This window comes from Pezoporus flaviventris, unplaced genomic scaffold (genome assembly GCF_033815535.1).
Source record: "Pezoporus flaviventris isolate CSIRO_AGI_PZ_B2104156 unplaced genomic scaffold, CSIRO_AGI_Pfla_v1 ptg000109l, whole genome shotgun sequence".
NCBI classification, from domain to species: domain Eukaryota; kingdom Metazoa; phylum Chordata; class Aves; order Psittaciformes; family Psittacidae; genus Pezoporus; species Pezoporus flaviventris.
The window spans coordinates 258,429-330,074 of record NW_026892657.1 but is presented as its reverse complement, the minus strand read 5'-3'; the positions used below and the strand labels follow the sequence as shown (position 1 = coordinate 330,074).

Sequence of the window (71,646 nt, the reverse complement as noted above, 5' to 3'; positions counted from 1 at the left end):
AATTTTTGGAAACCAGTTAGCACGGGAATTAGAGTCATGGAAACCACCCACTCAGACGGGGACTCTGTTACAATATGTGGATGACTTATTAATTGCTACTGAAACAAAGGAAGAATGTATCCAGTGGACGGTGGGATTATTGAATTTTCTGGGACTGAATGGTTATTGGGTAACCAGACAAAAGGCCCAACTAATCCAAACCCGAGTTTCCTACCTAGGATAACAGAGAAAACTTGGAACTGCTAGAAAAGAAGCCATTTGTCAAGCTCCACGACTGTCAACCATCAAGGAGCTCCAGACATTCCTGGGAATGACTGGATGATGCAGACTTTGGATGCATGATGATGGTGTTCTGGTAAGACCCCTATATGAACTGTTAAAAGGAACCCCTCTCTCTTTGGAATGGACTGATTCAGCAGAGGAGGGCTTTAGAAATTTAAAAGCAGAGCTAATGAGAGCTGCAGCTCTGACTTCTGGATGCGACTAAATCCTTTTGGCTATATTCCTATGATGAACAGGGAATAGCTTTGCTGGTCCTTACTCAGAAACTAGGACCCTGTAAGAGAACAGCGGTGTATTTTTCAAAACAGCTGAATGAAGCAAGCAAAGGATGGCCCGGATGCCTAAGAGCTGTGGCAGCAGTTATCATGAATGTTGAAGAGGCCCGCATATTTACCTTGGGACAAAAATTACTGTACTAGTGTCCTGTGTTGTATCAGCATTCCTGGAACAGAAAGAAGCCCACTAGTTGTTTTTTTTCAATCCAGCAACTATTAGACTGATTCTAAATATGCATTTGGTGTGGTCCATGCACATGGTGCCATCTGGAAAGAACGAGGACCTTTGAACACACAGGAGAAATGACTACTGAAAGCTGTTCAGCTACCTGAGGAAGTGGCTATTATGTATTGTCAAGGATATCAACAAGGTGAAATTTGGCTGATTTTAACAATCTAAACTCATTCCCTTAATCCCTGACGGCAAACTAACAATTGAGAAATCTAAACCTAGAAAATCAAAGGAGGATAGAAAATGTATTGAAGATCTCAGAGGAGGAGAGGAAAACAAAGAAGATTGGGTTCAAATACCTGATGGGCGAATTATAATCCCCTATAACCAACTCTGGACGTTAGTTCAGGAGGAACATAATAAAACTCATCGAGATAGCAAGTCTTTGTATAAATACTTAGATGAACAAATTGAAGGAAGGAATCTATATATCATAGTTCAATTAGACAAATTTTTACCAATATTTGGTGTTAAGGAAATACTTTTTTAGGGTGGCCAGAAGCATTCCCTTGAAGGTTTTGGAGTACCAGAGGCACTTTCTTCCGACCAAGGCTCGCCCTTTAGTGCAAAATAGTTACAAGGGCAACTACTAAACCTCGGTCGAAAGAAGAGGCTATCCTATGTAAAAATTTTATATGGAAGACCATATCAGTCCCAGTTTAAAGGAGAAAGTCTTCTGGAAGTGGGAGAAGGTTATCTCCTAAAATTTCTGGTCAATCTGGGAAAACAATTAGAAGAAATAAGAGAATACTAAGGACAAGAGTGAGAGGCATGGATTACCCGACTCACCCTTTTAGATCCAGAGACTGGGTTTATGTTAAGAATTTTTCAGGAGATCCTCTACAGGAGAAGTGGAGTGGACTGTTATCAGACAATATTGGCCACCTTTACAGCAGTGAAGATGAAGGAACAACCTGCTTGCAAGAATAAAGAAAGCACCAGAACCAGAGAAGACATGGCGGATTGAACCTTCAGGACCCTCGCATATGAAATTATATCAGTCATAATTTGGATTTATGTGATAACTGACATACCATCTTGGGTCTAATACTTATACCTGAAATGAATGCAGAATGTTACTAAAGTTGTTAATTGTAGAGACTGTTGGGTGTGTGCACAGTTGCCTGAATCAGAAGAAGATCGGGGCCTTCCTGAAACAGATAAATATGTATTACACCAGGAACCAGAATAGGAGACTATGTTTATTTAAATACCACAGGTGTAAGTCACTATTCAAATTGTATAGATGGTATCGTGGTTCAGTGATAGCTTGATTCCTGAAGGGAAAGGATGGTATTGGTCAAGCGAGGGTTTAACCCTATTGCTGAACAGAATACTGCATTTTGTGAGATGTTTTGTGAGGCAATCATAAATATCTAAGCAACCATAGAGGAAATATGGAAAAAGTTAACTTCATGGTTACCGGATCTCTCCTGGTTAAGGCAACTGGTTGCAGGAATATTACTTGTCCTGGATTCAGCAGTAACAGTCATGTTTTTTCCTTTGTGGTAGCTGGTGCAGTGCTGTGTTTTGACTTCCAGCCTGAGAACAGTGTTGGTGAATTCGATGTTTTCAGTTGTTGCTAAGTGATGTTTACCCTGACCAAGGACTTTGTGAGGCTCATGCTCTGCCAGGGAGGAGGGGAAGCTGTGAGGAAGCAGAGATGGGGCGCCTGACCCGGGCTGGCCAGGGAGGTATTCCATACCACAGCACGTCATGCCCGGGGTGAGGGGTAATTGGGAGTTACCCGGAAGGACACAGGCTTCCGGGTGGAACTCGTTTTCTTGGCCGGTGGTATCGTATTCTCTTCCCTTGTTATTTTCCCTTATCATTGTTGTAGTTGATAGTAGCGGTGGTGATTTGTTGCTGGACTGTTCTTGTCTCAACCCGTAGGAGTTGCACTCTTTTGATCCTCCTGCCCGTTCCTCCAGGAGCGGGGAAGGGGAGAGCCCCGGTGGGGGGGGGGGACGGACCTCGATTGTTGTCAGCTCGGCACCACTCACTGGGAGTGAGTGAACAAGTTACCTGACTGGTTTTAAACCAGGACAGTTCTTTTTGGCGCCCAACGTGGGGCACGAGGGGTTGAGATAAGAACAGATCTGACTGGATTGATAGTCACTCGTCACAATGCTGATTTATTGGCTCTCAAGGTTGTTCCTCTTGATCTCACAGTTTCAGTATATCGTATCTTACGTCCATCCGGTATTGGCTGTATTAGTGTTTTTCAAGTGTGGGGCTTGGGCTAAGGTTTTTGTCCCATTGTACTTTATGGTAATGACTTGTAATACAATAGAATCATTGATCATGAAACTGATCTGGCTTATGTTCCCAGTGTGGTCACCACCTTTATACTTTGGGAGGTATATGATGGAGGTGCTTAGCAATTACACATCTTTTTTCTCCTTCTCAGGTGCTCAACCTGTGAAGGAGACATCCTTTTACCCTCCCAGTCGTCCCCCCAGACCATTTACATTTGAGAGTTTTGAATTTTTTGAATGGCCTTTTAATGCTGTTGAGACTTGTTTGCTGATGGTGATGGGAATCACCATGCTAACACGCATACAGAGTGTGTTTTGCCACTACTGATTTCAAGAGTTAAGCAGAGTCAGGTTTGGGTCTTGTCTGGGGTCAAACGACGATGTAGGAGGACCAAGAGATTTTCCCTGAGGCTGGACAGCCATGAGTGGCAGGGTGTGTGGGATAGCATGGCCAAGTATCTAGGTCAGTGGGCCCCTCCAGTACTTTGGAATTTCACTACCGAACAACTGCAAAATCCAGAAGATATAGTAAAACACTTAAATGAGGTGTGTGGTCATTCTGGCCATACCAGAGATGGACAAATCATGGCAACATGCTGGGGCTTGGCCTATGCTTACAGGGCCTTGTTCAACACTATCCAGCACCTTCAAAAGGAAAAGAATGTCGGCGGATCTGAGGGCAAAGCAGCAGTCGCTACTCAAACTTTGGCTGCAATGAACAGCACAGCTACCCCAGCGGCAAGTACAGCAGCTGCTCAAACTTCAACTGCAACAGACAGCGCGGTTACCCCAGCTCCAAGCACAGCAGCTGCACCAACCCCAGCGACAAGTACAGTCGCTACTCAAACTTTGGCCTCAATGAACAGAGCAGCTACCCCAGTGGCAAGTACAGCAGCTGCTCAAACTTCAACTGCAACAGACAGCGCGGTTACCCCAGCTCCAAGCACAGCAGCTACCCCACCCCCAGCAACAAGTACAGTTGCTACTCAAACCACAGTGATGATCACTGCAGCCAAACCAGAGGACCAATTCGTACCAATATCGGTTGCCCCTGTACACAAGAGAACAAGCAAAAAGGAGGCAAAAAGGGTGAAGCGAGATGAAGAAATAATAAATTCACCACCCGGTCCAGAATCTGATCAGGAGTCATCATCACATGACGAAGAAGAAGAAGAAGAAGAGGTAACTTCTCGACCTCGGACCTCAACCGAGCTGTGGAATATGCGAAAAGATTTTACCCGTCAACCAGGGGAGCACATCATCACCTGGTTACTCCGATGCTGGGACAATGGGGCCGATGGTCACGAACTAGAAGGTACAGAAGCCAAGCAGCTGGGATCACTTGCTAGAGAAGGGGGAATTGACAAAGCAATTGCAAGAGAGAAAAAGTCCCTCAGCCTTTGGAGGAGGCTCTTGGCAGCTGTGAAAGAAAGGTTTCCGTACAAGGACGATGTTACGAGTCGTTCGGCCAAGTGGACTGCTATAGACAAAGGCATCCAGTCTCTGAGGGAATCGGCCATCGTAGAGATGCTCTATCACATCAAGCCGAATAACGGGGATACACCTATAGATCCAGATGAAGTTGAATGTACACGACCCATGTGGCGAAAACTTACACGGAATGCACCGTCATCATATGCCCATTCATTGGCAACAGTACCCTGGAATGACATAGTACCACTAACAGTGGATGAAATGGTTCATAAACTCCGAGAGTTCGAAGACAATCTCACCCCTTCCATCATCTCAGCTGTGAAAAAACTGTCCCAGGACCTCGAACAATTGAGGGACGATCTATCTGATTTATCCAGCTCCTCACGTGTACCAACACACGTCTCAGCTATTAACAAAAGGCGTCCTATTGTTCAAGAGAGGAGATACAGGAGGTATACGCCACGGGGTACCCTATGGTTTTACCTGCTGGATCACGGAGAAGACATGACAAAGTGGGATGGAAAACCTACTTCAGCTTTGGAGGAACGGGTGAGTGAACTGAAGAGGGGAGCAAGGGCCAAGACTGATTGTCCCATGAGAGCTACGGCTTCAGTCTCTGGTGAGCAGTTTCCCAGATGGAATGGAAGAGCTGATTTTACTCCAGCTCCTGTGATAACGAAGAATAATCCCTTTCACCACGACTTAAGTGTCCAATGCTGTGATGACCATTAGAGGGGCCCTGCCTCCAACCAGGTGGAGGTAGGGGACAATCGGATTTACTGGACTGTGTGGATCAGATGGCCTGGCACATCAGTCCCACAGAAGTATAAGGCTCTAGTAGATACCGGTGCACAGTGTACCCTGATGCCATCAAGCTGTCAAGGGGTGGAACCCATCTATATTTCTGGAGTAACAGGAGGATCCCAAGAGTTGACTGTGCTGGAGGCTGAAATCAGCCTGACTGGGAGGGAATGGCAAAAGCACCCTATTGTGACTGGTCCAGAGGCTCCATGCATCCTTGGCATAGACTACCTCAAGAGAGGGTACTTCAAAGACCCAAAAGGGTACCAGTGGGCTTTTGGTATTGCTGCTTTGGAGACTGAGGAAATTGAGCAGCTGTCCACCTTGCCTGGTCTCTCAGAAGATCCCTCTGCTGTGGGGTTGCTGAAAGTTGAAGAACAGCAAGTACCAATTGCGACCACAACAGTGCACTGGCGGCAATATCGCACCAACCGAGACTCCCTGATTCCCATCCATCAGCTGATCCGTAGACTGGAGAGTCAGGGGGTGATCAGCAGGACCCGCTCACCCTTTAATAGCCCCATGTGGCCAGTGCGAAAGTCTAATGGAGAATGGAGACTAACTGTAGACTATCGTGGCCTGAATGAAGTCACACCACCATTGAGTGCTGCCGTACCGGACATGCTAGAACTTCAGTATGAACTAGAGTCAAAGGCAGCCAAGTGGTATGCCACGATTGATATTGCCAATGCATTTTTCTCCATTCCTTTGGCAGCAGAGTGCAGGCCACAGTTTGCTTTTACTTGGAGGGGTGTCCAGTTCACTTGGAACCGACTGCCCCAGGGGTGGAAACACAGCCCTACCATTTGCCATGGACTGATCCAGACTGCACTGGAACAGGGGCAAGCTCCAGAACACCTGCAATACATTGATGACATTATTGTGTGGGGCGATACAGCGGAAGAAGTCTTTGAGAAAGGGAGGAAAATAATCCAAATCCTGCTGAAAGCCGGTTTTGCCAGAAAACGGAGTAAGGTCAAGGGACCTGCACAGGAGATTCAATTTTGGGGAATAAAATGGCAAGATGGACGTAGACAGATCCCCACAGATGTGATCAACACGATAACAGCAATGTCTCCACCAACTAATAAGAAAGAAACGCAAGCTTTCTTGGGTGCAGTGGGGTTCTGGAGAATGCACATCCCAAATTACAGTTCGATTGTAAGCCCTCTCTATCATGTGACCCGGAAGAAGAATGATTTCAAATGGGGCCCTGAGCAGCAACAAGCCTTTGAGCAAATTAAACGCGAGATAGTTCATGCAGTAGCCCTTGGACCAGTCCGGACCGGGCCGGATGTAAAAAATGTACTGCACACTGCCGCTGGGGAGAACGGTCCTACCTGGAGCCTCTGGCAGAAAGCTCCAGGGGAGACTCGAGGTCGACCCCTCGGCTTTTGGAGTCGGGGATATAAAGGATCTGAGGCCAGCTATACCCCAACTGAGAAAGAGATACTGGCAGCCTATGAAGGGGTTCGAGCTGCTTCGGAAGTGATTGGCACTGAAGCACAGCTCCTCCTGGCACCCCGGTTGCCCGTGCTGGGCTGGATGTTCAAAGACAGGGTCTCCTCTACACATCATGCAACTGATGCTACATGGAGTAAATGGGCTGCACTAATTACACAACGAACTCGAATAGGAAATCCCAGTCGTCCAGGCATTCTAGAAGTCATCATGGACTGGCCAGAGGGCAAAGATTTTGGAATGTCACCAAAGGAGGAGGTGGTGCGTGCTGAAGAGGCCCCACCATATAATCAACTGTCAGAAAGTGAAAAGCAGTATGCCTTGTTTACTGATGGCTCTTGCCGTATTGTGGGAAAGCATCGGAGATGGAAGGCAGCTGTATGGAGTCCTGGACGACAAGTTGCAGAAACTGCTGACGGAGAGGGTGAATCGAGTCAATTTGCCGAGGTGAAAGCCATCCAGCTGGCCCTGGACATTGCTGAACGAGAAAAGTGGCCAGTACTTTATCTCTATACTGACTCATGGATGGTGGCAAATGCCCTGTGGGGGTGGTTGAAGCAATGGAAGCAGAGCAACTGGCAACGCAGAGGTAAACCCATCTGGGCTGCTGCACTGTGGAAAGATATTGCTGCCAGGGTGCAGAACCTGGTGGTGAAGGTACGTCATGTAGATGCCCATGTACCCAAGAGTCGGGCCACTGAGGAACACCAGAACAACCAACAAGTGGATAAAGCGGCTAAGATTGAAGTGGCTCAGATGGACTTGGATTGGCAACATAAAGGTGAATTATTTTTGGCCCGGTGGGCCCATGACACTTCAGGCCATCAGGGCAGAGATGCAACATATAGATGGGCCCGTGACCGAGGGGTGGACTTAACAATGGACACTATTGCCCAGGTTATTCATGAGTGTGAAACATGTGCTGGATGTATGTATGTGGGAGAGCGATGGTGTATTGAAAATGTGGGATCTGAGCACGACGTGAATGGTATGGAATAAGGGGTGGATAATGTCCTGGATTCAGCAGTAGCAGTCATGTTTTTTTTCCTTTGTGGTAGCTGGTGCAGTGCTGTGTTTTGACTTCCAGCCTGAGAACAGTGTTGGTGAAGTCGATGTTTTCAGTTGTTGCTAAGTGATGTTTACCCTGACCAAGGACTTTGTGAGGCTCATGCTCTGCCCGGGAGGAGGGGAAGCTGTGAGGAAGCAGAGATGGGGCGCCTGACCCAGGCTAGCCAGGTAGGTATTCCATACCACAGCACGTCATGCCCGGGGTGGGGGGTAACTGGGAGTCACCCGGAAGGACACGGGCTTCCGGGTGGAACTCGTTTTCTTGGCCGGTGGTATCGTATTCTCTTCCCTTGTTATTTTCCCTTATCATTGTTGTAGTTGATAGTAGCAGTGGTGATTTGTTGCTGGACTGTTCTTGTCTCAACCCGTAGGAGTTGCACTCTTTCGATCCTCCTGCCCGTTCCTCCGGGAGCGGGGAAGGGGAGAGCCCCGGTGGGGGGGGGGGACGGACCTCGATTGTTGTCAGCTCGGCACCACTCACTGGGAGTGAGTGAACAAGTTACCTGACTGGGTTTAAACCACGACATTAGTATTAATGGTTTTAATATTGATTACTTGTGGTATAACAAAATTTTCTGGAATTGTAAATGGAAAATATGTTGCAAAAAGAATTTGCAAAACAATAGAAAAAGGCGTATAGACATTTGTTAATACTAACAGACACCTTTTCAGGTTGACCAGAAGCCTTTCCAACTAGAAGCACATAAGCCCGGGAGGTAACAAAGATTGTTATAGGATGGTCGTGGGGAATTCAAAAGTATGTGCTGCATGAACTTATCTGACCATTCTGAATCAATTCATGCTAAACTGCGAAAATTGCAGGAAAATATGCAAGAGCTTAGAGTTATTGGAGGCAGATTGGATGAATGGTTAAATAACCTAGGAGTTACTGGATGGTTCAGGGGCATAATGAAACAAGGCCTTTTAATCTCGGCTATAGGACTAAGGAACATGGATAGCTCTGTCATGAATAATACAGTAAAAGAATTTACTAACTTTATAGAAAAAGGGGGGATTGATGCAGAGAGTTGACCAATGTACAGGGGGGTTGTACAGGGGGGTTGTACAAGGGGGTTAGAGGAATTTGCTTGCTTAAAGAAAAGTATTGTCTGTTGTAAATGCCTGCTAAGCAGAACAAAGGCACCTGGTCCTATTGATAAGGAAAAGCAGACACTTGGTCCTATTGATAAGCAGCTATTGATAAGGAAAAGCAGACACCTGAATCTACTGATAAGGGTGAGAAGCAGATGGTTTATGGCTGGGATACCGACCAAACCCTAAGGCCATATGTGAAGACTGAAAGGTGAAAATTGCAAGAAGAGGAAGACTCATTTACTTCATCTTGAAGACCCCTACCCACAGGAGGAAGACTCAGTTACTTCATCTTGAGACCCCTGCCCATGACCAGAGGGGGCACTGCGCAGGTGCAGAGGACCTTCTGGCTCATTATAATACGAAGCGGGGATAGGACATGAATATGTATAGGCGTGTTGTGCAACCTTATGAATATATATAACTTTAGAGAATAAATGTAGAGGGAAACAACACTGAGGTACGCATGACTTTGAGGAATTATCCCCGTGCGTCTCAGCGCTGAATAAAAAGCATACCTACTTTACAACTTTAACGAGTTGTGGAGTCAATCCGCGCATCATGGTTTTATACACAAAATCACAACCTCTAATAATAGCTACTTTACAAGCACACATATCCAGGATGTTACTTTTCATTTGCCCCCAAGTGATGTTTAGCAATCATTCGTTTTTTCTCTTCTATCTGCTTGGGCTATTTACGGTCAGCTCCTGTAGCTGAGGCATCAGGTTTTTCCATTCGTCTTGTCGAGCTCATGGCAAGGCTTGACAAACTTTGCAGGCAGTCGCCATGGACCTTGGACCTGTAGTCAGGTGGACACAAATATACCCCCTCCCCCAGGTTATCAGTTCCTGAGAAGCAGACAGGTTAAACTGCACATTTGCAGCATCATTGCTCCTTTTTTTTTTTTTTCACCCTGCAAACGCTGGCCTGCTCTGCGGCAGCTACAGCCGCCTGCCTGCTTCAGCAGCAACTATAAATACCTGCCGGCAGCCGCACTTTTACATTAACCCTTTCATGCCCGAAATGTTAAACTGCTACTCGTTAAAAACTTTTACATGAACCCAACAATAAAAAAAATATGAGAAGTGGAGCTCCTCCAGGCAAGCGGTCAGGGGCTCCCAGGATATCCATCTAACAGCCGGTCCTGCATTTGACAGAGACCTCCTGGCTGGCTTCCCAAATTGATATGCTAATTGACTCCACAACTCGTTAAAGTTGTAAAGTAGGTATGCTTTTTATTCAGCGCTGAGATGCATGGGGATAATTCCTCAAAGTCATGCGTGCCTCAGTGTTGTTTCCCTCTACATTTATTCTCTAAAGTTATGTATATTCATAAGGTTTCACAACACGCCTGTACGTATTCATGTCCTATCCCCGCTTCGTATTATAATGAGCGAGAAGGTCCTTTGCGCCTGTGCAGTGTCCCCTCTGGTCATGGGCAGGGGTCTCAAGATGAAGTAAATGAGTCTTCCTCTTCTTGAACTTTTCACCTTTTAGTCTTCACATATGGCCTTAGGGTTTGGTCAGTGTCCCAGCCATAAACCGTCTGCTTCTCCCCCTTATCAGTAGATTCAGGTGTCTGCTTTTCCTTATCAATAGCTGCTTATCAGTAGAATCAGGTGTCTGCTTTTCCTTATCAATAGAACTAGGTGTCTTTGTTCTGCTTAGTAGGCGTTTACAACAGACAATACTTTTGTTTAAGCAATCGAATTCCTCTAACCCCCTTGTATAACCCCCCTGTACATCGGTCAACCCTCTGCTACACTCAGAGCAAGAGGGTGGTAGGGAGGTAGAAATCCCCAGGGGCAGCTGGAGCCCCACTGCAGCACCCGCTGGCCGCCTTCACACTTACTGGGGCTGTGCCTGCCTCGTGCTCAGCTCCGCATGCTTCCCTGGAGCTTGGGAATGCCCTGGTGGGCACCCATGGCCACATGCCCCACTGCCTGCAGTACTCCACTGCCTTCCCCTTTTCATCTGAAGCTGTCCCGGTGCAGGGAAAATCAAGGTGAAATGAAGTGACAGCAATAACACATGATCAAAACACCACTGGTAGCTGCTGAACCCAAACCAGACCATTGCCTCCCAAAGCGGGTGCTGCCTTTTGGGCTGTAAGTAGTCAGGGCCCTGGGTGCTGCAAGCATGTGGCTGGGATGGGGCTTTTCTACGTGGATGTTCAAATCTGCCTCTTCTATCCCAGGAAAATGTGGATGAGGGAGCAAAGGCAGGGGCAAGAAATGGGAAGGAGAGCAGTGGCCAAGCTGGGGAGATGGGAACTGCTGAGAGTTTGTGAAACACAAAGACAAATTCTTTAAGGAAAAAAAAGAAATCAAAGGGATGTGGAGAGGGAGATAACAGGGAAGACAGAGCAGGGAAATGGAGGGAGCAGAGAGGATGTGGACAGCAGGAGGCAGGAGTGAGGGCAGGGAGTTGGGGGAGCTGTCTGGTGCAGTCCCTATCGACTCTCTCCATCACAGTAGCCTAACCTCAAGTAGTTTTTCACCGAGATTGGAGCGATCAGGTAGGGCTGCCCTGGCAGGCAGCTACAGGGCTGTGAATAAGCACCTGCTTATCTCTGCCCAACAGCTGTGCAAGGCTGAAGATTGCCAGGAGGATGAGGAGCTGCTTGCCAGCTGCAATTTCCATATCAGTGTCCTGCAACAAATAAACACAACAGCCCCTTGGACAAAAGGTTCATTATCAATTTTCATAAGGGGAGAAGAGAGAGAAGCAGAATGGCTAGCCACGGGGGTATGCAGCACTCCCCATCCAGGTGCTGGGCTCTGTGCCCTGGGTGCAGTGTTCCGCAGCATCCCTGGGACTGTGCTGGCACCTTGGGGGGCTTCAAAGCAGGGAACGAGAGATGGGGACTGGGGATGAGGATGGGGACAGGATGGAGATGTAGATGGGGATGCAGATGGGGACAGGATGGGGATGTGGACAGAGATGGGGTTGCAGATGGGAGCAGGTTGTTAAATAGGGCAGGGCTTGGTGCCAAGGGGCTGGGAATCTCCTCTTCTGCTGCAGCTATCCCTGTGCTGGGATGGTTTTCCCATCCAACAGTGTGGTCCTATACTGAGAACAACCTGTCCGTGGTACACAGCAATGCTACCAGCTCATATGGGAAAACGTGGAGTCCAAAAGTGCTGTGCAAGGTAGCAGCCAACATGCTGCCAGGAAGCCTTGAGCCCACACGGCACAAGATTTAGCCACCGATATCCTCCTAAAAATAGCTGGGAGCTGAGAGGCTGGTGAGCTGCATCTGCTGCCACCAGGAGCAGAGAGGGCTGGGGTGCACAGGACTGGGGTGAATGGGGCTGGGGTGCATGGGGCGGGGTGAACGGGGCTGTGGTGAATGGAGCTGGGTTGCATGGGGCGGGGTGAACAGGGCTGGGGTGCACGGGGCTGTGGTGAATGGAGCTGGGTTGCATGGGGCGGGGTGAAGAGGGCTGGGTGCATGGGGCTGGGTGTACGGGGCTGGGTGCACGGGGCTGGGGTGCACGAGGCTGGGTGCACAGAGCTGGGGTGCACAGGGCTGGCCCCAGCATGGTTCAGCTGCAGGAATGTTTGGAGCCACTGACATGGGAGAATGCAGCCACCCCTGTTCCAGCCTTATGTCAGGCAAAGGAGGAAACTGGGATGGAGATGAAATGCACTCATGGCTGGGACAGTCCTAATCCACCAGGGAATTAGATGTGTGGCTATGGCTAAGAATATTGGGGGTGAGTAGTATTTAGCCCTTTGGCAGGACTTTTGCGCACTGTTGTGGTTTAAGCCCACCTGGTAACTCAGAACCACACAGCTGCTCACTCACTACCCTCCTTTCTTCCCCCCTGCTCCCAGAGGGATAGGGAGGATAACTGCAAGAATGTAAATCCCATGGGTTGAGATACAAAGAGTCCAGTAATTAAAGTATAATACAAAACTACTACTGCTACCACCAATAATAATGATGATAAGGGAAATAACAAGGGGAAAGAATATAAAACTAAAAGGGTAAAGGAAAAGAAACCAATAAACACAAGTGATGAACAATACAGTTGCTCACCACCCACCGACTGATACCCATCCTGACCTGAGCAGTGATCTGGCATTCTGGGTGACTCCCCCCAGTTTCTATACTGGGCATGATGTGCTGTGGTATGGAATACCCCTTTGGCTAGCTTGGGTCAGGTGTCCTGTCTCTGCTTCCTCCCAGCTTCCCGTGCCCCTCCTCACTGGCAGAGCATGAGACTAGAAAAGTCCTCGATCAGAGTAATTATTACTTAGCAACAACTAAAAACATTGGTGTGTTATCAACATTGTTCTCAGACTAAAGTCAAAAACACAGCTCTGCACCAGCTACTAAGAAGGAGAAAGATGACTGCTACAGCTGAACCCAGACATGCACTCAGGGCTTTGCAGCTCTGGCTTGATGGATGCTTGTAGGACCCCGGAGGGGCAAGCAAATGTATTTCACCATTAAACTTATGGTGAGAAGTTGGGGGCAGAGCTGGGGCTCAGAGAAATATGGTGCCTGGAAGGGATTGTTGTGGTCTCCAGTGTAGCCCTAACCTGCCCCCCAGTCTGAGAGGGATATGGTCTACAGCTGGCAAAACACACTAAAATATCACACTAAGTATATGGGGGAATGCAGGAGGTGTGTGAGCGGTCATCTGGGGTGGGAGATGTGCTCTCCTGCACATGAACACAGCACCCAGCATCTCTGCATGTTCCAGGGGTGCTCAGGCATCCTCCTGCATCCTCAGGACACCAAGCATCCCTGCATCCCTGGGATGCTCAGCATCCCTGCACATCCCTGGGGCACCCAGCATCCCTGGGGTGCTCAAGCATCCTCCTGCATCCTCAGGGCACCAAGCATCCCTGGGGTGCTCAGGCATCTCCCTGCATCCCTGGAGCACCCAGCATCCCTACACCCCCAGGGTATCCATCATCCCTGCATCTCTGGAGTGCTCAAGCTTTATCTCCAGGGCATGCAGCATCCCCCAGCAACCCTGCATCTCCCTGGGGCACTCAGCCTTCCCCTTCATCCCCAGGCTATTTCTGGAGCTGAGCTGTGGCCATTGCCTCCCCAAAGATCAGGAAAAGGTTCCCAGCTCCTGCCGTAAAACATCCCAGGGTCATGAGTTCTGCAAATCAAAGCTGGTGGCAGTGCTGTGGGGCTGGGGGAGCAATGTCTCACAGCCTTGGGGTTGCAGAAGGTGGTAAGTGGGAAAGCCAGGCCAGAAAGCCAGGGTGAAACCCCAGCCAATGTTTTACTGGGTCAATGAAAAGTGAAAAAAAGGGTCTACAAAAGTTGTGGTTTACATGCTGTCCTGGGTTCAGCAGTAGCAGTCATTTTTTCTCCTTCTTGGTAGCTGGTGCAGTGCTGTGTTTTTGACTTTCGGCCTGGGAACGGTGCTGATAGCACCAATGTTTTTAGTTACTGCTCAAATGTTTGGTCTGGCCAAGGACTTTCTGAGCCTCATGCTCTGCCAGGGAGGAGGGGAAGCTGGGAGGAAGCAGAGACAGGACACCTGACCCAAACTGACCAAAGAAGTATTCCGTACCACAGCATGTCATGTAACTGAGAGTTACTCGGAAGGGCACGGGCTCTCTTTTGGGTCATACTCATTTCGGCAGGTGATATTCTATTCTCTTCCCTTGTTATTTTCTCTTATCATTATTATCATTGGTGGTAGCAGTAGTGATTTGTGTTATACCTTAGTTACTGGACTGTTCTTATCTCAACCTGTGGGAGTTACATTCTTTCAAATCTTCTCCCCATCCCTCTGGGAGTAGGGGGTGGGGAAGGAAAGAAAGAGGGAGGAAGGGTGGGGAGTGAGTGAACAAGCTGTGTGGCTGGGTTTAAACCACAACATACGCATGTAAGGACTAAGCGATGCAGTCACTGTTTTCCTTTCTAAAGTGAACATGGCTCTCTTGTTTCTGCTTGGAGGCATGAGGACAGGCTGTTCTGTGCAGACACGGCTGGAGGAGTCCCCTGCCCACAGAGCAGCACCCACCTGGGGCTGTGCCTGGGGGCACCATCCCTATAGTCATGCCAACACTGGTGGCATGGTGCCGGGCAGGGTGGCTGGGGTTTGCTTCCTGCAGCATCTTCCCGTGGGCACTGGGGCAAGCTCAGGGTGCTCAGCCAACGCTGCCAACCTCCCTCAGTGTGACATCAGGGTCATCTCCTGGTTCAGGGCCACCTCCACGCATGTGGGATGCTGGCCGGGGGACAGGGTGATGTACCCTGCAACAGCGTGGTGCGATGCTCACTAGGCCCTGGCCTTTCCCATCCATCCTGGCCATCACAGGATGGGGAGAGTGGTAAGAACTGGCCTGTTCCCATCATTTGACACCACTGCTCCCTGCCAGCAGCATATTTCCCTGCTGAAGTCAGAGCTTCCCAGCAAAACACCCGGTTCCTGCCAAGCACCATTCCACAAACATTTCCTATTTGGGATGTATGAGCCCACTGCATGCTGCATCCTCAGCCATGATGCTGTCCCCAGGGTGGCATGGGCTGAATGCACATGCATGTGCATGGCCAGCAGCATGGGTGAATGCACACGTGTGCATAGCTGGCGGTGTGGTTGAATGCACATGTGTGTGCATAGCTGGAGGAGCCCCAGTGAAGGTTGGAGCATTGTATCCTCAATTGTATTGAGAATACAATTGCTCACCGCCCACCGACCAATACCCAGCCCGACCCAAGCAGAGATCTGGGCCTTCCGGATAACTCCCCCCAGTTTCTATACTGGGCATGACGTGCTGTGGTATGGAATACCCCTTTGGCTAGTTTGGGTCATGTGTCCTGTCTCTGCTTCCTCTCGGCTACCTGTGCCCCTCCTCCCTGGCAGAGCATGAGACTGAAGAAGTCCTTGATCAGAGTAAGCATTACTTAGCAACAACTAAAACCATCGGTGTTATCAGCGTTGTTCCCAGGTTGAAAGTCAAAAACACAGCACTGCACCAGTGTCCTGGGTTCAGCAGTAGCAGCCATTTTTTCTCCTTCTTAGTAGCTGGTGCAGCGCTGTGTTTTTGACTTTCAGCATGGGAACAGCGCTGATAACACTGATGGTTTTAGTTACTGCTCAAATGTTTAGTCTGACCAAGAACTTTGTGAGTCTCATGCTCTGCCAGGGAGGAGGGGAAGCCGGGAGGAAGCAAAGAGAGGACACCTGACCCAAGCTAGCCAAAGAGGTATTCCATACCACAGCATGTCATGCCCGGGATGTAACTGGGAGTTACCTGTGTTATAAAAATTTAGCCTTGGCCGTGATCTGATTTAATTATTTTATTACAATTGATTAATATCAAGAGGCAATAAGCAAGCAGCGCTGGGTGCGTGGGGAGTCTCCGCTCCGCCAACAACGCACACCAGGGTTTTTGGGGTCCAGTCTCTTATACTTCTCGGTCCAGGGTTTCAGTTCCTGGGTTTGAGTTTCAGCCAATCCTGTTGTCTTCTTTGTCCGAAACGCGATGTGGCTCCTTTTCATTTGTTTCTGTCCCGTTGCTGGGGTCTTCTCTCCAGGTGAAGAAACATACTGAAACTTCTCGGCAATACATTAACAGGAAAATGTCTATCACAAGCTTAACCACGATCTTAGACCCGTATATTTCATTCCTTATATGGTTACTTGTTTAGTGCATAGGTTTCACCACATCCCGTAACAGGATGTGTCTCCTTGGTTACCTATCCCCCCTTAAAGCATTCAAGCAGCTAAACAAATCTAAAAGCGTTCCTTATGGTTTTAACAGTCTAAATGATTAAAGAGGGGACTAAGTTATTCCCTCGTTTCTTCTTCTTTCTCATCATCGCTTTGACAGAAATATCCATCATAGTCATGAGCATTATTACACATCTCACACATGGTATAATGATCACAGGGGACATAGTACAATAGTGACCAGCACTCCCAAGTTCCTGACACGAATCGTTCTGGCATTTCTTACAATTCCCCCATTTGTTTTTTTGGAACTCATTGATTCGTGTCCTGGCTTCTAATTTCATAATGGCTTTTCGAGCTGCAGATAATATTGGAGTCTCCCTTGTTTTGAACACCATCAATGAATGGGTTTCCCCCTGATTGGTTTTCTCAGATTCCAATGGTATAGCAGTGAATTGCATATTTTGAACAACTGTCTGTATCAATTTAGTAAAACACGGAATTACACATGGGATGATCAACAGTCCTCCAATTATTCCCAATATCACTATTCCAATTTTAGTCATCCAATCTCCATTGAAAAATTGTCCCCAAGATCCTAATCATAGAATCATAGAATAGTTAGGGTTGGAAAGGACCTTAAGATCCCTGGGAAACTCATTCCAGTGCCTCACCACCCTCACAGTAAAGAATTTTCTGGTGGCTGAACTGGAACTAGACTGACAAGGGACCTGGGGAATCTACCCTAGTAGTTCCACTGGTTAAATTAAAACAGTGGAATTTTAGTGGATACAGGAGCAACTTATTCGGCGTTAATTCGGAGGGAAAAGAATTTGTTACAGATGTAACCCTCCAATATTGATTCCATTCCAGGTTTGTACTGGAACATGGGCTATCTTTTTCATTTCTCTTACTAATTCATTTATGGCTTTTCCTTCATCGTCTATTTCTAGACAGCAATTACTAAGGTTAAATTTTCCACAGACTCCTCCTTCTTGAGCTAACAGATAATCTAGAGCTAGGCGATTCTGATATATTGCAGTTCTCATTTTTGTATTTTGCTTTGCAACCAATCCTAGTGCATTTCCATTTTTATTTACTACTATTTCCACAACAGCTTGCAGCCTTATAATTCTATTCAGCGTATATATATGGGGGTTCTGTATCCCCAAGACCCATCTTCAGCCCAAGTGGCTGGATCATAATATGAAATTATTCGTTCAGGTGGCCATTCATTGTCCTTCTAATTACCGATTTGCAATTCCCTTTTGTGTCGTTTTCTCCTTAGCTCATTTGTTTCTGTGTATACTGGAATCCCTAATCGTTCCCCTTTGCCTATGGGTAATAAAAAGAAACTAGGTCTGATTGTTCCCAGTATACATGATCCTGTCCAATTTTGAGGTAAAAATGCAAAGGCTATTTTACCACAAATCCAATAATGTCCATCTGGGGCAGGCCACCCATTTGGTATATTAGTTCCATTAGTCCAGTTATTGAATTTCTGATTCATTTCTATAGGATTCCCCCATTTCTCCCAGTTTTTCTTTGTTTTGTTCCATATATAGCCTCCTTCACAAAGTAAATTTCCTACTGGTCTTCCACCATTTTCTAAGTTTTGCCAACAACTTCTCCCTACTATATTTGTTTGTAAAACCCGTTGTTGTTGCCTGTTATTCCTTTCTCGATTTTTCCAAATCGCAGAATTGCTTATATTACTTTCCTGTGCTTCCCAGGGCCATCTTTCCCCCTGGTTAGTTCCTCCACAGACACAGCAGTCGGTTACATTCAACACTTTGGCTATATTTTCGGTGAGATTTACAAAGATTTTTAGCAACTGTGGGAATTTCGTATTGGACTCCTGTTTCCATTTCATGATAAAATGAATTGAATAATAAATGATGTTGGATCGATTCTCTAATGCTCTCTTTAAATATAATTTGAATCATATGGGCCAGTGCCTGAAGCCCATATGAAAATCCCAAACTCTTTGATGTTTTGCTTTTTCCATTTTCCTATATGTAAAGTTAAATTGAGTGGAGAACATTCATTTGGTCCACAGTCCGGTTTAGCAGGAATATTTCAAATTGAAGCTTCTAAATTTGGATAACGGTATTCATAACCCCAATTTGCGGTGGACCAACCTACACAAGCCCATCCATAATCACAGTGGGAAGTACACGTAACTCCGTCCATTTTTTTAGTTCCCAGACACATATATTTTTCTAAGGTGCCGTAGTATCTTCTCCATCCTATATCTCCACACCCTGTATAAGATCTGAACAGGGTTAAAGGGGGGTTCTTTATTGCTTCACAAACATCAAAAATTATAGATACGGAGGAGTTAAGATGGGGAAACTTATTACTAGTACCAAGCAATTTGCCTAATTTATTTCTCCCGGATCGAAAATTTATTCCTCCTGTTCTTAGTTCAACCCAATATAGATAGGGAAGTTCTTTTGGATCAAAACAATCCTATTCTCCTTTTCTTTGCAAAGTTTATACTGAGTTTGGTTGAATACACAATTGCCAATTATTGTTCCTTTGCGTTCATACAGGGTGTGATAGACTAGTGCTTGAGAGGTTACTCTCCCTCGTCGGGTTGTGGTAATGCATTTGTCACAGTTGTCGTTTTTATTAGCCGTGGCATTTGTCCATATGGGCCCGAGCAGAGCCACCACCAAAAGAGGTCCGGTTAGGATCATAGTGCTCAGCGGTCACAGCCCCAGGGGTTGCAGCCCTGGGCAGACCCTTTTCAGCTGCAGCACCGATTCCCTCCGGTCTTGCCCTCTCTGGCAGGTTAGAGGGATATTTCCCGTCGGCTATTACGACAATAATATCTGACCCACAACAGCTGTTCCAACGGGGTTGTAGTTTCACACCGAATGCAAAAGAACTGTAATTGATTTCTCAAAAATTGTTCTTGATCTCCTCTACAAGTAATAATATATTTTGAGCAATTGGGACACCTTGCCCTAATATACAGATTACAATGTTTACATATAGGACATGGACTGGTATTGGCTCTTATTCTATTATCTATTGAAATGATTTCAGTTATGCCTACTTTTCCCATATCATATTTACAGGAGTCATTATGAATTCCCTCAGTTATTCAGTTAAGTCTTCTTGAGGGTTAGCTCAGTGCCTCCAGGTTCAGTCACGGCTTTCCATTCTCCTATGGGTCCTTTCACTCGTGATGCGTGTGTCCACCCCTTTTCAGCAGTTCTTATTGCCGTTTCTGTGGTTAAAAGAACAAGAAATGGTCCTTCCCAATGAGGGGACAAACTTTCTTCTTTCCAGCTTTTTATTAATACTTTGTCCTCCGGTTGAATTTTATGTATTGAAAATTCTAAGGGAGTGCTTTGTGCTAGCATTCCTCTGGCCCTGAGTTCTTGCATGTTCTTATTTAAAATGGTGATATAACGTTGAATAGTAGCATCCTCTAACTTGGGATGATCAATTGGTAATCCTTGAGTATAGGGCATCCCATATAACATCTCAAAAGGCGAAATTCCGGTAATTGAATTTGGCATAGTTCTAATATTTAATAAGGCCAGAGGAAGGCATTTGATCATTTTAGTTTCGATCATTAATTTGGTAATTGATGTTTCAAAGTTTGATTCATTCTTTCTACTCTTCCAGAACTTTGGGGATGCCAAGGGGTGTGATACTCCCATTGTATTCCCAAAGCAGTTATAACACTTTTAAGGACTTTAGAGGTAAAATGGGATCCCTGGTCCCAATCTATTACTTCAATCATTCCATACCTAGGAATGATGTTTTCGAGTAATTGTTTTGCCACTACCTGAGCGGTCGCCCTAGCAGTGGGTATGGCTTCAACCCAATGTGTTAATTGATCTATTATTACTAGCAGATATTTATACCGTCCTACTTTTGGTAGTTAGGTAAAATCAATCTGTATCCTTTCAAAGGGTTGGTGGGCCAAAGGTCTTCCCCCTTTTGGAGCTTGTCTCATTTGGTTTTTGTTAACTTTCTGACAAGTTAGACACCCTTGTGTTTCTTGTTTGGCTATTTCAAAAATCCCTATACATCCATAAAATTTTAAAAATTGATCAGTAAGTGCTCTCGTTCCCCAATGTGTTTGTTGATGTAATCTATGTAATATTCTTCTAGCATAACTTTTAGGTAACATTTCTCTCCCATCAGGTAATACCCATTTATTGTCTTCTAATTTAGCTCCTAATCTTTCATATTCTTTTATCTCCTTTTGAGAATATACCTTTGGGTCATCGACCTGCTTTTCCTTCTCTTCTATATACTCACTAGTTGTCAGAGTTAATAGAGCCGCCCGTTTTGCTTCTTCATCTGCTAAATTATTCCCTCTGGTTCTGAATTGTAATCCCTTTTGATGTCCTCTAACATGAGTTACAGCTCTTGCTTCAGGTTCCCTTATAGCTTGTAATATTTGTTTTATTAATTCCTCATGCACTAATCCTTTTCCCTGGGTATTTATCAAACCTCTTTCCTCCCATATTTTACCAAAGGTGTGCACGATTCCAAAAGCATATTTAGAGTCTGTAAAGATGGTCCCCTTTTTGTTCCGTAATCTCTTTAATGCTCTTAACAAAGCATATAATTTGCAGGCTTGTGCTGACCAGCTAGGGTTCAATGGGCCCGATTCTATTATTTTCCATTTTATTCCATCTACAATTGCATACCCTGATTTTCTTTTCCCCTCGATTACTTGTGAGGATCCATCCACAAACAACTTTTCCCCTTCTTCTAACTCTTCTTCCTCTAGATCTGGTCTGATTTTTATTTGCAGTTCTATCACATCTATACAGTCATGAGTGGATACTTCTCCCGATTCTCCAAATAAGAATTGTGCTGGATTTTGAGCTATTGTAGATCGTAATTCCAAATCGGGAGAATGGACTAAAATAGTGTCATGTTTTAATATTCTATTGTCTGTGAGCCATTTGTCTGCTTTTTGTTGGTGGATTCCCTGAATGTCGTGTGGGGTATAGACCACTAGGGATCCTCCAAAGGTCACTTTTCTAGCCTCTTGGATTAATAAAGCCACCGCTACTATTGCCCGTAGACACGTTGGCCAGCCTTTACTTACAGGGTCCAACAATTCTGAGAAATATCCAACGGGCTTTTTACTTCCTGCCCAATCTTGGGTTAATACCCCATATGCAGTATGATTACTCGTATCTACAAATAGTTGAAATAGTTTATTTAAATCCGGAAGGTTTAATACAGGAGCTCTCACTAAAGTATCTTTAATGTGTTGGAATTTTTCCTCATCCTCTGGGGACCACTTTACTATATTTAGTGTGAGTTTTTCATATAAAAATTTTACTTTCTCACTAAATCCTTCTATCCACTGTCTACAATATCCTAATAATCCCAGTAACTGTCGAATCTCCCTCTTTCTCCTTGGGGCAGGTAGGGCTGTAATTCCTGCCACCCGATCTGGGTCTAGTTTCTTTTTCCCTTTACTGATCCAGTGTCCCAAATATTTCACCTCCGGTTCTGTAAATTGCAATTTGGATTTTGAAAGTTTCAATCCCTTTTTCCCAAGAAAATTCAGTAGACTTATAGTGTTTTCTCTGACTTCGTCCTCCGATGATCCAGCTATCAGTAAATCATCTGCTTATTGTAGGAGTTTTGCATTGCCTTCAGTTTTGAAGGACGTTAACAAATTCTCCAAAGCTTGTCCAAATAAATTTGGTGATTCAGTAAAGCCCTGGGGTAATACTGTCCACCTTAATTGCTGTTTTCTACCTGTCTCCGGATCTTCCCATTCAAAGGCAAAATAATCTCTACTTTCTTCAGCTAAAAGACAGGCCCAGAAAGCGTCTTTTAAATCAATTACACTGTACCAGGTGTGCTCTGGTGATACCTGATTCAATAAGGTGTATGGATTTGCCACCACAGGAAACCGGGTAACAGTTCTCTGATTAACTGCTCTTAAATCTTGAACTAACCGACAAACTCCCATCGGGTTTCCTGACCGGGAGAATCGGAGTATTATGTGGTGACATGCAGGGTTCTAAAGTTCCTTTTTTGCATCAAATCTTCAATTATTGGTTTCAATCCCTTCCTTCCCTCTAAAGAAATCGGATATTGTCTGACCCTAATGGGTTCTTTTGGATTCGTTATTTCTACTTTCAGTGGTTCAATATCTAATTTTCCTATTTCCCCTTTATTATGACAAATTTCCGAATTTATACGCTCCTCATCCTTCTTTGTTAATTGATATAAGTTTACCATATTTTCTCCCTTCTCCACCCCCAAATTTATTCCTAACTTTATAATTAAATCTCGTCCCAATAGGTTGTTCCCTGCTTCTTCCACCAACAAAAAATCTCCTATACAAATTTTCTTTTCAGATTCAATTTCCACATTTTTGATAACGGGAACCTTAAAAGGTTCTCCTTTTGCTCCCACTACTAGAGCGGTATCTTTACTTATTTGGCATCCTCTAGGTACACACTGGACCGTAGATCTTTCTGCCCCAGTATCAACTAAAAACGTTATTTCTTCTCCCTGGGGACCTATCTTTAAATTTATCAAGGGCTCAGGTGATGCTCTTGTCCCCAGAATGTATAGCCCCTGACACCCCTATTCTTCCTCTTTAAACATTTTCTCATCTCGCATCCGCTTCCTACAATCTTTCTTAAGGTGTCCTTTTTTTCCCACAATAATAACACTCTGGTATTTCCCCAGAAATGGTCTTAATCTTTTCCCTTGGTTCTGTCTGTCTTCTTTCTCAATACCCGGGTTTCGAAACCTTGGGTACGGGTCTAGGTTGTTCTCGCCTCCGAGTTTCTCGTATCGCTGCTACAAATATTTTTGCTTTTGCTTCCTGTTTTTCTTCATCTCTCCGTACGTAAACTTTCTGAGCTTCTCTTAACAATTCCTGGAGCCCACGATCTTGCCAATTGTCTAGTTTTTCTAATTTCTTTCTAATATCCCCCCAGGACCGTGCCACAAATTGGGTTCTTAAAAGGGCTTCCCCTACCGGGGAAGCTGGATCCACACCGGAATACATTTGTAACGTTTTTCTTAGCCTTTCTAACCAATCAGTAGGGGACTCATCTTTTTCCTGATGTTCACTAAAGGCTTTATTAATATTCTGTCCCCTCGGAACTGCCTCTCTGATTCCTTGGATAACAATTTCTCTCAAATTCATCATATTTTGTCTCTGTTGGTCATTTTGGTTATTCCAATTGGGATTCTGATTAGGCCAGTTTTGTTCTCAGGGGGGACCCTGTTGATGTTGTCTCTCCCAGATTGGCATTCCGGCTTGTCTGATCATAGATCTTTCTTCTACGGTAAATAATATTCCCAATATCTACTGCATTTCCTCCCAAGTATAAATATTAGGTCCTAAAAACTGGTCTAGTTGTTCAGAGACCCCTTAAGGGTCATCTAACAACCGACCCATTTCTTTTTTAAAGGTTCTTACATCTCCCGTGTTTAACGGTACTGCTACAAATCCAGTTCCTCCCCTATTTCCTCCCATCGGGACCTCTCGGAGGGGTACTAAAGTTACCCTCTCTCCTATTTCCTCCTGAGGATTCTCGCTTTCTTGGATTTTTGTTTTACTTCTGGTACAACTAGAGGGAGGGGAAGATGGGGGAGCCGACAGAACAGGAACGGGTGGTATTGGAGGATAAATACCTCATTCATTTCCCGGGTCCTGTCCCTGGTAAGGGGGTGGTATAGGGGGTAAATTATCTAACGGCTCCCATGATGGTTTACTTGGTTTGTTCCCCTTTTTCTTTTCTTTCAAGGGAAACAACAAGACCGTTATAGATGATCCCTTCCACAATGCTGCATAATCACTTTCCTCCTGATTAAAAGGTACTTTGCCATTCACATATAAATTTAGAGCCTGACATATCCAATCATCAAAAGACCCAAATATTGGCCAATATAAATGGTCAGGCCGAATTTCTTCTCTAGTCCACACTTCCATACAGTAATGGATTATTTTTCCTTACTTTTTCCTTTCTGGGATGGCCAAGAATCCCAGTACTTAAGCATCATCCCCAAGGGACTGTCTGGGGGTATATCTGGTAATTAGCTCCCAGCCTTATTCCTGGGGCTTCTCCATGGACCCCGAACCCCAGGACCTCTCCATGGGCCCCTTCCTGGGTTAGAGCTATGACTGTTACTCTGACCCATTTCCTGCCGGGTGTGTTTTCTCTCAATCAACCACAATCGCTTCCCTCCTTCAGCGGCCAAGTCCTTTGCGGGAGATTGGAAACGCGCTTAGAAGAGGTCCACACTCGCTTCACAAATACTAATATCCTGACCCGTGCCTTCACAGATTCAGAATACTTGGTTCGTGTCTCATCACACACTCCTTCTCTTCACCGACCGGTTTCCTTACTGAAACCACGGTTAGAGGATAACCACGCAACTTTGTTGCGTATCACACACACACACACACATGCACACCGTCTCGTCGATGACTGGTTTCCTTACTGAAACCACGGTTAGAGGATAACCACGCAACTTTGTTGTGCTTCACACACCGGCCTCCCACCCAAACGAACGATACTTACAGTCTGCTGTTCCCGTCCGGATCTTCGTGCACAAGAATTACGGGTAATTTACACTGCAGTTTTCAGGGAGCTTGAATTCCTTGGTTATTGCCTCTCTGTTCGTTGATCTCATGAGACTGCCCAGGACTACAGTCCCCAAGCCACAATTTGTGGGGGCGCCCCTCATAAGAGCTATAGTCCCAAACAGTCACAGAGATCACGTCAGGGTCACCAATTTTGTTATAAAAATTTAGACTTGGCCATGATCTGATTTAATTATTACAATTGATTAAGATCAAGAGGCAATAAGCAAGCAACGCTGGGTGCGTGGGGAGTCTGCTCCGCCAACAGCGCACACCGGGGCTTTTGGGGTCCAGTCTCTTATACTTCCCGGTCCAGGGTTTCAGTACCTGGGTTTGAGTTTCAGCCAATCCCGTTGTCTTCTTTGTCCGAAACGCGATGTGGCTCCTTTTCATTTGTTTCTGTCCCGTTGCTGGGGTCTTCTCTCCAGGAGAAGAAACATACTGAAACTTCTCGGCAATACATTAACAGGAAAATGTCTATCACAAGCTTAACCACGATCTTAGACCCGTATATTTCATTCCTTGTATGGTTACTTGTTTAGTGCATAGGTTTCACCACATCCCGTAACAGGATGCGTCTCCTTGGTTACCTATCCCCCCTTAAAGCATTCAAGCAGCTAAACAAAGCTAAAAGCGTTCCTTATTGTTTTAACATAATTAAAGCGCTCCTTATTGTTGTAACCTATACATCCCATCCCACATGCTAGTTGGGTGCCTGGCTCTAAAGCTTCAGATGTGTCCTGGGTTCAGCAGTAGCAGTCTTTTTTCTCCTTCTTACTAGCTGGTGCAGTGCTGTGCTTGACTTTCAGACTGGGAACAACGCTGATAACACACCGATGTTTTTAGATGTTGCTAAGTAATGTTTACTCTGACCAAGGACTTTCTGAGTCTCATGTTCTGCCAGGGAGGAGGGGAAGCCGGGAGGAAGCAGAGACAGGACATCTGACCCAAACAAGCCAAAGAAGTATTCCATACCACAGAACGTCATGCCCAGTATATATACTGGGGGCAGTTACCCGGAAGGGTTAGATCACAGCTCGGGTCGGGCGGGGCATCGATCGGTAGGTGGTGAGTGGTTGTATTCTCTTCCCTTGTTATTTCCCTTATCATTAATATTACTGGTGGTAGCAGTAGTAGTGGTTTGTGTTATGCTGTAGTTACTGGACGGCTCTTATCTCAACCCATGGGAGATACATTCTTTCAATTCTCTTCCCCATCCCTCTGGGAGAGGGGGGAGGAAGGAGGGGGGGATTGAGCGAGTGGCTGCATGGTTCTGAGATAGCGGCTGGGCTTAAACCACGACAGTTCTTTGTGGCGCCCAACATGGGGCACGAAGGGTTGAGATAACAACAGATGTGAGCAGAGTGTCTCTAATCGTATTTGTGATAAGCATTCATTGTTTTGGATTAATAGTCACTCGTCACAATGCTGATTTATTGGTTCTCAGAGTTCTTGCACTTGATCTCACAGTTTCAGCATGTCGCACCTTAGTTAGAGCCAGTATTTGCTGGTTTAGTGCTTATCAGCTGGGGGGCCTGGCCTAAGGTTCTTGTTTCGCTGTACTTCATGGTAATGACTTGTAATACAATAGACTCACTGATCATGAAACTAGGCTGGCTTGCGCTCCCAGTGTGGTCAACACGTCTATACTTTTGAAGGCATATAATGGAATATTTCAGCAATTACACCTTTTTTTTCCCTTCTCTGGTTGTCAGCCTGTGAAGGAGACATTCCCTTACGCCCCCCGCTCCCCCACCAGACTATTCACAGCATCATTTGAGAGTTCTGAAGGTTTTGAATGGCCTTTGGGTACCCTTGAGACCCACCTGCTGATTGTGATGGGGATCACCATGTTGGCACATATACAGAGTGTGTTTTAACCACGGACATACCATCCTGAGAACGGCCCATTTCGTCTGACCTTGAAAGTTAAGCAGGTTTGGGTTTGGGTCTGGTCTAGGGTTAGATGACGATATAGGAGGACCAAAAGATTTTCCCCGAGGCTGGACAGTGAGACAAGGGGGCACAAAATCACAAAATGGAATATAGAAACCTCTCAAATTAGTTTTAAGTAATGTTAAGTTTGATGGCTTTGTAACAGTAGCAATGGAAAATTACTGAGGTGCGTGATACACAGAAGAAAAAGCAGAGTACAGCTAGAGATCATACTGAGAATTGTCATAAGATAAATGTTATAGTTGATACAGTTTAAGAAAAACATTCTAGAACAGGACACAGGGTAAGGAGTATCTGGGAACTGCAGGGGTCCAGGATGGGCTACAGTGAAACTAACTGATAAGTGGGAGGATAGGAGGATTATTATGTCTCTGGTGCTAACGAACCAATTAAACTGGTATGAGCATCTACTGCGCATGCTTCAAAGGCTGCCAGAAGTGATGAAGATTGTTGGAGGAAGTAAACGACCCTCAGAGACCACCACCACGATTCTGTACGCATGCGAGGAACTCTCTGGAAAATGATGTAATCCACACGTAGCCTCATGAATACGTATGCATGCCCAGTGGCTATAAAAGGACGGCCTGTGTGGCAATTGGGGGACACACGTTAGGAGGAGCTATCCCCCGTGTCTCCCGGTGCCGCAATAAAGAATACCTGCTTGTCCTCTTGAAAACTTTGTTGGCGAGTTTGTTCCTGGAGTTTTCCACAAATCAATTTGGCGACCCTGATGGGACCCTCTCTGCTCTGCTGCAGGACCCGCTGAGGACAGGGCTCCCTAGGGCACTTAGGAATTTTTCCCGGTGGGACCCCTCAACTCATTCGGATCACCGCCGGAACAGACAAGGACCATCTAATAAAAAGGTATTCTTTTCTTTTGTATAGTCTGTAAGGTACAGGGGGCATCTTGCATAAAGACTAAATTGGTAATTGGGTTGGTTTGGTAAGCGTACGCAAGGTTTGGAAGCCTTCCATAAATCGAGATAGGAAATCTCATAGGTAAAGGCGTATACCCGGGTGGTAGCGTCCGTTTGGTATACACCCACAAAAAACAAGCTAAAAAACAGACCCAAACCACATAATTGGCTCCATCCTCTTCCCAAGAGGAAGGTCAGAAATCCATGAGGCTGATGAAGGAAAAGCTCCCCAGCAGTCAGATCTAGAGCTGCAACCCAAGACTTTCTCCACTGATCTGAAGAAGAAAAGAGTCTTTAGAAAGGCCTTTAGGACCTTCTTATGAGCAAGAGAAAGCAGCATCCAGCTTCCATAGAAAACTGGCAAAGCTGAGGGAGCTTCACAGGTCAAGCAGGGCAGGTCCATCCTCACAGTGGGGTGGAAGACATTTGGACACCTAGAAAGCAAACTAAACCCTCCAGTGCAGCCCTTTTCTATGGGATGAGAATGAGCCTTAATGGTTTGGGAGAGCTCCTCCCTCCTGAGGACAGTGTTCTCTAGAATAAGACTGTTCTTGATGAAAATGCAATCTCCTAAGCAAAGCTAAGGTGAGCTCCTCTGGGACACCTGCAGGATGTGCAGATGGAGGGGATCCAGTCTTCCCTCCTGCAGCACAGCACATGGCTGCCTCCCCAGTAATCCTCACAGCCAGGCAGATGGCCTTCTTTAAATTAAACTTTTTTACTTGAGTAGGCATATTGTGAGATCTCTGCAATCCCATCTCCTCATTTCAGTTCTGTCGGCATCACCAGGGTAGTCCAATCCTTTCTAGCATGGAAAATACCAAGGCAGCAGCCTTGCCCGACCCCTAAAGAACAACAAAACCAGCATCCTGAAGCACTGCAGCATTGCTCAGCTGTGAGCTGTGCCAAAAAGCACAGCTACTCGGCTCCTTCACCCCTCCAAGAGCTGGATTCACCCTTCTGCCCCAGCTAACCTAGACTGAACCCCCAAAGCCAGGCACAGCTCAGACTGGCCAGGCTGCGAGTGTGATGGCCACACAAATCCCTGCAGGTCTCCAGGTGCTTCTTTCACCTCCAAAGCTCTTCTCTGCTTCCTACCACAGTGCCAAAGGTGCTGGGGCATCAGTAAAGCTAATCCACAGCGAGCTCACAGATGTATGAGCAACAGGAGGTGTGCCAGAGAATAGCTCCAGGCCTGCACTGGGGATGACGGATGCCAGGACAGCAGCATGGATGGGATCTGCTGTGCCATCACTGTGGGCTCGCTTCAGTCCTTCCCCCCCCATTCCAGGTGCCCACAGGTCTCCTGAGGTGCTCATGTCCCAGCCAGACCAGCCACCAGGATCCTGCCAAACCCACAGGCACTGGGGTGATGCAAACAGCACGTGATGGGCAGGTGACATTTCTAGCACAGATCTCCAGGAGGACACTCCTGCTGAAGCCCTTCTCCATCCTCTCACCCATGCCAGATGGAAGGTGCAAAGCCAGAGCATGGCCAGAGCAAGGGGCAGCTATCTCCATCCTGGGGACATAGGGGTCTTGACCCAAATACATAAGAAACCCCCTACCCAGCCGCTCACCTGTATGTCCTCCCTCGCACCCTCGGGTGCTGCCCTCCGTAGTAGCCTCCCTGCTGGGCCAGGCCTCCCCGGGCTTGGAAGCAGCCCTGGTAGCCCCCACGGTCAGTGGTGCTGATGCCCGGCACATTGGTCCTCTTGGGCAGCACCTAGAAGGCAAAGGGTGGCTCAGCCAGCACCAAGTTTTGGCACAGCTCCATTCAAACAGAGCTGGGAGAGATAGATGCAGCACCCCAGGGCTTCATCCAGCTCTTACCTTAATGACACGGCCTCTGAACACACTCTTATCCAGCTCCAACGCAGTCTTCACAGAGCTCTTCTCTTCAAATTCAATGTAGGCATACCTACAAGGGGATGGGTTGAATAGAGCCCCAGGGCACCCCACTGCTCCCAAAGGCTGGGGAGCACAGGGCAGCATCCTCAAGACCCCAATCCCAGAGCACACCACTGACCCTTTGGGATGCCCTGAGAACTTGTCACAGAGGATGGTCACTCGGTTGATCTCCCCACAGCTGTGGAAGTGAGACTCCAGCTCTTCTGCCGTGCCCCCATAATCTACCTGCAACGACAGTCCCAAGCCCTCCAGTGCTACCAGCCAGCCCCCCAGCTTGTGGGTCTGCAATCACACAACGTCACGAGAGACAAAGGGCCCAGCTGACCCCTCTCACACCATGCCACCATAGCTTCACCACCTCTTGAGGTGCAGCAGACCCAGCTGAATTTTCCAGCCTAGAAGCCCAAATCCAAGAGACAGCTCCCCTGGCTTTGAGGGAACAAGAAACGCCACAAAACCAGCAGCTTCCAGCAGCGTAGTTTGGGGAGCTGACACTTGCAACAGATTATCTGCAAGTAGTTGAAAATCATAGGCAGATGCTGAGCCACATTCCCAGTCTGGGCTGGGCAGAGGAGAAGCATTTGGGATGGGACCAGCCAGCCTTCAGTGGGGGGTGGAAAGGCCCCCGGTGAGAAGGTTCTCAGACATACATCCAGCTGGACCAGGAGTAGGGAGATGGGCTCTGCTCCAGGGTCTCCCACTTACATTGCCCACATAGATGGATCGCTGGTCAACCTCCATCTTCTTGGTTGTCTTTGGGAAGAGACCTGCAGAGACAAGGGCTGCTTTGCCATGCTGGAGTTATGGGAGCCCTTTGGCAGAGGGGTGTCTGTGGAAGTCTTCTACCAGCACAACCACCACTGAGCTGACACACTATAAAGCTCCTTGAGTCCCTGTCACGTCCAGGCATACCCAAATACCCACACGGCTGTCTCTGCCTCCTCCTCCTCCTCCATCCCCTTGCCCCCTTTCTCTTCAGAAAGCCCCCAAACCACAGGGTAACTGCTCTACTGGGGCAGTTGATAATAAACTCAATTAAGTAACTGAATTAAATGTAATTAATTTACTGCATCTTGGTCTGCACAGGTAGGAGCTAAGAGTGGATAGCACCATGTCACACCCGGGACCCCATCCCTCATCCACCTTACATGTCCAGCCTCAGGCTGCCTGGAGAGGCAGAGCCACATGCTCTGGCTCCAGTTACCACCCTGTGCTCTAGTGTTGGCCCTGAGGGGACAGCAGCACCCAGGGACAGCCCATACCTCCCTCCAGGTTCACAATAAAGCGTTTCTCAGCTTCCAGCTGCAGCTCCTTTATCCGCTCATCCTCTTTCTCCATCTCTTGCACTCTGGCGTTGATGGCCTCCAGCTCCTGAAACCCCAACCAAGACTTGCATGAGCAGTACACTGAGCAGGGACACCCTGATCCCACCGCCCAATCTGGGCTGGGACGTTGCAGTGCTGCACAACATGCACCTCCACCCACAGTTCCCTCCCAGGCAGGGGACAAGCGTAGCCTGAGGACAACAGCCTGTCCCACAAAAGGGGAGTTCAGCTCCCAGCTCCACTAGGGAGAAAAAAAACAGATAATACTTCCTTTCCCATACTTTTGGAGCAGTATGGGCAGAGATGCCAGAGGGAACCAGAGATTTAAGCTGGTGATGAACAGGAGCCAGGTACTCTTGCTCAGCCAGAAAAACACCTCAGTAGTGAAAGCTAAGCAGCAGGAGAGTGACAATTCAGGTTCCAACTTCTCAGCTCAGGGATTTTAACATCAGGGCCCAAGATTTTTAATTTTTAGAAGCACTTGAACAGAGGTGTAGAAAGCTTCCCATTTCCTTAGAGAAACAAGGAAAACTGATTCCACACTCACTGGGTTCTGCACAACCAGCTCCTCCACACTGTCCCCCTCCAGGTGGCTCAAGTCCAAGTCATCATCTACAGTCTTCCACAGAGCTGCCATCTCTGCCACATCCCAGGATGCCTCCATTGCTGCCAGGGACGGCAGGTCCTACAACCAGATCCCTGAAGTGTCCAGGAAGAGAGGACTGGGCAGGAAGAAAGGCAAAAAGCCATTTAAGAGAAAAAAAATCCCAGCCATTTAACGTAGAACTAAAGCAGAACGCCAGACAGACAAGGGCTTTAAAGGTGCTTCCAGCAGAAGGATGAACAGGTGCCACCAAAGCAGCTTGCTCTCAGTGCTGCAGGCAGGCTTGCAGCAAGACCCCAGAATTGCAGGAGTCCTCACTCCTGAAGTTGGTGACCTACTGAAAGGTCTTGTGTTCATACTGAGGCATTTCCCAACTTAGGAGGGCTGCAGAGTGGAACAGGAAGCATCTTCCTGTGGGTGAAAAAGGAAAAACAGGCACAAGCCGGATTTAAAATGGAAGGAGAGACAGGACCTGACCCACCATAGCGCTCCCAGGCCATACAGAGTGAGCCCTACCTCACCTAAACAAAGGTAAACCCATACCCTTCCAGCTTGGGGCTCCTGGTTTGATCTCACAGTGGTGAGATCACTACCTGTGAGCAGCGAGCTGACCCTCTGCTCCAGCCTCCAGAGCCTCAGTCCTTACCACAGAGCTAAGACCCGTTCCGGACGTGTGTCATGCCGTGCACACCCCTCCCCCCCGGACCACGAACATCCCGCACTACCTCCACGGAACAGCGTCACATACAAATTTCCTGCGCAGTGCTGCTTTCACACATCAGGAGCCAATCAGGGCAGGGCGCGCCGGCAGGGGGCCCTGCCCAGCCGTGACCCTGGAGCCTCGGGTTCGAGTCCTGGGTGTGGCAGCAGACATGTACGAGCGGCCAGGTGGTGGATCTTCCCCCCCCCCCCCCCAGGCCTCCTTGTCCACCCACCCCGCTGGCGGTGCTGGGGACCACAGCGAGCTCCTGTGCACAGTGTGAGCAGCAGGGCACCCCAGTAGAGTGCAGCATCTGCAGCAGGAAGGGAACATCCCTTTGGGTTCCCTGGGGACAAACCTCAATGCCCCCCGCCATGGACACCCCTCCTTATGGCTAGACATGGGGAAGTGTTTACCCCATGGCTACAATGAACCCCTCCAGGGTTAGGGGCCCAGAGTGCTGCTGGGTGAGTGGGGGTGAGGGCACCCACCACAAGTCCAGGCTCTGGTTGATATTAAATTGTCTTTATTACACAGATACACAGTTAACAGCCATAACCTGCATCATAAAGTTTACATTTTTCACAGGTCAAACATAGAGTACACTTAGAGAAAGCAGGAAACAGCAAGGGGGGGACAACATGCCAAAAGGAAGTCCTACCACATAATCTCTCTGGGCTGGCCCCCAAAGCCCCCAAAACCCATACAATAGGGCAGGGTGCCTGGCAGGGGGCTCTGGTTTCCAGCCCCCTGGGATCCTCTGTGCCCCAGTGTCCCTGTCCCCAGGGTTGGCAGGGTAACACGAGGATCCCAAGCAGGGCATGGGACCAGGGAAGCTGGGAGTGAGGGGGGATGGCAGCACGATACCTCCCTCCCGGGGCTATGGCATTCAGTGACATCAGAGGAACCCCCGGGGTTGCCACCACAGCACCAGTGCAGTGTCTGGTACCTAGAAACAAGGTGGCATCTTGTCCCCAACCTCAAACACACCAGGATCAAGAGGAGTACTCTGAGGAGAAGAGGGGACCCCAGTGGGCCCTGAAGGAGGATGCCGCAGAATATATATGGACTCAGTCAGAGATCAATATGATCAGACAAAAAGCCGTTTATTACAAAGCCTTAACCCCTTAAATACTATTTCTTACGTGCACTTACAGTGATTTGGCATATTATGATTGGATACATGTCTTGAAGACCCTTTGCAACTAGCATATAACTGGTTAAGCACAGGTGTGGGAACTTGACCTTGAAAGCTTGCCAACAGTCCACAGTTCTCATTAACTCGGTGAAATACAGCTTCTTCTTATCTTGCTTGTTTAAGCTTCCTTGGGCCTCTCATGGCCTTGCTGTATCTTTCAGGATTATTCAGAATTTATGTATCAATTATCCATTCTCCTGTGAGAACACTGTCTCCACATCTCCCCCTTTTTGTTTTATATATGTTTTGGATGACTCTACTTGAGCAGGGGATTTGGGCTAGATCATATCTCCAGTATATGCCGACTACAGGCTGCTGGGCCTGCCCCTTTTTTCTGCTGTATGGCTCTCTGGTAACAGGGGAGGCCATCCCTCACATCAAGGTCTGGCATGGCATGTGTCCCCGCTGCTCCAGGCCTGCTGGGTTGCAGCCAACATCGGAGCTAAAGGTTCTTCTGGGTGGCAAACACAGTATTTGCTGATATCACTTCACACCTCATTCAGACAGGCCAGGTACACTTAACAGCTATTTCTAGCCCAGGTCAGGGAGCACAGATAGCACAGTTGGGATAAATCCACACCAAGAGATTAAGACAGGATTGCACAAATGCCTGTCTCATCCCAAACTCATCTCTATTAGCATCTCCTATCCTTGCAGCTCCCTGCTGTTCCAATTGAAGACTTCCAAATCAATACCAGGTATTTATATAGGGAAAAAAAGTACAAACTAGGCTAGAAAAGCATCCCAGCTTCTTAATTGCTTATGCAGTACACTCACTACACAAGGCTGTGCAGCTACAGCATGTCCAAGTAGAGGTAACACAGGCAGGCATAGGCACTGAGCAGCTACTCGGTGATTTTCACACACCTCTACTCCAAGTCTTTCCTGTCCCACAGGCAGCAGTCTGTGCTTCAAGGACCTAATCAGTTAAAAACACATAAAACATAGGCTAAAAATAATAGTTAAATAGCTGCACAGCTCCAAAGGATGGATACTAGAAGCCTGGAGAAAGCCAGGTCAGTGTTAAGTCAGCTCCCAGCCAGTACAGTCTCACTGCAGATGAGGTTCACACAGCAGGATAATTTATTTTATAAGTAACATTTACAATACCTTCTCAAACAGAACTTCAATACATTTTAAACAACAACAACAACCTCTCAGATAATGGGAGATGAAAGTGTTGAAGCCTCTCCTACCATCTAAACAAGGTACAGCTGTACACTGCTATTCCAGAACATTTTCCTGTAAAAATCACTCTTTTCACTTTCAGAGATGGGAGTTCAGCATTTCCTCTTCCACAAGAGAATCCAAACACCCCAAAGTAATTTCTGTTAAGAAATATGTCTCAAGAATTTACAAAGCTACTAAATGGAATATTTAAAGCCCTAGAAGAAGTCAGGTTTATTTTTAATCTAAGATTAAGCTGTAATTTGGATAAAGGCCAATCTTGGCAGCACTGAGCTCAGGAGTACAACATTAAGAGTTAAAGCCCCAAGCTTTAAAAATGTCTTGAGATTTTAAGAGGTGGGGGGATCAGTAGGGTTTTTAGCCTGGCAATGCCCCCTGATCTGTGAAAAGCTGCTTTAGGAGTGAGTCACATCTGGATTAGAGGAATCCTAGCCAAGGATCACAAAAGATTAGTATGATAATTACATAAGAAAACAAATTTCAACATAGAACTTCACTCAGCTGGGCTCACACCGTTCCCATCCAGGGAACCCTGAGCAGGAATGCTAATGGGAGTATCTTGTGGGGGCATCTTGTGGGTTGGGTCCTGCAAGACGCAGTGGGCATCTTGTAGAAAAGGTTTTGGATTTTACTGGTATATACCCACAAGAAGCAGAGGGCATCTTGTGGTTTTGGGTCCTACAAGATGTAGGGGGTTCTTGTGGAAATGGTTTTGGATCTTGTTGGCATTTGATTTATTTTGCGGCTTGTTACATTAAGGATTTTGGTCTTGAGATTTTGGTATCAGTGACAGACTGTTATAACTAAGCAGGGGGCATCTTGTGGTTTGGGTCCTACAAGATGCAGGGGTGTCTTGTGGAAATGGTTTTGGGTCCAGTGTGCTATCAACAGCCCATAAGGGATTTGATTCAGTGATGCTGTCAGTGTGGGTCCCTGAATAGGTTAGTCGAATCACCCTCCGATACAGTGGGCTGTCCAGTACGGTTCCCACAGTGGGATGCAGACAACCTGGTCGGAAACAAGGGTCTCTTCCTTCTTGGGACACTGACAGGCTGGTCAAATATAAAGGGTTCAAGGAAAACCCCTATTAATGTTACAAAATATGGTCTGAGCCATAGGGGTTAGGAAGAACTGCTTTTGATTCTACCGGTATTCGTCTTATTTTGTGGCTTGTTACAGTAATGATTTTGGTCTTGTGATTTTGGTACTGGTGATGGGATGTTATAACTGTGTTATTAACTGTTGTTTGTTTGATTGAATTTTAGTCTCTGTCTTTGTCTCAAGTGTTGTAACTGTGTGGAGTGTGTCTGTGGGATCCCGTTTGTGTGTGTGTGTGTGTGTGTGAATGCGAGATTGATAATGGAAAATCAGCAGAGTGAAGAGATCTTGAAAAAGAGTACTTTAGGGTGCATTTTGGCACACTGGAAAGAACTTGGAGGGTCTCCTGGGGGCTCGGTAAATAAGGAAACATTGGTAACATATTGTAACCAATGGTGGCCTTTGTACACTTTGGAAGATCAGGAAAAATGGCCTAAAAATGGAACTTTGAACTATAATACATTGTTACAATTAATGTTGTTTTGAGGTGGCAAGGAAAATGGGACGAAGTAATGTATGCACATACGGTTTTCACTTTAAGAAATCACGTGGAGTGACAGACTGCATGCAAAAATAATATATCTCCCCCTTTTTGTTTTATATATGTTTTGGATGACTCTACTTGAGCAGGGGATTTGGGCTCGATCATATTTCCAGTATATGCCGACTACAGGCTGCTGGGCCTGCCCCTTTTTTCTGCTGTATGGCTCTCTGGTAACAGGGAAGGCCATCCCTCACATCAAGGTCTGGCATGGCATATGGCCCCACCGCTCCACGCCTGCTGTGTTGCAGCCAACATCGGAGCTAAAGGTTCTTCTTGGTGGCAAACGCAGAGACAAACCCAGTCTTGCCCTTGACTGTGGTAGCAGGCATTTTGTCAGCCTCAGTCCTTGCACCTTGTTGTCAATGCAGAGTTTCACCTGCTTCATCCAGTAACAAGTCGCTACTACAGCAAGGCACACACAAATTTACATTAGCAGAGTAACTATTACAGGGTGCAGCAGCATGTTGAAGATACTGACGGTAGCAAGGGACTAGCCAAAGAAATTTCTTACCAGTGGAATTATCCCACCCTCTTAATTTGTTCCATTACCTGCTTTATAACAGTACCATTGTATTAAAATCTTTCTAGCTTTTGCCTTAGCATTTTCTAGCAGCTACTGCAAATTTCCATACTCTAACATCTCTTTTACAAGTGACAAATCTATACAATACAAGGCATAGTTTCTTATTAGCAACTAGCTAGTAAATACAGGTGGTTGATGCAGAGAGTTGACCAATGTACAGGGGGGTTGTACAAGGGGGTTAGAGGAATTTGCTTGCTTAAAGAAAAGTATTGTCTGTTGTAAATGCCTGCTAAGCAGAACAAAGGCACCTGGTCCTATTGATAAGGAAAAGCAGACACTTGGTCCTATTGATAAGCAGCTATTGATAAGGAAATGCAGGCACTTGATCCTATTGATAAGCAGCTATTGATAAGGAAAAGCAGACACCTGAATCTACTGATAAGGGGGAGAAGCAGATGGTTTATGGCTGGGATACCGACCAAACCCTAAGGCCATATGTGAAGACTGAAAGGTGAAAAGTGCAAGAAGAGGAAGACTCATTTACTTCATCTTGAAGACCCCTACCCACAGGAGGAAGACTCAGTTACTTCATCTTGAGACCCCTGCCCATGACCAGAGGGGGCACTGCGCAGGTGCAGAGGACCTTCTGGCTCATTATAATACGAAGCGGGGATAGGACATGAATATGTATAGGCGTGTTGTGCAACCTTATGAATATATATAACTTTAGAGAATAAATGTAGAGGGAAACAACACTGAGGTACGCATGACTTTGAGGAATTATCCCCGTGCGTCTCAGCGCTGAATAAAAAGCATACCTACTTTACAAGTTTAACGAGTTGTGGAGTCAATCCGCGCATCAATTTGGTGAGCCAGGCAGGAGGTCTCTGTTCGGCTGCAGGATCGGCTGAGGGGCGGACATCCTAGGCTCCCCAGGCCGCTTGCCTGGAGGAGCTCCGCTCCTTGTCCGCTCACTGCGAGGACAGACAACAACCTGTGCCGGCTGCGGAGAAACGGTATGCTTGAAACTCAGGGGGCCTGTAAGGCGTACGCGTGGCCCGGGGATGCTGGTAAGGTGCGCAGAGACGTCTGACGCACAGCGTAGCTCCTCTTGGCAGGTAGGGCTTGCAAGCAGGGGACTCGCCGACCGGTAGAGCGGCCGCTAGCGATCCTGAGGGTGGATCGGGTGAGTTCGGGTTTTCGCTGCATCCCAAGTTTTGGGAGCCAGGAAGGATCTGCTAATGACCGTAGTGGAAGCAGGTGAAGGGGTAGGCGAACCCACCAGGTCTCCGCTGCATCTCAAATTCTGGGAATCAGGACAGACCTGCTACCATAGGAAGCAGGAGAAGGGTAAGGCGGAACCATAGTGTGAGTGTGTGGGATCCCATGTGTGTTTGTGTTTCTGTGTGACTGAGACGTAGCACGGCTGCGAAGCGAGTGTGGAGTCCTGATCCGCGGTTCCGTGTTCTCCGCGAGGAGAGCGGCCGGAGACGGAGGAAGTTGCGCCTAAGTGCTTTGTGTGTGTATATGTCTGTCGTTAGTGTTAAAGATTAGTGTTTAAGCGGTGGGGGAGGAATAGACAAAAGTAAACTGTGGCTAATGGGGGGTTAAGAAGAGTTCCCTCTCTGCGCCCCAGTGGCTGTATAACCAGAGGCTTGTAGCCTCACATATGGGTGCATAGTAACTTTTGAACAGTGGAATCTGCCGTGGATACTAGGACAGTGTAAATTTTGCTGGAACTGAAACTATGATCTAACAACAGGGGAACTGATCTGCAGAACCCAGAGATATTATTTTACTGAACCCCTGAGAATATCATAAAACTTGTGTGTAGGTACTCTCATATTTTAAGTGCATTTGCAGAGCACTAGGAAAGAGAAGCTATAGATTTGTAAAAGATTGTTTGAAATGGGAGCCGGTCAAAATAAGGGAATTCTGAAGAAAAGCCCATTGGGTTACATTTTGGCACATTGGAAAGAACTGGGAGGGTCTTCTGGGGGCTCGGTAAACAAGAAAACGTTGATAAAATATTGTAACCAATGTCTGTTTTTAGTTAGACTGTTGCCAACTTAAAAGTTAAAATTCTCCACTCCTGTAATTTTGCATGTACATCCCTGTTATTTTTAATTTGTAAAATTTGATAGGAAACTTCTGGATAAAGTTGAGTATTTGCATACGTATGGAATATCAAGTCTTGTGTGCAGGTATATTTTTTTTATGAAGACTGTGATGTTCCTATCTGTAAAAATGTTGTGAGTGTAAAAAGCTTACTTTTGAAAAATTAATTGCCAAGCTTGTGATTGTTTATGAGATTGGGGAAAGTATTAATTGGGATTTTGGGGTGAAGTTTCTGAAGTTGATTACCAGAGGACAGGTATTAGCCCCCTATTTATTATATCCGTAAAAAACCCATAAGACATTCAGGAATGATATGGAAAGAGAACAGTGTGTCAATGAAATGACTCTTTCCCATGGTCATCATCTATATGTGTTTGATTTGCCTTTCCAGACTTGGATTGTTCTGGAGACTGCTAAGCATTATTCCAATTTGATATGGAATTTTCCCTGACTTGGATTCCTCCTTCTGTCTGTCATGTGTTAGGGTTTGATAGCAGTTCTTTAAGGATGTTTGATGCCTAAGGCAGAGGATCCTTTATGGCAGTGTGTACATGTATAATTTATTTATTTTAAATTTGTCAGACCAGAAAATGGGGCTACAGCTCCCATTGTCTGGTAACTCTTAGTGAATTTAATTATATAAAGCAATGAAAATGGTTGAATTGTAGGAGAGATATTAAAAAAAACAACCAAAAAAAAAAAAAACCAAACAAAACCACCACATTTTAATCTCATAATGACATGTCTCCAGCTGGGCATGGGGAGGCTTAGTCTGGGTATTAGGAAAAATTTCTTCACCAGAAGGTGATCAAGGATTGGAACAGGTGGCCCAGGGAAGTGGTGGAATCAGTGTCCCTGGAAGTGTTCAAAAAACATTGAGATGAGGCCTTTAATGACATGGCTTAGTGGTGGTTTTGGCAGTAATGGGGTAATGGTTGGACTTGATCTTAAAGGTCCTTTCCAACCTGGTTAATTCTACAATTCTGTGATCAGGAGAAATGGCCTAAAAATGGAACTTTGAATTATAATACATTGTTACAACTAATGTTGATTTTGAGGTGGCCAGGAAAATGGGATGAAGTACTATATACAGATAGGTTTTTCACTTTAAGAAACCACCCGGAGTGGCAGACAGAATGTGAAATTAATATAGCTCTGCCAGATCCCTAATTTTGGCTTTGAAAAAGGACAGAGAAAACCAGAAAGCTAAGCAGGAGAGATGTTGTTCAGCCTGTGATATTGGAAAAATTATATATCACAGTTACCTCTGAGAGGAGCATCCTTTATATCTGTCCTATAAGATACTGATAAGGAGGAAGAGATTCTGTCACTGGCAGCACGCAACACATTCACATTAACCCAGAAGTGCTGTTGCAGAGGCAGACATCTGTAACCCCTGCAGAGCAGGGTGAGCAGCTGTGAGAAGAAAAAAAAAAAGGGAAAACTGGGAAAGGAGGGGAGCTCGAGCAGCTCCTGTGTTTGAGCACGGGATGGGTGCTGGGGCAGGCAAACAAGTGGGAACAGACATGTTGATAGACGGGACTGAGGGGTTGTTGAATGTTTTGAAACTGGTGAAGGAGGAATGTCGGACAAAGGTGGGGGAAGTGGGTTCTTCTCCTACGGGACCGGATCGGTGTGTGTGTGCTGTGGAGAGTTTTGGACGTTGGAAGTGAGACTGCCACTGCCCTGGGGGGAGAGTGCCATGGAGTGACTCCGGTGGCTGAATTGAAACTAGACTGGCAAGGGACCTGGGGAATCTGCCCTAGTAGATCCACTGGTTAAATTAAAACTAGAGACCAGAGGAAATAAAGTGGAATTTTAGTGGATACAGGAGCAATTTATTCGGCGTTAATTCAGAGGGAAAAGAATTTGTTACAGATGGGGGAGCTCCTGGCCACCAAGGAAAAGAAAAACAAAAGAAACAAACAAAAAAAAAAGGTCAAAAAGAAGCACAAATTGAAAAACAAATAAGAATGCATAAAATTTTTATGCATACTAAATTCTTGGAAAACCTTATAAGGATGTTATAAATTGAGACCATAACAGATCATAATCCAATTAAAATTTTATTAATTATAGCAAGTAGGATATGAGCAAAAACAGCGCTGGACGACAGGGGAGTCTGCGCTCCGCCAACTGCCGTGCTGAGCAGTTCAAACAGCCCCTTTTTATACATCTTTACTTCCGTGCTCATGAAGTAGTGGAGGTACTCTGCGCATGCTTCAGCTGTTGCTAGGGGGTCACTTCTGTCTCCTGGTGATCGTTGAGGCTGAAGTAAGAAGTCTTCCTCCTTTATCCTATAGTTGACCTTTTACCCATATGTCCTTATATGGAGTTGTTTTGTCTTATTTCTGCCAGTTCCTGAAACATCTTACAGTTATCTTTAGTCAACATCTGCTATGTTTGTATAAGGGTACTTGGTTTAGTTTGTGTAAGGGATTGCGGTTATCTTATCTTGCACAAGCTGTGTCCGGTGACTGTTTGAGTAAGCGATTTCATATCTTTTGTTGTCTATCCTTTACATTGGGCTTAACATAAATCTTAATAAGCAATACCCTTATCCTTAGTTTCTTACAATCCCCCCTTTTTCTTTTTATCCTATTATTGTTTATTAGACGCTACTTTCATTCTCGGTACTGCAAGCAATCCTTTTTCTACACTCCCAACATTTATCATAACACTTACAATGCAATATCTCGCAATTACAAACATAGTTTTTACGTGGCATAACACATTCACAATAATCTTCATTCTCATTATCTTCATCTTCATTAATAGATACGCCCTTATATTTTGCTCCAGACCTCGTGGTTAAAATAAGCAGTTTAGCTATGTCAAACCGTTCTCTAATAAAGTGTAAAATATAGCGTCATATATAAGGCCCAACTATAAGTCCCAAGATCAACATAATAAGCGGTCCTGCTAAAGCAGACAACAAAGTGGTTAGCCAAGGTGAAACATTAAACCAGGTTTCATACCATGACCTGCCCGCCTCACGATCTTTCTTACGTTGATCTAACCTTTTCCGGAGTTCAGACATGGTGTCTTGGACTACTCCCGTATGGTCAGCAAAAGAACAACATTCTTCATTGAGAGCTACACATAACCCTCCCTCCTTTAAGAACAATAGATCTAATCCCCTTCTATTTTGCAGTACTACTTCTGATAAAGACTTTACTGAAGTGGCTAAATTTTGGATAGATTGTTCTATTTTTGCTAAATCCTCATCTACAGCCATCTGCAAACTTTGTAATTCCTGACCTTTTACTAGGGAGGCTATGCCTGTGCCTGCTCCAACTCCGCCTGCTATCAGCAGTGTAGCTAAGGTTACCACTGTAATTGGCTCTCGTTTTTGTCTATTCAGGTCTCCTTCAAAACGGTGTAACACCTCCTCAGAGGTGTGATAGATCAGACGAGGAACAATAATCACCTGTACGCAAAACTGAGATTGATTAAACACTTTTAGGGATAGGCAAGGCGTTACTCCGATGTCTGAACAAACCCATTTAGCTCCTGGTGTCGGGATAGCCCATTTGTCATTTTTATTCTTGTGTTTCTCTATAGTGTGTTTTTCTATAGTGACTGCTCGGTTGCACAAAGGTTGATACTTTTTGGGCACTGTACCTATACATTTTCCTTGACCTGTTACTAATTGAATAGTAATTCCTTGCATATGGTTCCTCTGGTCATTCCATGGGCATTCTCGTGGGTTTGAACCATTAGACCATTGAATCCTACCTGGTTTTCCAATTGCCTCAAAATATGGTGGCCTAACATTATAACATAACCAACATTCCTCAGTTAAATTTGGTTTGCTTTCATTAAGGGCACGATAAGAGGCTTGCATTAGATTCCATAAGGGGTCTTTGGATTCTGACAACTCTAGATCCCTGGATACAATACCATTAGTTGTTTTCAAAAGGGAGTCTGGAGAAGTGGGTGCGACACTTGCGGGGGCAACCTTTTCTTCAGAGAAAGTGGGTGGATTCAGGACCAGATTTGGTCCTACTGGTAAAGGATCATGAGGAAGCTTTTCTTTAATTATTCTAAAGCAACTTCCCCTATCCGCTCCTGATTCCCAATATCTAATTCCCCAGATACGGCCAACTAACCATGTGTCATCTTGGGGTTCTTTTATAATGATTTCAGTTCTGGTACAGGACACGGACACGCTGCCACAGGGTCTTCTAGGGTGTCCATCAAAATCATGCTTTGGGGGAGTGCAGCCCGGGGGTCCCCAAGTTACATCTATATATTTATCTCCCCGCGTTTTCCAATTTGAAGCAATAGTTTCACAACCCCAATAGCCACAGTAAAAATGACCTGGATAATTACAATAACTTCTGCCAGGGTTACTTGCTGGACATATATAAAATGCCTTGCATTGGGCCTGAAGCTTTGCTAGATCCGGGGTAAAAACAGGGGAGTCCTGTTCTATAGGTATCAGGGAATATAGATGCACGGAGAAATTCCACTTCCCTGGACCGATCTGAGTTTGAATTAATTTTGACTCTGGTAAATTATATAATTTCCAGGCCATAGGTTCATGAGGGTTTCCATTTGCTTGGGTTATTATCAATAACAAAACTAACGGCATACCAGGAAAAAGGGTGTCTGTCAATTTTGCCAGTTTAAGTATATTTTTACCAGTCCTGGGGAAGTTCGGCCATTGCTGCTTTTGCATCCCATTGCTCTGGTTCTTTTCTCCACAGTTTGTTCCTCCTCTGCCTCGCCCGTCGACTCGGTTGCTTCGAGCCACGGGGTGTACCATCTTCTTGGCAGCAAGGGAATTCTTCAGGAGAGTAGCTGTTTCGGGCTTTCTGCCTATTTACATAGGCTTCCCACTTTGCAGCTTTAACTAATGGGGGGGCAAAGCAAGGCACGGTTAGTACTTCCCTTCTACACTTTATAACCAAAATTTCAGTTACAAAGGGGACTGGTTCGTTGGAGTGGTAACAATAATATTGAGGGTTTACTCCTTTGGCAAAAAAATCTTCCACCACTCATGGAATTCCCGAATAATTTCTTGTTTAGACTCTAATTGTTTTAATTTCCACTCAGTGAGAGTTCTTTGGATTTTCCAATACCGTGTGCAAGCTCCTATCGGAGGGTATCCATATTCACAGTGTGTCCACCATTTATCCTGGCATACCTTACACCTAAAACAAGCAAATGGATAACAATTGCAGTTCAAATTATTACACGTAATTTGTATATCTAGAGTACATATATTATTTACATCAGCATATCTTCTATATTCACTATTGTGTGGTTGCATAAGTTTAGCAATTTCCTTCAACACACTTTGTACGCTTCCATATATAATAGAAAAAAAGAGAAATAATTATAGCAAATATAAACAGCAATACACACTTTATACCAAAAGGTAATGCGGCAAAATAATCAAATAAAGTCTCTATCATTATGTTATCTTTTCAGAGTTATCTTGGTGTCACCTGGAGTACTGATTACTTTCCAGTGGGGTCTCGTCACTGGGCCTTTAATGCGACTGGCATGAGTCCATCCACGCTCAGCAGTCCGGACAGCTGTTTCTGTTGTAAGCAAAACAAGATAAGGTCCCTCCCAATTGGGTTTTAGGGTTTCTTCCTTCCACACTTTAATCAATATCCAATCCCCAGGTTTAACATTGTGACTTTTTAAGTCCAACGGGGGTCGTTGCACAATCAGTCCATGTTCCCAAAGCTTGTTACGATGTTCTGCTAATTGTGAAACATATTCATTAATCACACGATCTCGAATTAAAACATTTGTTTGTGAACTTTCAATTCTATAAGACATTCCATACACCATTTCAAACGCTGATATTCCTACATCTGCTCGGGGTCTGGTTCTGAGAATTAATAGTGCCATGGATAGGCACTTAATCCATGATAATTTGGTTTCTATCATTAATTTAGTCAAAATAGTTTTGATTTCTCCATTCATCCTTTCAACTTTTCCTGAACTTTGTGGATGCCATGGTGTATGGTATTCCCACTTAATACCCAAGCTTTCTGTTAGATCTCTAACAATTTTTGACACAAAGTGTGTTCCTCTGTCCGAGTCGATTACTTCAGGTACTCCATATCGAGGTATAATGTGTTCAAGTAACACTTTAGTAACTTGGTTAGCAGTTGCCCTGGAGGTAGGAAAAGCCTCAACATAATGTGTTAAATGATCCACCATAACTAATAAATATTTATAATGCCCTACCCTAGGTAGTTCAGTAAAATCTACTTGTATGTGTGCGAAAGGTCTGTATGCTGGGGAACGTCCTCCAAGAGGTCTTTGTCTCATGCTGTTTCGATTAACCTTTTGACAGGTCTCGCAGGCTGCCGTGACTGTCTTTGCTATATTATATACGCCTATACAGGCAAACTGTTGATTGAAATGATCAACTAACGCCTGGGTTCCCCAGTGTGTTTTACTGTGTATTTTTGAAAATATTTCGAGTGCTATGCCTTTCGGCAAGACTTCTCTCCCATCTGGCAATATGTACTTCCCATCTTGTTCCTTAGCTCCCATTTGTTCTAGTTTTTCCTTTTCTGCAGACTCAAAACTCAAATTCTTATTAACAGGTACTTGTTGCATAGTCAAAATCATACTATAATTGCCTGCCACTCGTTTTGCTTCTGTATCAGCTGCATTATTTCCCCTAACTTGATAACTTGTACCTCGCTGGTGTCCCTTTATATGTACAACTGCTATTTTATTCGGCATTTTCAATGCCCCCAGAACTCGCCGAATTAATTCCGGGTGTATTAGTTCTTTTCCCTGTGAGTTAGCAAATCCTCTTTCCTCCCATATTTTTCCAAAAGTGTGCACTACTCCGAGCGCATAGCGTGAGTCTGTATATATAGTTCCATCCTTTCCCTTTAGTGACACTAATGCTTTCCACAATGCATACAGCTCACAGGCTTGAGCCAACCAGCTAGCACTCAGGGGGCCTGATTCTATTGTCCTAAATTCCCCGTTTTCCAACTTAACGATGGCATATCCAGACAATCGTTTACCTTCCACTATTCGTGATGACCCGTCTATAAATAAAACTTCTCCACATTGTAGTTCTTCTTCTTCTAAGTCTGGCCTAATGCGTGTCTGTTGTTCAATTGTTTGAAAACAATTGTGCAATAATTCATTACCTTCTCCTGGGTACAAAAATTCAGCGGGGTTAACTGCTCCAATAGTTTTCAAAGATAGTTTAGGGGATTCTATAAGTATTCCCTCATATTTTAATAATCGGCTATCTGTAAGCCATTTTTCTGCTTTTTGTTGCAACACTCCCCGGATGTTATGAGGCGCATATAAGACAACCTCTCCATTAAAGGTAATGCGATTTGTTTCCTCAAGTAATAAGGCAGCAGCAACAATGATTTGTAAACAACTCGGCCAACCCCTGCTCACAGGGTCCAATAACTTTGATAGGTATGCCACCGGTTTCTTCTGTCCGGCCCATTCCTGAGTTAATACTCCGAATGCCGTTCCTTCATGTATGTTAACAAATAAATGGAATGGCCGCTTTAAATCTGGTAGGCTTAAAACCGGTGCTTGACTTAGCTCTCTTTTGAGACTGACAAACTGCTCTTGATCCTGAGGGGTCCACTTGGGTATTTTGTCTTTAGACAGTTGTTCATATAAGAATTTAACTTTAAAGCTATAGTTTTCTATCCATTGCCTACAATACCCAAATAGCCCTAATGCCTGCCGAATTTGCCTCTTAGTGACAGGCATAGGTAATTCCAAAATTCCTTTAATGCGCTCTGGATCCAATATCTTCTGGCCGTTAAACAAACAATGTCCCAAATATTTCACTTTTTCCTCCACAAATTGTAACTTTTCTTGTGATACCCGTAGGCCCTTTTGTGCAAGAAAGTTTAGAAGTCGAATGCTTTCTTTTCTTACATCCTCCTTATTATTCCCTGCTATGAGCAGATCATCTACATACTGTAACAGCACGTTCCCCGTTTGTACCTGGTATTCTTTTAAGAGCTCTTCCAGGGCCTGTCCAAACAGATTAGGGGACTCAGTAAACCCTTGGGGAAGCACGGTCCATCTCAATTGCTGTCTAAGGCCTGTCTCTATGTCTTCCCATTCAAAGGCAAAATAATCACGGCATTCTTCTGCCAGTGGACAGGCCCAAAAGGCATCCTTTAAATCAGCCACACTATACCAGGAGTTATGGGGTCCTAGTTTGCTTAGCAGCGTGTATGGATTTGCTACTACAGGGAACCGGGTGATAGTTCTTTTGTTTATTTCCCTTAAATCATGTACGAGCCGATATTTCCCATTTGGTTTCTTTACAGGCAAAATGGGGGTGTTAAAGGGTGACATACAAGGCTCTAAGATTCCTTGTGCTAACAATCGATCAATTTCTGGCCTTAATCCTCTCCGTCCTTCTAGGGATATGGGGTATTGCCTTACCCTCACAGGTATGTGGGGTTCGGAAATTTGGATTTTAATCGGTGGAATTTCCAATCTACTAATTGTGTCCGGAGAGTACCAGACATCGGGGTTAATTTGTTTTTGATCATCCACGGTCAAAGGATAAGCAGACACTGTCAGCTCTTGATTTTTCACTTTAATTTCTAATTGCAATTCAACAATTAAATCTCGTCCTAACAGATTAAATTCTGCTTCAGGGACGAGCAAGAGTTCACCCATTCCAAATTTATTTTCAGTTTCGAATACCACATTTTTGATTTTGCTTACTTTAAAGGGTTCTCCTTTTTCCCCAATTACTTGTACTTTTTCAGGGGAAACTTTACATCCCTCAGGTATTTGCTTAATAGTTGATTTTTCAGCCCCAGTGTCTACTAAAAAGGTGAACTCTTGTTTATGGGGACCTATTCTTAATTTTATCAAGGGCTCATGATGACTCCGGTCCCCTAAGATATAGAGCCCCTGACTCTCCTATTCCGTTTTCAATATTTCCTCATCCCTGATCCTTTGTCTGCAATTCTTCTTTGTATGTCCCTTCTTTCCACAGTAAAAACAATATCTCTGTTCCTTCTCTACTACTACGTTCCCTTGTTTTGTTCCAGCAGATCTGTGTTCACCAGTTCGCCCTTTGCGATCCTCTCTGACCGCTGCTACCATCATTTTTACTTGTCGCTTGCTGCTCTCTTCTTCCCGCCTTACGTAAACTTTCTGAGCTTCTCTCAGTAATTCATCCAGCCCTCTATTCTGCCAGTCTTCTAACTTTTCAATCTTCTTTCTGATATCTTCCCATGATTTTGCCACAAACTGAGTTTTGAGGAGCGCTTGCCCTAAAGGGTCGTCTGGATTTACCCCAGAGTACAGCTGAAGGGCTTTCCTCAGTCGTTCTAGCCACTCAGTAGGGCTTTCATCTTTCTTTTGCATTTCATTAAATGCTTTATTGATATTCTGGCCACGGGGTACTGCTTCTCTAATTCCCTGAATTACTATAGTTCTCAGATCCTGCATATGAGTTCTATGTACCGGATCTTGATTATCCCAATTAGGTCTTTGGAGTGGCCATTTAATATCTGCTTGGGGTCCCTGGACATGTTGAGCATCCCACAGTCTCATTCCTGCTCGTCTAATCATATCTCTTTCCTCAGTAGTAAATAATTGACCAAGGATAGATTGCATCTCATCCCAAGTATAAAGGTTTGGTCCCAAAAATTGATCTAATCTTTCTGCCACTCCGAGTGGGTCCTCAATTAAGTTTCCCATCTCTGTTCTTTTAAAATCTCGTAGGTAAGCCGAATTTAAGGGTACGGAAATATATCCGATCACAGGTTGAGGTCCCCCCATGGGTATTTCCCTTAGGGGGTACATCTGAGCTGCCCCTTTTTGACTTCTAGTTACGCGTCTAGGAGGAGGGGGTGACTCTTGTTCCGACTCTGGTGGGGGAGTGGATGCTCTGGGGGCCTCTGGAGGGGCTGTGGGAGCAGGAGGAAGGGTTTCGTCTAATTCTTCCTTCTTTTTCTTTTGTTTTTTTTTTATTTCATTCAGCGGGTAAAGTCTAGCTCCCGGTCTTTCTAGCCACACTTCCGCATATTGACTCTCCTCCGGGTTAAGGGGTTTTTTATTATTAACCCAGAGGTTTAATTGCTGTCTTACCCAATCTTCTTCTGACCCATAGACTGGCCAAAAGACATTTTTAGAAATCTTCTTCCCTCCCCATATCTTAGTACAATATTCTATCATTTTTTGTTTATCTTTTCCTAGGGTTCCAGGGAAATATCTCCAATTGTCTAAGATATATGCCAGAGGGGTATTCATAGGTACAATGGGTACCCTTCCCATGGGAGTCGAAGGCTTGCTGCCCTTCGCCCCCATCTTCTGGAATATCCACAAACATACACTCACTCGCTCCTCTTGTTCCTGGCCCAGTCCCTCGCGGGAGATGGGAGACGCAGTACTTAAGAGTCCACACTCGCTTGGTTCAGTATATCGAACCTCTCACTCGTTATATTCCAGGAAACCCAATCCCGCCCGAACGGCAAACCCGCGAACAACTTCGCAATATACTTACGCGTCCTGCGTCTTCGTCCGGACTCCCGTGCACAGAATTTTATGGGATTTTACCGGTTTCTCCTTTGCTCATTATTCTAGAATTTAGGTTCGTCGGTAAGGTTGGGGTGAGCTGTTGGTCGCGGGGCCGCGAAATGTCGCGGGGCGCCTCCCCGGAGGACCAAAGCCCACCGTTCCTTATCCAAGTCACGGCACCAGAAAATTGTTAAAAATTGAGACCATAACAGATCATAATCCAATTAAAATTTTATTAATTATAGCAAGTAGGATATGAGCAAAACCAGCGCTGGACGACAGGGGAGTCTGTGCTCCGCCAACTGCCGTGCTGAGCAGTTCAAACAGCCCCTTTTTATGCATCTCACTTCCGTGTTCATGGGCCCCCTTACAAGGGCCCACTGGAGTCCCCTCTTCTCCTCAGAGTACTCCTCTTGATCCTGGTGTGTTTGAGGTTGGGGACAAGATGCCACCTTGTTTCTAGGTACCAGACACTGCACTGGTGCTGTGGTGGCAACCCCGGGGGTTCCTCTGATGTCACTGAATGCCATAGCCCCCGGGAGGGAGGTATCGTGCTGCCATCCCCCCTCACTCCCAGCTTCCCTGGTCCCATGCCCTGCTTGGGATCCTCGTGTTACCCTGCCAACCCTGGGGACAGGGACACTGGGGCACAGAGGATCCCAGGGGGCTGGAAACCAGAGCCCCCTGCCAGGCACCCTGCCCTATTGTATGGGTTTTGGGGGCTTTGGGGGCCAGCCCAGAGAGATTATGTGGTAGGACTTCCTTTTGGCATGTTGTCCCCCCCTTGCTGTTTCCTGCTTTCTCTAAGTGTACTCTATGTTTGACCTGTGAAAAATGTAAACTTTATGATGCAGGTTATGGCTGTTAACTCTGTATCTGTGTAATAAAGACAATTTAATATCAACCAGAGCCTGGACTTGTGGTGGGTGCCCTCACCCCCACTCACCCAGCAGCACTCTGGGCCCCTAACCCTGGAGGGGTTCATTGTAGCCATGGGGTAAACACTTCCCCATGTCTAGCCATAAGGAGGGGTGTCCATGGCGGGGGGCATTGAGGTTTGTCCCCAGGGAACCCAAAGGGATGTTCCCTTCCTGCTGCAGATGCTGCACTCTACTGGGGTGCCCTGCTGCTCACACTGTGCACAGGAGCTCGCTGTGGTCCCCAGCACCGCCAGCGGGGTGGGTGGACAAGGAGGCCTGGGGGGGGGGGGGGAACAGCCACCACCTCACCGCTCGTACATGTCTGCTGCCACACCCAGGACTCGAACCCGAGGCTCCAGGGTCACGGCTGGGCAGGGCCCCCTGCCGGCGTGCCCTGCCCTGATTGGCTCCTGATGCGTGAAAGCAGCACTGCGCAGGAAGTTTGTATGTGACGCTGTTCCGTGGAGGTAGTGCGGGATGTTCGTGGTCCGGGGGGGAGGGGTGTGCACGGCATGACACACGTCCGGAACGGGTCTTAGCTCTGTGGTAAGGACTGAGGCTCTGGAGGCTGGAGCAGAGGGTCAGCTCGCTGCTCACAGGTAGTGATCTCACCACTGTGAGATCAAACCAGGAGCCCCAAGCTGGAAGGGTATGGGTTTACCTTTGTTTAGGTGAGGTAGGGCTCACTCTGTATGGCCTGGGAGCGCTATGGTGGGTCAGGTCCTGTCTCTCCTTCCATTTTAAATCCGGCTTGTGCCTGTTTTTCCTTTTTCACCCACAGGAAGATGCTTCCTGTTCCACTCTGCAGCCCTCCTAAGTTGGGAAATGCCTCAGTATGAACACAAGACCTTTCAGTAGGTCACCAACTTCAGGAGTGAGGACTCCTGCAATTCTGGGGTCTTGCTGCAAGCCTGCCTGCAGCACTGAGAGCAAGCTGCTTTGGTGGGACCTGTTTGTCCTTCTGCTGGAAGCACCTTTAAAGCCCTTGTCTGCCTGGCGTTCTGCTTTAGTTCTACATTAAATGGCTGGGTTTTTTTTTTTCTCTTAAATGGCTTTTTGCCTTTCTTCCTGCCCAGTCCTCTCTTCCTGGACACTTCAGGGATCTGGTTGTAGGACCTGCCGTCCCTGGCAGCAGTGGAGGCATCCTGGGATGTGGCAGAAATGGCAGCTCTGTGGAAGACTGTAGATGATGACTTGGACTTGAGCCACCTGGAGGGGGACAGTGTGGAGGAGCTGGTTGTGCAGAACCCAGTGAGTGTGGAATCAGTTTTCCTTGTTTCTCTAAGGAAATGGGAAGCTTTCTACACCTCTGTTCAAGTGCTTCTAAAAATTAAAAATCTTGGGCCCTGATGTTAAAATCCCTGAGCTGAGAAGTTGGAACCTGAATTGTCACTCTCCTGCTGCTTAGCTTTCACTACTGAGGTGTTTTTCTGGCTGAGCAAGAGTACCTGGCTCCTGTTCATCACCAGCTTAAATCTCTGGTTCCCTCTGGCATCTCTGCCCATACTGCTCCAAAAGTATGGGAAAGGAAGTATTATCTGTTTTTTTTCTCCCTAGTGGAGCTGGGAGCTGAACTCCCCTTTTGTGGGACAGGCTGTTGTCCTCAGGCTACCCTTGTCCCCTGCCTGGGAGGGAACTGTGGGTGGAGGTGCATGTTGTGCAGCACTGCAACGTCCCAGCCCAGATTGGGCGGTGGGATCAGGGTGTCCCTGCTCAGTGTACTGCTCATGCAAGTCTTGGTTGGGGTTTCAGGAGCTGGAGGCCATCAACACCAGAGTGCAAGAGATGGAGAAAGAGGATGAGCGGATAAAGGAGCTGCAGCTGGAAGCTGAGAAACGCTTTATTGTGAACCTGGAGGGAGGTATGGGCTGTCCCTGGGTGCTGCTGTCCCCTCAGGGCCAACAGTAGAGCACAGGGTGGTAACTGGAGCCAGAGCATGTGGCTCTGCCTCTCCAGGCAGCCTGAGGCTGGACATGTAAGGTGGATGAGGGATGGGGTCCTGGGTGTGACATGGTGCTATCCACTCTTAGCTCCTACCTGTGCCGACCAAGATGCAGTAAATTAATTCCATTTAATTCAGTTACTTAATTGAGTTTAGTATCAACTGCCCCAGTAGAGCAGTTACCCTGTGGTTTGGGGGCTTTCTGAAGAGAAAGGGGGCAAGGGGATGGAGGAGGAGGAGGAGGCAGAGACAGCCGTGTGGGTATTTGGGTATGCCTGGACGTGACAGGGACTCAAGGAGCTTTATAGTGTATCAGCTCAGTGGTGGTTGTGCTGGTAGAAGACTTCCACAGACACCCCTCTGCCAAAGGGCTCCCATAACTCCAGCATGGCAAAGCAGCCCTTGTCTCTGCAGGTCTCTTCCCAAAGACAACCAAGAAGATGGAGGTTGACCAGCGATCCATCTATGTGGGCAATGTAAGTGGGAGACCCTGGAGCAGAGCCCATCTCCCTACTCCTGGTCCAGCTGGATGTATGTCTGAGAACCTTCTCACCGGGGGCCTTTCCACCCCCCACTGAAGGCTGGCTGGTCCCATCCCAAATGCTTCTCCTCTGCCCAGCCCAGACTGGGAATGTGGCTCAGCATCTGCCTATGATTTTCAACTACTTGCAGATAATCTGTTGCAAGTGTCAGCTCCCCAAACTACGCTGCTGGAAGCTGCTGGTTTTGTGGCGTTTCTTGTTCCCTCAAAGCCAGGGGAGCTGTCTCTTGGATTTGGGCTTCTAGGCTGGAAAATTCATCTGGGTCTGCTGCACCTCAAGAGGTGGTGAAGCTATGGTGGAATGGTGTGAGAGGGGTCAGCTGGGCCCTTTGTCTCTCGTGACGTTGTGTGATTGCAGACCCACAAGCTGGGGGGCTGGCTGGTAGCACTGGAGGGCTTGGGACTGTCGTTGCAGGTAGATTATGGGGGCACGGCAGAAGAGCTGGAGTCTCACTTCCACAGCTGCGGGGAGATCAACCGAGTGACCATCCTCTGTGACAAGTTCTCAGGGCATCCCAAAGGGTCAGTGGTGTGCTCTGGGATTGGGGTCTTGAGGATGCTGCCCTGTGCTCCCCAGCCTTTGGGAGCAGTGGGGTGCCCTGGGGCTCTATTCAACCCATCCCCTTGTAGGTATGCCTACATTGAATTTGAAGAGAAGAGCTCTGTGAAGACTGCGTTGGAGCTGGATAAGAGTGTGTTCAGAGGCCGTGTCATTAAGGTAAGAGCTGGATGAAGCCCTGGGGTGCTGCATCTATCTCTCCCAGCTCTGTTTGAATGGAGCTGTGCCAAAACTTGGTGCTGGCTGAGCCACCCTTTGCCTTCTAGGTGCTGCCCAAGAGGACCAATGTGCCGGGCATCAGCACCACTGACCGTGGGGGCTACCAGGGCTGCTTCCAAGCCCGGGGAGGCCTGGCCCAGCAGGGAGGCTACTACGGAGGGCAGCACCCGAGGGTGCGAGGGAGGACATACAGGTGAGCGGCTGGGTAGGGGGTTTCTTATGTATTTGGGTCAAGACCCCTATGTCCCCAGGATGGAGATAGCTGCCCCTTGCTCTGGCCATGCTCTGGCTTTGCACCTTGCATCTGGCATGGGTGAGAGGATGGAGAAGGGCTTCAGCATGAGTGTCCTCCTGGAGATCTGTGCTAGAAATGTCACCTGCCCATCACGTGCTGTTTGCATCACCCCAGTGCCTGTGGGTTTGGCAGGATCCTGGTGGCTGGTCTGGCTGGGACATGAGCACCTCAGGATACCTGTGGGCACCTGGAATGAGGGGGGAAGGACTGAAGCGAGCCCACAGTGATGGCACAGCAGATCCCATCCATGCTGCTGTCCTGGCATCCGTCATCCCCAGTGCAGGCCTGGAGCTATTCTCTGGCACACCTCCTGTTGCTCATACATCTGTGAGCTCGCTGTGGATTAGCTTTACTGATGCCCCCGCACCTTTGGCGCTGTGGTAGGAATCAGAGAAGAGCTTTGGAGGTGAAAGAAGCACCTGGAGACCTGCAGGGATTTGTGTGGCCATCACACTCGCAGCCTGGCCAGTCTGAGCTGTGCCTGGCTTTGGGGGTTCAGTCTAGGTTAGCTGGGGCAGAAGGGTGAATCCAGCTCTTGGAGGGGTGAAGGAGCCGAGTAGCTGTGCTTTTTGGCACAGCTCACAGCTGAGCAATGCTGCAGTGCTTCAGGATGCTGGTTTTGTTGTTCTTTAGGGGTCGGGCAAGGCTGCTGCCTTGGTATTTTCCATGCTAGAAAGGATTGGACTACCCTGGTGATGCCGACAGAACTGAAATGAGGAGATGGGATTGCAGAGATCTCACAATATGCCTACTCAAGTAAAAAAGATTAATTTAAAGAAGGCCATCTGCCTGGCTGTGAGGATTACTGGGGAGGCAGCCATGTGCTGTGCTGCAGGAGGGAAGACTGGATCCCCTCCATCTGCACATCCTGCAGGTGTCCCAGAGGAGCTCACCTTAGCTTTGCTTAGGAGATTGCATTTTCATCAAGAACAGTCTTATTCTAGAGAACACTGTCCTCAGGAGGGAGGAGCTCTCCCAAACCATTAAGGCTCATTCTCATCCCATAGAAAAGGGCTGCACTGGAGGGTTTAGTTTGCTTTCTAGGTGTCCAAATGTCTTCCACCCCACTGTGAGGATGGACCTGCCCTGCTTGACCTGTGAAGCTCCCTCAGCTTTGCCAGTTTTCTATGGAAGCTGGATGCTGCTTTCTCTTGCTCATAAGAAGGTCCTAAAGGCCTTTCTAAAGACTCTTTTCTTCTTCAGATCAGTGGAGAAAGTCTTGGGTTGCAGCTCTAGATCTGACTGCTGGGGAGCTTTTCCTTCATCAGCCTCATGGATTTCTGACCTTCCTCTTGGGAAGAGGATGGAGCCAATTATGTGGTTTGGGTCTGGTTTTTAGCTTGTTTTTTGTGGGTGTATACCAAACGGACGCTACCACCCGGGTATACGCCTTTACCTATGAGATTTCCTATCTCGATTTATGGAAGGCTTCCAAACCTTGCGTACGCTTACCAAACCAACCCAGTTACCAATTTAGTCTTTATGCAAGATGCCCCCTGTACCTTACAGACTATACAAAAGAAAAGAATACCTTTTTATTAGATGGTCCTTGTCTGTTCCGGCGGTGATCCGAATGAGTTGAGGGGTCCCACTGGGAAAAATTCCTAAGTGCCCTAGGGAGCCCTGTCCTCAGCGGGTCCTGCAGCAGAGCAGAGAGGGTCCCATCAGGGTCGCCAAATTGATTTGTGGAAAACTCCAGGAACAAACTCGCCAACAAAGTTTTCAAGAGGACAAGCAGGTATTCTTTATTGCGGCACCGGGAGACACGGGGGATAGCTCCTCCTAACGTGTGTCCCCCAATTGCCACACAGGCCGTCCTTTTATAGCCACTGGGCATACATACGTATTCATGAGGCTACGTGTGGATTACATCATTTTCCAGAGAGTTCCTCGCATGCGTACAGAATCGTGGTGGTGGTCTCTGAGGGTCGTTTACTTCCTCCAACAATCTTCATCACTTCTGGCAGCCTTTGAAGCATGCGCAGTAGATGCTCATACCAGTTTAATTGGTTCGTTAGCACCAGAGACATAATAATCCTCCTATCCTCCCACTTATCAGTTAGTTTCACTGTAGCCCATCCTGGACACCTGCAGTTCCCAGATACTCCTTACCCTGTGTCCTGTTCTAGCATGTTTTTCTTAAACTGTATCAACTATAACATTTATCTTATGACAATTCTCAGTATGATCTCTAGCTGTGCTCTGCTTTTTCTTCTGTGTATCACGCACCTCAGTAATTTTCCATTGCTACTGTTACAAAGCCATCAAACTTAACATTACTTAAAACTAATTTGAGAGGTTTCTATATTCCATTTTGTGATTTTGTGCCCCCTTGTCTCACTGTCCAGCCTCAGGGAAAATCTTTTGGTCCTCCTATATCGTCATCTAACCCTAGACCAGACCCAAACCCAAACCTGCTTAACTTTCAAGGTCAGACGAAATGGGCCGTTTTCAGGATGGTATGTCCGTGGTTAAAACACACTCTGTATATGTGCCAACATGGTGATCCCCATCACAATCAGCAGGTGGGTCTCAAGGGTACCCAAAGACCATTCAAAGCCTTCAGAACTCTCAAATGATGCTGTGAATAGTCTGGTGGGGGAGCGGGGGGCGTAAGGGAATGTCTCCTTCACAGGCTGACAACCAGAGAAGGGAAAAAAAAGGTGTAATTGCTGAAATATTCCATTATATGCCTTCAAAAGTATAGACGTGTTGACCACACTGGGAGCGCAAGCCAGCCTAGTTTCATGATCAGTGAGTCTATTGTATTACAAGTCATTACCATGAAGTACAGCGAAACAAGAACCTTAGGCCAGGCCCCCCAGCTGATAAGCACTAAACCAGCAAATACTGGCTCTAACTAAGGTGCGACATGCTGAAACTGTGAGATCAAGTGCAAGAACTCTGAGAACCAATAAATCAGCATTGTGACGAGTGACTATTAATCCAAAACAATGAATGCTTATCACAAATACGATTAGAGACACTCTGCTCACATCTGTTGTTATCTCAACCCTTCGTTCCCCATGTTGGGCGCCACAAAGAACTGTCGTGGTTTAAGCCCAGCCGCTATCTCAGAACCATGCAGCCACTTGCTCAATCCCCCCCTCCTTCCTCCCCCCTCTCCCAGAGGGATGGGGAAGAGAATTGAAAGAATGTATCTCCCATGGGTTGAGATAAGAGCCGTCCAGTAACTACAGCATAACACAAACCACTACTACTGCTACCACCAGTAATATTAATGATAAGGGAAATAACAAGGGAAGAGAATACAACCACTCACCACCTACCGACCGATGCCCCGCCCGACCCGAGCTGTGATCTAACCCTTCCGGGTAACTGCCCCCAGTATATATACTGGGCATGACGTTCTGTGGTATGGAATACTTCTTTGGCTTGTTTGGGTCAGATGTCCTGTCTCTGCTTCCTCCCGGCTTCCCCTCCTCCCTGGCAGAACATGAGACTGAGAAAGTCCTTGGTCAGAGTAAACATTACTTAGCAACATCTAAAAACATCGGTGTGTTATCAGCGTTGTTCCCAGTCTGAAAGTCAAGCACAGCACTGCACCAGCTAGTAAGAAGGAGAAAAATGACTGCTACTGCTGAACCCAGGACACATCTGAAGCTTTAGAGCCAGGCACCCAACTAGCATGTGGGATGGGATGTATAGGTTACAACAATAAGGAGCGCTTTAATTATGTTAAAACAATAAGGAACGCTTTTCTTGTGGTTTAAACCCAGTCAGGTAACTTGTTCACTCACTCCCAGTGAGTGGTGCCGAGCTGACAACAATCAAGGTCTGTGTCCGTCTCCCCCCCCCCTCCCCTGCACCGGGGCTCTCCCCTTCCCCGCTCCCGGAGGAACGGGGAGGAGGATCGAGAGAGTGCAACTCCTACGGGTTGAGACAAGAACAGTCCAGCAACAAATCACCACTGCTACTATCAGCTAAAACAATGATAAGGGAAAATAACAAGAGAAGAGAATACGATACCACCGGCCAAGAAAGAGAGTTCCACCCGGAAGCCCCTGTTCTTCCGGGTAACTCCCAGTTACCCCCCACCCCGGGCATGACGTGCTGTGGTATGGAATATCTCCCCTGCTAGCCCGGGTCAGGCGCCACGTCTCCGCTTCCTCACAGCCTCCCCTCCTCCCTGGCAGAGCATGAGCCCCACAGAGTCCTTGGTCAGGGTAAACATCACTTAGCAACAACCGAAAACATCGGCTTCACCAACACTGTTCTCAAACTAGAAGTCAAAACACAGCACTGCAACAGTTAACACAAAGGAAAAAACATGACTGCTACTGCTGAACCCAGGACATTATCCACCCCTTATTCCATACCATTCACGTCGTGCTCAGATCCCACATTTTCAATACACCATCGCTCTCCCACATATATACATCCATATACATACAGACCAAGAGGAAAAAATCATTTTCTTAGTGCATGGACCAATCCCTATAATGCTGCCGAGTTCATTCGGTCCATGATGTTCCAAGTTCATTCTCTGTTGCGATGATGGCTGGAGGGAAGTCAGGGCCAGTCGCTGGTGACCTGGAGACATCTAGTTGATGGGCTATAAAAGCATTACACAGCAGGCAACAGCATACAATTGAGTTGACTGGCTGTTTTCCCCTAAAATCAAATCCCCTTGAGGTATACATCGGACTTCCCCATCTTCCCGCATTACCCACCAAGTATATCCAGGTCCCTGAGCAAAAGCAATCCCACGAGTGGGTTTGCCTTTACCTGAAGCAGGAATAACCCAGACTGTCTTCCCCAGCAAATTCTTCATATGCACCACGGGAACTTTGTCCCCCTCTACAATATGTAAAAGTTCTGACTGGGCTAGGCCAGCCCTGTTGGCAGATCCTCTGGTGTTGACCAACCAGGTGGCCTTTGGTAAATGTGTATCCCAATGCTTGAAAGTTCCCCCACCCATCGCTCTCAGTGTAGTTTTTAACAGCCCATTGTACCGTTCGATTTTCCCAGAGGCTGGTGCATGGTAGGGGATGTGATATACCCACTCAATGCCATGCTCTTTGGCCCAAATATCTATAAGGTTATTCCGGAAATGAGTCCCATTGTCTGACTCAATTCTCTCTGGGGTGCCGTGTCGCCGCAAAATCTGTTTCTCAAGGCCCAGGATGGTGTTCCGGGCAGTGGCATGGGGCACAGCGTATGTTTCCAGCCACCCGGTGGTTGCTTCCACCATGGTAAGCACATGGCGCTTGCCTTGGTGGGTTGGTGGCAGTGTGATATAGTCAATCTGCCAGGCCTCCCCATATTTATACTTCAACCATCGTCCTCCATACCAAAGAGGCTTTAACCGCTTGGCTTGTTTAATTGCAGCACATGTTTCACACTCATGAATAACCTGGGCAATAGTGTCCATTGTTAAGTCCACCCCTCGGTCACGGGCCCATCTATATGTTGCATCTCTGCCCTGATGGCCTGAAGTGTCATGGGCCCACCGGGCCAGAAATAATTCACCTTTATGTTGCCAATCTAAGTCCATCTGAGCCACTTCAATCTTAGCCGCTTTATCCACTTGTTGGTTGTTCTGGTGTTCCTCAGTGGCCCGACTCTTGGGTACATGGGCATCTACATGACGTACCTTCACCACCAGGTTCTGCACCCTGGCAGCAATATCTTTCCACAGTGCAGCAGCCCAGATGGGTTTACCTCTGCGTTGCCAGTTGCTCTGCTTCCATTGCTTCAACCACCCCCACAGGGCATTTGCCACCATCCATGAGTCAGTATAGAGATAAAGTACTGGCCACTTTTCTCGTTCAGCAATGTCCAGGGCCAGCTGGATGGCTTTCACCTCGGCAAATTGACTCGATTCACCCTCTCCTTCAGCAGTTTCTGCAACTTGTCGTCCAGGACTCCATACAGCTGCCTTCCATCTCCGATGCTTTCCCACAATACGGCAAGAGCCATCAGTAAACAAGGCATACTGCTTTTCACTTTCTGACAGTTTATTATATGGTGGGGCCTCTTCAGCACGCACCACCTCCTCCTCTGGTGACATTCCGAAATCTTTGCCCTCTGGCCAGTCCATGATGACTTCTAGAATGCCTGGACGACTGGGATTTCCTATTCGAGTTCGTTGTGTAATTAGTGCAGCCCATTTACTCCATGTAGCATCAGTTGCATGATGTGTAGAGGAGACCCTGCCTTTGAACATCCAGCCCAGCACGGGCAGCCGGGGTGCCAGAAGGAGCTGTGCTTCAGTGCCAATCACTTCCGAAGCAGCTCGACCCCCTTCATAGGCTGCCAGTATCTCTTTCTCAGTTGGGGTATAGCTGGCCTCAGATCCTTTGTATCCCCGACTCCAAAAGCCGAGGGGTCGACCTCGAGTCTCCCCTGGAGCTTTCTGCCAGAGGCTCCAGGTAGGACCGTTCTCCCCAGCTGCAGGGTACAGCACGTTTTTTACATCTGGCCCGGTCCGGACTGGTCCAAGGGCTACTGCATGAACTATCTCGCGTTTAATTTGCTCAAAGGCTTGTTGCTGCTCAGGGCCCCATTTAAAATCATTCTTCTTCCGGGTCACATGATAGAGAGGGCTTACAATCGAACTGTAATTTGGGATGTGCATTCTCCAGAACCCCACTGCACCCAAGAAAGCTTGCGTTTCTTTCTTATTAGTTGGTGGAGACATTGCTGTTATCTTGTTGATCACATCTGTGGGGATCTGTCTACGTCCATCTTGCCATTTTATTCCCAAAAATTGAATCTCCTGTGCAGGTCCCTTGACCTTACTCCGTTTTATGGCAAAACCGGCTTTCAGCAGGATTTGGATTATTTTCCTCCCTTTCTCAAAGACTTCTTCCGCTGTATCGCCCCACACAATAATGTCATCAATGTATTGCAGGTGTTCTGGAGCTTGCCCCTGTTCCAGTGCAGTCTGGATCAGTCCATGGCAAATGGTAGGGCTGTGTTTCCACCCCTGGGGCAGTCGGTTCCAAGTGAACTGGACACCCCTCCAAGTAAAAGCAAACTGTGGCCTGCACTCTGCTGCCAAAGGAATGGAGAAAAATGCATTGGCAATATCAATCGTGGCATACCACTTGGCTGCCTTTGGCTCTAGTTCATACTGAAGTTCTAGCATGTCCGGTACGGCAGCACTCAATGGTGGTGTGACTTCATTCAGGCCACGATAGTCTACTGTTAGTCTCCATTCTCCATTAGACTTTCGCACTGGCCATATGGGGCTATTGAAGGGTGAGCGGGTCCTGCTGATCACCCCCTGACTCTCCAGTCTACGGATCAGCTGATGGATGGGAATCAGGGAGTCTCGGTTGGTGCGATATTGCCGCCGGTGCACTGTTGTGGTCGCAATTGGCACTTGTTGTTCGTCAACTTTCAGCAACCCCACAGCAGAGGGATCTTCTGAGAGACCAGGCAAGGTGGACAGCTGCTCAATTTCCTCAGTCTCCAAAGCAGCAATACCAAAAGCCCACCGGTACCCTTTTGGGTCTTTGAAGTACCCTCTCTTGAGGTAGTCTATGCCGAGGATGCATGGAGCCTCTGGACCAGTCACAATAGGGTGCTTTTGCCACTCCCTCCCAGTCAGGCTGATTTCAGCCTCCAGCACAGTCAACTCTTGGGATCCTCCTGTTACTCCAGAAATATAGATGGGTTCCACCCCTTGACAGCTTGATGGCATCAGGGTACACTGTGCACCGGTATCTACTAGAGCCTTATACTTCTGTGGGACTGATGTGCCAGGCCATCTGATCCACACAGTCCAGTAAATCCGATTGTCCCCTACCTCCACCTGGTTGGAGGCAGGGCCCCTCTAATGGTCGTCACAGCATTGGACACTTAAGTCGTATTGAAAGGGATTATTCTTCGTTATCACAGGAGCTGGAGTAAAATCAGCTCTTCCACTCCATCTGGGAAACTGCTCACCAGAGACTGAAGCCGTAGCTCTCATGGGACGATCAGTCTTGGCCCTTGCTCCCCTCTTCAGTTCACTCACCCGTTCCTCCAAAGCTGAAGTAGGTTTTCCATCCCAATTTGTCATGTCTTCTCCGTGATCCAGCAGGTAAAACCATAGGGTACCCCGTGGCGTATACCTTCTGTATCTCCTCTCTTGAACAATAGGACGTCTTTTGTTAATAGCTGAGACGTGTGTTGGTACACGTGAGGAGCTGGATAAATCAGATGCATCGTCCCTCAATTTGTCGAGGTCCTGGGACAGTTTTTTCACCGCTGAGATGATGGAAGGGGTGAGATTGTCTTCGAACTCTCGGAGTTTATGAACCATTTCATCCACTGTTAGTGGTACTATGTCATTCCAGGGTACTGTTGCCAATGAATGGGCATATGATGGCGGTGCATTCCGTGTAAGTTTTCGCCACATGGGTCGTGTACTTTCAACTTCATCTGGATCTATAGGTGTATCCCCGTTATTCGGCTTGATGTGATAGAGCATCTCTACGATGGCCGATTCCCTCAGAGACTGGATGCCTTTGTCTATAGTAGTCCACTTGGCCGAACGACTCGTAACATCGTCCTTGTACGGAAACCTTTCTTTCACAGCTGCCAAGAGCCTCCTCCAAAGGCTGAGGGACTTTTTCTCTCTTGCAATTGCTTTGTCAATTCCCCCTTCTCTAGCAAGTGATCCCAGCTGCTTGGCTTCTGTACCTTCTAGTTCGTGACCATCGGCCCCATTGTCCCAGCATCGGAGTAACCAGGTGATGATGTGCTCCCCTGGTTGACGGGTAAAATCTTTTCGCATATTCCGCAGCTCGGTTGAGGTCCGAGGTCGAGAAGTTACCTCTTCTTCTTCTTCTTCGTCATGTGATGATGACTCCTGATCAGATTCTGGACCTGGTGGTGAATTCATTGGTTCTTCATCTCGCTTCACCCTTTTTGCCTCCTTTTTGCTTGTTCTCTTGCGTACAGGGGCAACTGATATTGGTACGAATTGGTCCTCTGGTTTGGCTGCAGTGATTATCACTGTGGTTTGAGTGGCGACTGTACTTGTTGCTGGGGGTGGTGTAGCTACTGTGCTTGGAGCTGGGGTAACCGCGCTGTCTGTTGCAGTTAAAGTTTGAGCAGCTGCTGTACTTGCCACTGGGGTAGCTGCGCAGTTCATTGCAGCCAAAGTTTGAGTAGCGACTGTCGCTTTGCCCTCAAATCCGCTGACATTCTTTTCCTTTTGAAGGTGCTGGATAGTGTTGAACAAGGCCCTGTAAGCATAGGCCAAGCCCCAGCACGTTGCCGTGATTTGTCCATCTCTGGTATGGCCAGAATGACCACACACCTCATTTAAGTGTTTTACTAATTCTTCTGGATTTTGCAGTTGTTCGGTAGTGAAATTCCAAAATACTGGAGGGGCCCACTGACCTAGCCACTTGCCCATACTATCCCACACACCCTGCCACTCATGGCTGTCCAGCCTCTGGGAAAATCTCTCGGTCCTCCTACATCGTCGTTTGACCCCAGACAAGACCCAAACCTGAATCTGCTTAACTCTTGAAATCAGTAGTGGGCAAAACACACTCTGTATGCGTGTTAGCATGGTGATTCCCATCACCATCAGCAAAGAAGTCTCAACAGCATTAAAAGGCCATTCAAAAAATTCAAAACTCTCAAATGTAAATCGTCTGGGGGGACGACTAGGAGGGTAAAAGGATGTCTCCTTCACAGGTTGAGCACCTGAGAAGGAGAAAAAAGATGTGTAATTGCTAAGCACCTCCATCATATACCTCCCAAAGTATAAAGGTGGTGACCACACTGGGAACATAAGCCAGATCAGTTTCATGATCAATGATTCTATTGTATTACAAGTCATTACTATAAAGTACAATGGGATAAAAACCTTAGCCCAAGCCCCACACCTGAAAAACACTAATACAGCCAATACCGGATGGACGTAAGATATGGTATACTGAAACTGTGAGATCAAGAGGAAAAACCTTGAGAGCCAATAAATCAGCATTGTGACGAGTGACTATCAATCCAGTCAGATCTGTTCTTATCTCAACCCCTCGTGCCCCACGTTGGGCGCCAAAAATAACTGTCCTGGTTTAAACCCAGTCAGGTAACTTGTTCACTCACTCCCAGTGAGTGGTGCCGAGCTGACAACAATCAAGGTCCGTGTCCGTCTCCCCTTCCCCCCCCGCACCGGGGCTCTCGCCTTCCCCGCTCCCGGAGGAACGGGGAGGAGGATCGAGAGAGTGCAACTCCTACGGGTTGAGACAAGAACAGTCCAGCAACAAATCACCACTGCTACTATCAGCTAAAACAATGATAAGGGAAAATAACAAGAGAAGAGAATACGATACCACCGGCCAAGAAAGCGAGTTCCACCCGGAAGCCCCTGTTCTTCCGGGTAACTCCCAGTTACCCCCCACCCCGGGCATGACGTGCTGTGGTATGGAATACCTCCCCGGCTAGCCCGGGTCAGGCGCCCCGTCTCTGCTTCCTCACAGCCTCCCCTCCTCCCTGGCAGAGCATGAGCCTCACAGAGTCCTTGGTCAGGGTAAACATCACTTAGCAACAACCGAAAACATCGGCTTCACCAACACTGTTCTCAAACTAGAAGTCAAAACACAGCACTGCACCAGTTAACACAAAGGAAAAAACATGACTGCTACTGCTGAACCCAGGACAGCTTTTAGCTTTGTTTAGCTGCTTGAATGCTTTAAGGGGGGATAGGTAACCAAGGAGACACATCCTGTTGCGGGATGTGGTGAAACCTATGCACTAAACAAGTAACCATACAAGGAATGAAATATACGGGTCTAAGATCGTGGTTAAGCTTGTGATAGACATTTTCCTGTTAATGTATTGCCGAGAAGTTTCAGTATGTTTCTTCTCCTGGAGAGAAGACCCCAGGAACGGGACAGAAACAAATGAAAAGGAGCCACATCGCGTTTCGGACAAAGAAGACAACAGGATTGGCTGAAACTCAAACCCAGGAACTGAAACCCTGGACCGGGAAGTATAAGAGACTGGACCCCAAAAACCCCGGTGTGCGCTATTGGCGGAGCAGAGACTCCCAACGCACCCAGCGCTGCTTGCTTATTGCCTCTTGATCTTAATCAATTGTAATAATTAAATCAGATCATGGCCAAGTCTAAATTTTTATAACAAAATTGGTGACCCTGACGTGATCTCTGTGACTGTTTGGGACTATAGCTCTTACGAGGGGCCCCCCCACAAATTGTGGCTTGGGGACTGTAGTCCTGGGCAGTCTCATGAGATCAACGAACAGAGAGGCAATAACCAAGGAATTCAAGCTCCCTGAAAACTGCAGTGTAAATTACCCGTAATTCTTGTGCACGAAGATCCGGACGGGAACAGCAGACTGTAAGTATCGTTCGTTTGGGTGGGAGGCCGGTGTGTGAAGCACAACAAAGTTGCGTGGTTATCCTCTAACCGTGGTTTCAGTAAGGAAACCAGTCATCGACGAGACGGTGTGCATGTGTGTGTGTGTGTGATACGCAACAAAGTTGCGTGGTTATCCTCTAACCGTGGTTTCAGTAAGGAAACCGGTCGGTGAAGAGAAGGAGTGTGTGATGAGACACGAACCAAGTATTCTGAATCTGTGAAGGCACGGGTCAGGATATTAGTATTTGTGAAGCGAGTGTGGACCTCTTCTAAGCGCGTTTCCAATCTCCCGCAAAGGACTTGGCCGCTGAAGGAGGGGAGCGATTGTGGTTGATTGAGAGAAAACACACCCGGCAGGAAATGGGTCAGAGTAACAGTCATAGCTCTAACCCAGGAAGGGGCCCATGGAGAGGTCCCGGGGTTCGGGGTCCATGGAGAGGGCCCAGGAATAAGGCAGGGAGCGAATTACCAGATATACCCCCAGACAGTCCCTTGGGGATGATGCTTAAGTACTGGGATTCTTGGCCATCCCAGAAAGGAAAAAGTAAGGAAAAATAATCCATTACTGTATGGAAGTGTGGACTAGAGAAGAAATTCGGCCTGACCATTTATATTGGCCAATATTTGGGTCTTTTGATGATTGGATATGTCAGGCTCTAAATTTATATGTGAATGGCAAAGTACCTTTTAATCAGGAGGAAAGTGATTATGCAGCATTGTGGAAGGGATCATCTATAACGGTCTCGTTGTTTCCCTTGAAAGAAAAGAAAAAGGGGAACAAACCAAGTAAACCATCATGGGAGCCGTTAGATAATTTACCCCCTATACCACCCCCTTACCAGGGACAGGACCCGGGAAATGAATGAGGTATTTATCCTCCAATACCACCCGTTCCTGTTCTGTCGGCTCCCCCATCTTCCCCTCCCTCTAGTTGTACCAGAAGTAAAACAAAAATCCAAGAAAGCGAGAATCCTCAGGAGGAAATAGGAGAGAGGGTAACTTTAGTACCCCTCCGAGAGGTCCCGATGGGAGGAAATAGGGGAGGAACTGGATTTGTAGCAGTACCGTTAAACACGGGAGATGTAAGAACCTTTAAAAAAGAAATGGGTCGGTTGTTAGATGACCCTTAAGGGGTCTCTGAACAACTAGACCAGTTTTTAGGACCTAATATTTATACTTGGGAGGAAATGCAGTAGATATTGGGAATATTATTTACCGTAGAAGAAAGATCTATGATCAGACAAGCCGGAATGCCAATCTGGGAGAGACAACATCAACAGGGTCCTCCCGGAGAACAAAACTGGCCTAATCAGAATCCCAATTGGAATAACCAAAATGACCAACAGAGACAAAATATGATGAATTTGAGAGAAATTGTTATCCAAGGAATCAGAGAGGCAGTTCCGAGGGGACAGAATATTAATAAAGCCTTTAGTGAACATCAGGAAAAAGATGAGTCCCCTACTGATTGGTTAGAAAGGCTAAGAAAAACGTTACAAATGTATTCCGGTGTGGATCCAGCTTCCCCGGTAGGGGAAGCCCTTTTAAGAACCCAATTTGTGGCACGGTCCTGGGGGGATATTAGAAAGAAATTAGAAAAACTAGACAATTGGCAAGATCGTGGGCTCCAGGAATTGTTAAGAGAAGCTCAGAAAGTTTACGTACTGAGAGATGAAGAAAAACAGGAAGCAAAAGCAAAAATATTTGTAGCAGCGATACGAGAAACTCAGAGGCGAGAACAACCTAGACCTGTACCCAAGGTTTCAAAACCCGGGTATTGAGAAAGAAGACAGACAGAACCAAGGGAAAAGATTAAGACCATTTCTGGGGAAATACCAGAGTGTTATTATTGTGGGAAAAAAAGGACACCTTAAGAAAGATTGTAGGAAGCGGATGCGAGATGAGAAAATGTTTAAAGAGGAAGAATAGGGGTGTCAGGGGCTATACATTCTGGGGACAAGAGCATCACCTGAGCCCTTGATAAATTTAAAGATAGGTCCCCAGGGAGAAGAAATAACGTTTTTAGTTGATACTGGGTCAGAAAGATCTACGGTCCAGTGTGTACCTAGAGGATGCCAAATAAGTAAAGATACCGCTCTAGTAGTGGGAGCAAAAGGAGAACCTTTTAAGGTTCCCGTTATCAAAAATGTGGAAATTGAATCTGAAAAGAAAATTTGTATAGGAGATTTTTTGTTGGTGGAAGAAGCAGGGAACAACCTATTGGGACGAGATTTAATTATAAAGTTAGGAATAAATTTGGGGGTGGAGAAGGGAGAAATTATGGTAAACTTATATCAATTAACAAAGAAGGATGAGGAGTGTATAAATTCAGAAATTTGGCATAATAAAGGGGAAATAGGAAAATTAGATATTGAACCACTGAAAGTAGAAATAACGAATCCAAAAGAACCCATTAGGGTCAGACAATATCCGATTTCTTTAGAGGGAAGGAAGGGATTGAAACCAATAATTGAAGATTTGATGCAAAAAAGGAACTTTAGAACCCTGAATGTCACCACATAATACTCCGATTCTCCCGGTCAGGAAACCCGATGGGAGTTTGTCGGTTAGTTCAAGATTTAAGAGCAGTTAATCAGAGAACTGTTACCCGGTTTCCTGTGGTGGCAAATCCATACACCTTATTGAATCAGGTATCACCAGAGCACACCTGGTACAGTGTAATTGATTTAAAAGACGCTTTCTGGGCCTGTCTTTTAGCTGAAGAAAGTAGAGATTATTTTGCCTTTGAATGGGAAGATCCGGAGACAGGTAGAAAACAGCAATTAATGTGGACAGTATTACCCCAGGGCTTTACTGAATCACCAAATTTATTTGGACAAGCTTTGGAGAATTTGTTAACGTCCTTCAAAACTGAAGGCAATGCAAAACTCCTACAATAAGCAGATGATTTACTGATAGCTGGATCATCGGAGGACGAAGTCAGAGAAAACACTATAAGTCTACTGAATTTTCTTGGGAAAAAGGGATTGAAAGTTTCAAAATCCAAATTGCAATTTACAGAACCGGAGGTGAAATATTTGGGACACTGGATCAGTAAAGGGAAAAAGAAACTAGACCCAGATCGGGTGGCAGGAATTATAGCCCTACCTGCCCCAAGGACAAAGAGGGAGATTCGACAGTTACTGGGAATCTTAGGATATTGTAGACAGTGGATAGAAGGATTTAGTGAGAAAGTAAAATTTTTATATGAAAAACTCACACTAAATATAGTAAAGTGGTCCCCAGAGGATGAGGAAAAATTCCAACACATTAAAGATACTTTAGTGAGAGCTCCTGTATTAAACCTTCCGGATTTAAATAAACTATTTCAACTGTTTGTAGATACGAGTAATCATACTGCATATGGGGTATTAACCCAAGATTGGGCAGGAAGTAAAAAGCCCGTTGGATATTTCTCAGAATTGTTGGACCCTGTAAGTAAAGGCTGGCCAATGTGTCTACGGGCAATAGTAGCGGTGGCTTTATTAATCCAAGAGGCTAGAAAAGTGACCTTTGGAGGATCCCTAGTGGTCTATACCCCACACGACATTCAGGGAATCCACCAACAAAAAGCAGACAAATGGCTCACAGACAATAGAATATTAAAACATGACACTATTTTAGTCCATTCTCCCGATTTGGAATTACGATCTACAATAGCTCAAAATCCAGCACAATTCTTATTTGGAGAATCGGGAGAAGTATCCACTCATGACTGTATAGATGTGATAGAACTGCAAATAAAAATCAGACCAGATCTAGAGGAAGAAGAGTTAGAAGAAGGGGAAAAGTTGTTTGTGGATGGATCCTCACAAGTAATCGAGGGGAAAAGAAAATCAGGGTATGCAATTGTAGATGGAATAAAATGGAAAATAATAGAATCGGGCCCATTGAACCCTAGCTGGTCGGCACAAGCCTGCGAATTATATGCTTTGTTAAGAGCATTAAAGAGATTACGGAACAAAAAGGGGACCATCTTTACAGACTCTAAATATGCTTTTGGAATCGTGCACACCTTTGGTAAAATATGGGAGGAAAGAGGTTTGATAAATACCCAGGGAAAAGGATTAGTGCATGAGGAATTAATAAAACAAATATTACAAGCTATAAGGGAACCTGAAGCAAGAGCCGTAACTCATGTTAGAGGACATCAAAAGGGATTACAATTCAGAACCAGAGGGAATAATTTAGCAGATGAAGAAGCAAAACGGGCGGCTCTATTAACTCTGACAACTAGTGAGTATATAGAAGAGAAGGAAAAGCAGGTCGATGACCCAAAGGTATATTCTCAAAAGGAGATAAAAGAATATGAAAGATTAGGAGCTAAATTAGAAGACAATAAATGGGTATTACCTGATGGGAGAGAAATGTTACCTAAAAGTTATGCTAGAAGAATATTACATAGATTACATCAACAAACACATTGGGGAACGAGAGCACTTACTGATCAATTTTTAAAATTTTATGGATGTATAGGGATTTTTGAAATAGCCAAACAAGAAACACAAGGGTGTCTAACTTGTCAGAAAGTTAACAAAAACCAAATGAGACAAGCTCCAAAAGGGGGAAGACCTTTGGCCCACCAACCCTTTGAAAGGATACAGATTGATTTTACCTAACTACCAAAAGTAGGACGGTATAAATATCTGCTAGTAATAATAGATCAATTAACACATTGGGTTGAATACATACCCACTGCTAGGGCGACCGCTCAGGTAGTGGCAAAACAATTACTCAAAAACATCATTCCTAGGTATGGAATGATTGAAGTAATAGATTGGGACCAGGGATCCCATTTTACCTCTAAAGTCCTTAAAAGTGTTATAACTGCTTTGGGAATACAATGGGAGTATCACACCCCTTGGCATCCCCAAAGTTCTGGAAGAGTAGAAAGAATGAATCAAACTTTGAAACATCAATTACCAAATTAATGATCGAAACTAAAATGATCAAATGCCTTCCTCTGGCCTTATTAAATATTAGAACTATGCCAAATTCAATTACCGGAATTTCGCCTTTTGAGATGTTATATGGGATGCCCTATACTCAAGGATTACCAATTGATCATCCCAAGTTAGAGGATGCTACTATTCAACGTTATATCACCATTTTAAATAAGAACATGCAAGAACTCAGGGCCAGAGGAATGCTAGCACAAAGCACTCCCTTAGAATTTTCAATACATAAAATTCAACCGGAGGACAAAGTATTAATAAAAAGCTGGAAAGAAGAAAGTTTGTCCCCTCATTGGGAAGGACCATTTCTTGTTCTTTTAACCACAGAAACGGCAATAAGAACTGCTGAAAAGGGGTGGACACACGCATCACGAGTGAAAGGACCCATAGGAGAATGGAAAGCCGTGACTGAACCTGGAGACACTGAGCTAACCCTCAAGAAGACTTAACTGAATAACTGAGGGAATTCATAATGACTCCTGTAAATATGATATGGGAAAAGTAGGCATAACTGAAATCATTTCAATAGATAATAGAATAAGAGCCAATACCAGTCCATGTCCTATATGTAAACATTGTAATCTGTATATTAGGGCAAGGTGTCCCAATTGCTCAAAATATATTATTACTTGTAGAGGAGATCAAGAACAATTTTTGAGAAATCAATTACAGTTCTTTTGCATTCGGTGTGAAACTACAACCCCGTTGGAACAGCTGTTGTGGGTCAGATATTATTGTCGTACTAGCCGACGGGAAATATCCCTCTAACCTGCCAGAGAGGGCAAGACCGGAGGGAATCGGTGCTGCAGCTGAAAAGGGTCTGCCCAGGGCTGCAACCCCTGGGGCTGTGACCGCTGAGCACTATGATCCTAACCGGACCTCTTTTGGTGGTGGCTCTGCTCGGGCCCATATGGACAAATGCCACGGCTAATAAAAACGACAACTGTGACAAATGCATTACCACAACCCGACGAGGGAGAGTAACCTCTCAAGCACTAGTCTATCACACCCTGTATGAACGCAAAGGAACAATAATTGGCAATTGTGTATTCAACCAAACTCAGTATAAACTTTGCAAAGAAAAGGAGAATAGGATTGTGTGT

The 71,646-nt window shown here is 46.4% G+C and overlaps 2 protein-coding genes and 1 pseudogene across 2 annotated transcripts; 1 reads left to right on the top strand and 2 right to left on the bottom strand.

Moving 5' to 3' along the window:
* Nucleotides 1-28,159: 28,159 nt before the first annotated feature.
* Nucleotides 28,160-42,288, bottom strand: LOC133281914 (polyadenylate-binding protein 2-B-like; annotated as a pseudogene).
* A 1,488-nt stretch (nt 42,289-43,776) lies between these two features.
* LOC133281919 (uncharacterized) lies at nt 43,777-45,475 on the bottom strand. Its single transcript, XM_061477802.1, has 2 exons — nt 44,705-45,475; nt 43,777-44,106 (listed from the first exon to the last, which is right to left on the bottom strand). Exons 1-2 carry the CDS (start codon nt 45,432-45,434, stop codon nt 43,892-43,894), a joined length of 945 nt encoding a protein of 314 aa, XP_061333786.1. The 5' UTR covers nt 45,435-45,475; the 3' UTR covers nt 43,777-43,891.
* A 6,369-nt stretch (nt 45,476-51,844) lies between these two features.
* Nucleotides 51,845-55,698, top strand: LOC133281913 (polyadenylate-binding protein 2-B-like). Its single transcript, XM_061477799.1, has 7 exons — nt 51,845-51,934; nt 52,436-52,544; nt 53,040-53,101; nt 53,582-53,688; nt 53,797-53,884; nt 53,992-54,137; nt 54,873-55,698. Exons 1-7 carry the CDS (start codon nt 51,845-51,847, stop codon nt 54,910-54,912), a joined length of 642 nt encoding a protein of 213 aa, XP_061333783.1. The 3' UTR covers nt 54,913-55,698.
* The last annotated feature ends 15,948 nt before the right edge of the window (nt 55,699-71,646 follow it).

Bases quoted from the DNA above. Each gene is read 5' to 3' on its own strand.
- LOC133281919 (XM_061477802.1), bottom strand. From the start codon at position 45,434: ATGGTGGATCATTTAACACATTATGTTGAGGCTTTTCCTACCTCCAGG. The intron at 44,107-44,704 runs GTGACACCAAGA...CCCCCCCATTAG, and splicing joins GAAAGTAATCAGTACTCCAG to TTAAAGCTGCAAAGTGGGAA.
- LOC133281913 (XM_061477799.1), top strand. From the start codon at position 51,845: ATGGCAGCTCTGTGGAAGACTGTAGATGATGACTTGGACTTGAGCCAC. The intron at 51,935-52,435 runs GTGAGTGTGGAA...TTGGGGTTTCAG, and splicing joins AGCTGGTTGTGCAGAACCCA to GAGCTGGAGGCCATCAACAC. The intron at 54,138-54,872 runs GTGAGCGGCTGG...GTTGTTCTTTAG, and splicing joins GTGCGAGGGAGGACATACAG to GGGTCGGGCAAGGCTGCTGC.